The 72,089-nt window shown below is 43.3% G+C and overlaps 1 protein-coding gene across 14 annotated transcripts; it reads left to right on the top strand.

Annotated features, from left to right (window-relative positions):
- Positions 1–4,381: 4,381 nt before the first annotated feature.
- TPM1 (tropomyosin 1) lies at positions 4,382–54,444 on the top strand. Of its 14 annotated transcripts, none has more exons than XM_077472787.1 (10): positions 4,391–4,655; positions 5,899–6,024; positions 29,850–29,983; positions 30,131–30,248; positions 30,412–30,482; positions 31,363–31,438; positions 33,111–33,173; positions 33,264–33,333; positions 34,088–34,166; positions 43,136–43,318. In XM_077472787.1, the coding sequence occupies exons 1-10, from the start codon at positions 4,542–4,544 to the stop codon at positions 43,137–43,139; spliced, it is 855 nt and encodes a 284-aa protein (XP_077328913.1). In that variant the 5' UTR covers positions 4,391–4,541; the 3' UTR covers positions 43,140–43,318. The 14 variants fall into 14 exon arrangements, with proteins under 14 accessions (XP_077328914.1, XP_077328913.1, XP_077328919.1 ...); XM_077472793.1 differs by lacking the exon at positions 43,136–43,318 and adding an exon at positions 6,222–6,347 and having other exon boundaries at positions 4,398–4,655; positions 34,088–34,243; XM_077472794.1 differs by lacking the exons at positions 31,363–31,438; positions 34,088–34,166; positions 43,136–43,318 and adding exons at positions 6,222–6,347; positions 32,077–32,152; positions 53,228–54,444 and having other exon boundaries at positions 4,402–4,655.
- Positions 54,445–72,089: the final 17,645 nt, after the last annotated feature.

The raw sequence follows: 72,089 nt of genomic DNA on the forward strand, positions 1-72,089 counted from the left end.
ACCTAGAGTCACAGGAGAGTGAAGGTACGGGATAGTGAAGGAGTTAAAACTTAAGTCAAAAATGTTTTTTTAGTTTTGATAGAGTGGAGATGGATTAGAACTGTTGTCAGTTTTTATCCCTGTTAGCCCCTGTACACACGTTTGGAGATTTCGACAACCAAATCCGTCGGATTTTGCCCGTCGGATTTTGTCCAACGGATCTTGTCCGAAACTGTTGCATACACACGGTCGGACAAAGTTGTCGAAAAATCCGATCTTTCAGAACGTGATGACGTAATTTCGTTACGATGGGACTACATTCAGGCTAGTAGCCAATAGCTTTGATGTAGGAATTTGATCTGAGCATGCGTGGCACTTGGTTCGATTAAAATTCTCTACACATGATCGGAGTATGTCCGATCGGCCCAGTTGGTCAGGAAATATTTCCAACAAGTTGGAAAATTTGGTCCGACGGATTCAGTCCGATGCATACCACACACAGTCGGATTATCCGACAACACGGTTCGATAGGACACATTCCGACGGATTCTCTGACCGTGTGTACAAGGGCTTAGGGAGATTCACCCTCTCCATTTGTCCTGTTTACCATTTTCACTGAAAGTGAAAGTAAAAGAAAATCCACAATTTTGGGTTGTCCCCAGAAAAGTAATAGAGGGAAAATCTTCTAATGGGGACACTAGTTCTGGTAACCTGGGGGTCCCCAAGGAATTACGTTATTTTGCAGGGATTTCCACTCATTTCCGCTCACTTACTGTTTGGCTATGGGATAGGAAGTGAAGGGAAATCTCTGCAATGGGGCGCAGATGGCGAAAAAAAATTCCTACAGGGGTTAAAATCCTCCCTTACTCTTTCCAAAATGATTTGCCTATAGTTCTACTTTAACCACTTGCCGACTAGGGCAAAGCCGAATGACGGCTACAGAGTGACCGGCTGGTTCTGGGAGGGTGTACTATGATGTCCACCCATGAACGAGCTTCTCGCATGCCCCCTGGGGCATCCAGCAGTGTCTATGACCGCCAGGTCCTCGGGACCCAGCGCATCATGGATCTGTGTAAAGGGCCAATCCTGGCAGCCCTTTACTATGTGATCGCTCCATCCAATGACGGTGCGATTACTGTCAACAAACTGGCATCATGTCTGGTTCTCTCCTCACATCGATTGTGTGAGGAGAAGAGGGAGAAGCTGCAGCGTAAGTCTGGTTGTTTTTTTTTCTTCAAATGCCACTTCAGTGCCCAGAAGTGCTCTACAGTGCAACATCTGTGCCCCATCAGTGCACGTCTGTGCCACATCAGTGCACAGCACTGCTCTAAAGTGCCCCATCAGTGCACATCTGTACCCCATCAGTGCCATATCATTGCCACATCAGTGCCACATCAATACCCTACAGTGCACATCTGTGCGCCATCAGTGCCACATCTGTGCTCTACAGGCCACATCAGTGCCCTCCATGCCCTGCAGTTCCCATCAGTGCCACATCAGTGCCCCCACAGTACCACTACAGTGCCAATTAGTGAGTGTTCATCATTGCCGACCTATCATCCTATAATTTTTCATTTTTTTTACATATTTCCAAAACCTGTGGAAAAAAATGGCATGTTCAAAAGACTCATAATGCCACATAGTATATACATTGGGTTGTTTGCTTTCCAAAATGGAGACATTTTGTGGGCGTTTCCATTGTCCTGGTGTTCCAGGGCCTTCAAAAGTGTGATAGGTTGTTAGGAGATTATATGTGTAATTTATGTTCCTAGAATGCCTGACAATGCTCCCTGCATGTTTAGACTCTCTATGTAGCCAGGCTGTGAAAAAGTCTGACACATCTGGTATCACCATACTCAGGAGGAGTAGAAGAATGCGTTTTGGGTGTAGTTACATGTATGCATATGCCATGTGAGAGAAATAACATGTCAATTGGACAATTTTGTGGAAAAAAAATCTGAAAACAAAATCTTACTTTTGCAAAGAATTGTGGTAAAAAAAAATTTACAGCGTAAAAAAATCATCATGTCTCTTACTAAATACCTTGAAATGTCTACTTTACAAAAAGGGGTAATTTGGGGGGTATTTGTACTTTCCTGGTTTGTTAGTGTCTAAAGAAATGAGAGAGGCCGTCAGTACATCAGGTGTGATCAATTTTCAATGATTGCCACCATTGTAGACTCTCTAACCTTCATAAAGACAAAATAAAATACACTTTTTCAGTGTGATTTTTACCAAAGATATGTAGCAGTATAACTTTTGGCTATAATTTATGAAGAAAAATGACTAATTTGCAAAATTTTTAACAAAAACAAAGACGGGTATCTGTCAATGTAAACAGACAGATCCACGTTCTGAAAGGGGAGTTATGCCGCATACACACGATCGGAAATTCGGCCAGCAAAAGACTGATGAGAGCTATTCATCGGAAAATGCGACCGTGTGTATGCTCCATCGGACTTTTGCTGGCGGAATTTCAGCCAGCAAAAGATTGAGAGCATGTTCTCAATTTTTCAGACGGAAAACGTTTCTATCGGAAATTCTGATCGTCTGTGACAATTCCGACGTGCAAAATTCCGATGCATGCTCGGAAACAATTAGAAGCATTGAACTTCATTTTCTCGGCTTGTCGTAGTGTTATACGTCACTGTGTTCTTGACTGTCGGAATTTGGTGTGACCGTGTGTAGGCAACACAAGCTTGAGCCATCCAAGGCTTTTCCGGCAAGAATTCCGACTGTGTGTACGCGGCATTAGAGAGAGATCTGCTGTTCCTAGTGATTAGGAACAGCAATCTTTCTCCTCCTCCAGTCAGCCCAGCCCCCATACAGTTAAAAACACTCCCATGAAACACACTTAACTCCTTGATTGCCCCCTAGTGTTAACCCCTTCCTTGCCAGAAACATTTATACAGCAATCAGGGGCTCCTTTTAGAGTTGATCGCTGTGCAGTATAAATATCAATGTCCGATGTGTCCGCCGCCATGTCGTAGTCCCGCTAAAAATCACAGATTATCGTCATTATTATTAAAAAAAAAAAAATGTTAAAAATGCCATAAATCTATCCCCTATTTTGTAGATGCTATAACTTTTGCGCAAACCTCAATATACGCGTATTGCGATTTTTTTTTACCAAAAATATGTAGAAGAACACACTGATGAAGAAATTTGGGGATATTTATTATACCATCAAAGGAAAGCTCTATTTGTGGGGAAAAAAGGACGTAAATTTTTGTTTGGGTGCAGAGTCGCACTGCCACGCAATCGTAAGTTAAAGAGACGCAGTGCAGTATCGCAAAACAATGGCCTGGTCATTAAGGGGGGAAATTTTCCGGTCTGTAAGGGGTTAAATACCTTCAAAAGAAAGCTCTATTTGTGTGAAAAAAAGGACAAAAATTTCTAATGGGTACAGTGTTGCATGACTGAGTAATTGTCATTCAAAATGTGAGAGCACTGAAAGCTGAAAATTGGTCTGGTTAGGTAGGGGGTATAAGTGCCCAGTGGGCAAGTGGTTAAAGGGGAGCTCCAGCCCCCCCCCCCCCAGCCTTCAAATCTGATGGCCATACAGTACACTATTCCTTGCCAGCCCAATATTGAAAAATTGAAGGAGCCAGATGGAAAATTGTTGACTGAGCAGCGACTGCATCCGACTGGTTATACCCAGGCAATATATTAACCACAGCTGGAGACTTGTTCATCTGCGTTGTGTAGCATGGAGGAAGGAATCTGTTTTTACTGAACGAAAAAATCTAACTGTGTATGGCCAGCTTAAAAGTGATGGCTGGTTCTGTAACGATAAAGGCAGACTGACAGCTGGCACAAAGCAACTGTACTGTGACCAACGGCAGCTGGGTCCTGATATGTGGGCAGGTGTGCTTTTGATTTAATATTGTGTGCTTTAAAAATCAATTTCTTTACCATAGGTTCTCATTCTAGTGCCTGTCAATAAGAGGATGTCAGGATCAATAAATGATACACGCATAGAAAGGATTTGATATTCTGGGAGCCCCCCCCCCCCCTTAGGTCTGTGTGTGATTCTGTACAGAGTGATTAGAAAGCAGTAGGAGCTCCATTAATCCCTGCAGGAAGATAATAGTTAGTTGAGGGAGTTATCCTGAGAAGTCCCATGTAGCAGAGAGCTCCCCTTGCAGCCTCATGTCTAGAGGTTTAGAAATAGGAACAGGCTGCTCCCCCCCCCCCCCCCCCCCATCCCATCTCAGCCTCCCCCTCCCATCCAGACATGTATGCCTCTGCCCATCACACCCCTTATATAGTCAAATGCAGTCAAATGGTTGGCTGCAGCGAATAGAAGGAGCCAGCCTTAAAAAAAGCCAGCAGTGGGACACAGAGGCAAGGCTCCCAAAAAAGTATTGGGTGTCCTAAGGAATTTGTGTAACCCCCCCTCACCCTTCCCTGGTACATATTTCTGAGGCTGGAACAGCTGAGAGTTTGCACTCCAGCCCAGGGCTCAGTCTAAGAAGGAAGCTCTCTCTGCATCCTCCCAAGGTCCTGTTCTCTTGTCCCGCTTCTCTGTGTGTGACTAGCCCCCAACCAAACCAACAGCCATGGACGCCATCAAGAAGAAGATGCAGATGCTCAAACTCGACAAGGAAAATGCCTTGGACAGAGCAGAACAGGCTGAAGCCGACAAGAAGGGAGCAGAGGACAAGAGCAAACAGGTCTGCTTGGACTTTCCCTATTCCACAAAAAGCCAAAAAGCCCCCCTAGAGCAGTGCTAATAGAGGACATCGAGTGCCAGTCCTGTTTTTTTATCCAAGAAGTTTCCTATGCCATCCTATTAAGTTCACTTTTTTTTGGAAAAGCTAAAGCTTTATTAAATCCAAAAAGCAAAAATGTAATTCATTGCAGTTTACTAATCCTTAAATGTGATGGCTGCATTAGTTTTCCTTTTTTTAGGTTTGTTTTGTTTTATGTTAACCTGAAGATTGGCTAGTAGTGTTTTAGGGTGTCTCTGGTCCGGATGGAGGAGCAATGGAGACACCTGTGGACAGCAGGGTTGTCAATCTGGGGAGAGGGTGGTGTTAGCAGCTATAGATGGACTTCACTAACAAGTTAAAGCAAAACTCCAGCTAATGTTTTTAAGCACTTACAGCAAACATTTATTTTTCCTTTTGTGCTAAAGGTTTTACATAAATCAATAAAATCTGGCTATTGTCACCTGTTAAATGGCTTGTTTTAACCCTCTAACTGCCATTTTTGCTAGACAGCTGTTAAAGGAAGTTAAAAAAGATCAGACTTACTGTCCAGATACCAGGTGAAAATAAAGGAAAAGCCTAAAAAAAACTAAAGCAGCCACTCCATCTAAGAATTGTTCATCTGCAATATAATACATTTCTGTTTTGGGGTTTAATACCATTTTAAGGCATCGCTCTAACTGCCACTGAATGGAGCCATGAATCCTACCAGCACATGTGACTGTAGCAAGTTGATAGTCAACTTTTGACAAACTTAAAAAAATGGAAGAAATGTTTTCTAAATATTGGTTGCTGAAGCTGATAATTACATGTTTTCTTTGTATTTGTTTAAATATGTTATTATCATAGAGAGCTCAGCACTGGGTGCTGCTTATTCAAAGTGCAATAAGAGCACCTTCCAAAATGTCATGTCTTCCTGCTTTAGCAAAAGGCTTATTCACAAAACTGACAATGGATAAAAAGCACCATTCATTCTCTTGTTACTTCTCTAAATGCAATATGTTGATTCAAATTCTGTTACTTTGAGTTTGTGAATAAGCATTTCCTCATGAGCAGATTTCATGCCTTTTAGGTTCATTGGCTCCTTCTATTTATTGAAATAATGTATCTACATATACATTATATGAAATAGATTGGTTACTATACTACATGAATACATTTATATCTCCTTATTTTTCTTGTTCCCGAACATTATAACCCCACTTAGTTAGAGGATGAGATTGCCCAAATTGAAAAGCAGTTGCGGCAGACTGAGGATTTAAGGGATAAGATTTTGGATGACCTTCATCTGGCTGAAGAGAGCCTCCTAGCTGCTGAAGAGAAGGCCACTAAGGTATAAGACTGTACCAGTGACAACTGCCTAACTCTTTTCTCTCTTCTCTCTCTCTTCTCTCTCTCTCCTCATGGTTCCTGTTCTGTACTGTCCTCTCTGCACCTCTGTTGCCTGCTGCCACACCTTATTACCCCCTCGTCACTGCCCTTGTCCGTGCACCCACTGCCCCCCATGGCACCGGTCCTACCTGGACACAGCTGGAGGATGAACTTGTAGCAATGCAGAAGAAAATGAAGGGTACTGAGGATGAGTTGGACAAATATTCAGAAGCCCTTAAGGATGCCCAGGAGAAGTTGGAACTTGCTGAGAAGAAGGCCACTGACGTAAGTTAAGGTTACGAAAGTCCCCAACCATTGATTGCACTTCCCCTTCATTTTCTTGCTAAGACACTAGCTTTGCACCTGTTCTATTCAGACATTCCTGGCCATATTACACTGCATGTGTCACATAGGGGCGTGGCGGACCATTCCTAAACTGTTTTAAATGATATATGCTTCTATTTACTTACATTAACAAATGTAACCCAATGAGGTGTTGAATGTTTTCATTAACTCACCCATTACCATCCAAGGAAACTATTAGAGTATTCTCCGGTGATAAGTAGACATCTCAGCACAGTATGGGTTAATTCACAACTGAAAAGTTTAATTGTGATAGATTACTTTCATTTGATATGATTAACCAATTAATGAACTACTCAATATACTAAATATTATATATATGCTGTGTACAGCATTTCTTTTTTTGTGTTATGCACACATGTACACACACACACACACACACACACACACACACATGAAATTGGAAGACTGCTTACCACTGCTTGTCCTGTGGTCTGCAAGGCCTTGTTGGCTAAGTGGACCTGAGTGTGCCTTGCCCCAGTTTGGGGGGTATTAGGCCATTATGCCATGGCCGGTCCCAAGCCCGTGCCTTGAAAGAGAATAATGTGCTCATAATCATCATTATTGAGATATTGAGACAACATAAATTGGGTTTTAGCCATCAAAACCAAGGAAAGAAAAAGGAGTGATACATTGGAGTTGTTGCCATTAGCAACTGAGCAGATTTCAGCTTTAATTGGTTGTTATGGGCAACTGCTCCAATTTCTTGCTTTTAGTACAGCTATGATGAATCAGCATTGTTTTCTGAATGAGAGTTATAGGGTTTCAGATAGGGGAGGGGGTGGGGAATTCGTTTTACTAACTGCTTTGGAAAACTATAAGCAATAGAATGGAATTAGGAAGGAAATGTACAGTTACATGTGAATTTGATATAATCATAAAACAATGGGGTTAACATACTTAAAATGTAGGATGTTTCCTATAGCCCAGCAAAGCTCTTTTCATTATTCAATCACATTCAGTTTCTAACTTCCCAGTCTATTGGAACATTATTGGGTAATTAAAGTGAGCACAACTTTAGTGTGCTGTGAACTGTCTATTTTTTTTTGTGATTCACACACATACGTAATTCTTTTATTATAGGCCCAGGGCTAGTTCCAGTACCTTTTATTTTGATTTAATCGATTTTTAGGCCTTAAACATCCATTGTAACTAACAGGATTATAAAACTATACATCTTAGTTCTTTTTTATGTGTTTCCTTTGTTTTGATGATCCCTAGGCTTGAATGTGGCCTTAAAATAATTTTTTTCTAATAAGTTTCAAAGAACGGACAAAATTTGCATTTTCAGTCAAGTGGTGCAAGCAACTCATTCATTTCCCCAGATCCTAAAACCCAATTTCGTAAATGCGCTGTAGAAAATGTTTCAGTGTTATAACTGTGAACTTATTTTTAGTGAATTGGAAAATGGCCTCCATTCCAAAGAATACAATCATCAGAGAACAACTTTTAGTGTAGTTTTACAAGGTGTGTGACAGCATGGAAGAAAAATGGGGATGGGATTAGTAATCTGAAAGGCAAAATCTTTTTGATGCCCAGCCATTGTTAGCTGATGAGGTCAGAGACAGTCTTTGTAGATGACAGGAGATATTTAAATTTTGCAGTGACCTCTTTCTTCCAATCTGTCATACATGTGCCAAGGAGAACTCCAGCCCTTACAGTAAAGGAAGGAGGAAGATGATACTTGCTGTTCCTGCAGAGTGCAGAGATAGGCACACACTTGGTTTATATATAACTCAGAGCTTTATATGGTATACACTCAAGACTCTCAGCCTCAGCTGTCTGTTCCCTGTCAAAGGTTAAATAACTTGGTCCTGGGTGGACCCTTCAGTATACCATGCATGAGCTTCTCTATACATTATCAATCCCCTTCTAGAGAATATCTTACAATTCTAGTTAAAACTTTTCATTTTACGGGAAACACTAGGAAGGTGTTTTATTCTTATTTTATTAGTATATCTTTTTAAATATTTCAAAGACAGAAAAATAATGATGCCTATATTATATGCTTAAAAGTAATCAGCTCACTAGGAATAATCCAAGAAATTTGTTTTCGGGAGAACGCTGTTCTAGAAAGTGGTTTTGAAGCCTATTGTCAGTTGAGCTTAGTTCTGATGCTCAGTGTACATTGTAATGGCAGCACAGGTCTGAAGCTTGCAGTCTATGATACAATGGAACATTCTGTATTGTGGAGAGAAAGCGGCTGCATATGGATTCCAGACAGATATTCCTTATAAGGAAAAGTATGTTGACTATTTAGAAATCGCTCTCCATGCAGAATCCAGACTGAGAGAGCGGATTTCATCTGGAGGTTTAAACACCAGAACAGTTATTGCTGTTTATTTAATGTTACAAGCGCGCAGAGGCTTGTCTTAATGAATTAGTTTATTATAGGAAAGCCCAAGGCTAGGTAATTTAATGCAGTGAATCAAATATTCCATAGACGTAGGTTATTCTTTGGCATCTGCCAACCTATTACCTGAATGGGAAGTTTTGAATAATCTGTGCCTGAGATTTGGCATTGAGACAACAAACATGATCACATATACTTACTCTGTATGTACAGATGAAAGATGCAGAATTAGAAATAGGAGAGGCTTTATTAGTTGGGAGTCAATAATAGATGCCTCAGTATAACTATGAGTTATACTTAACATCTTTTATTAGCAGCCTTTTATATACAATCATTACTTATATAGACATTACTCTATATAGAAATATAGTACTTCATTTATATAAGCCACTGTTGAAAGGATTTCCTTGCAATAATAACACATTTTAAATATAAGATGTCTATAAAAGTGATAGCACACTGTAAAATATATGTGTAATATATATATATATCTATATATATATATATATATATATATATAGATGTCGATATATATATATATATATATATATATATATATATAGATAGATAGATAGATATACATCTATCTATCTATCTATCTATCTATCTATCTCTCTCTCTCTCTCTCTCTCTCTCTCTCTCTCTATATATATATATATATATATATATATATATATATATATATATAGATAGATAGATAGATAGATAGATAGATAGATAGATAGATAGATACATATATAGATAGATAGATACATACATATATAGATATATCTATATAGATATAGATATATATATATATATATATAAATATCATTTTTTTCAAAAATTTTTTTTTTGAACAAAGCAAAGAGCAAGATAACCATAACCTATTAAATAAAATCCTTCTCAATTAATCTAAATACAGTAAAACTGAACTTGTGTTGTGATAGGTTACAGTATAAAGGATCACTGCTTGATTCCCTAACTTACTTAATAAGGTTGTACCACGTCTAAACACATGTGATGCTATATAATATACTGTGAGCTATTAAAAGCTGACAGTCTTAAAATAGGTGAGTAAGTGAGGGTGTTTAACATGTCTTTTATTAGGGATTATGTGTTTAGTGTTTATTTATATACTTTATATACTGTATCTTTATTAATAAACTTGCTTGTATGAGGATCAGTTATCATGGTGGATTACATTCGATCTGCTGGTAATTGCTTCCTGTATGCAGCAAAGGGCACAGCTTCAATCAAAATTACACAGGATGGCACATAAGTCCACATAGGACAGTAAATATGATTATTGTACATATGTGTCTTTTGTTCCAATCTAGAAGATGGCCATTGACTTTAAATACAGATCGATTTAAGTATAAGAAGATGCGTCCAAATTCAGGAGAGAATACAGGGGCATACTGTTATTCCTCATATAAAAAGACACTGATACTCAGTTTTGTGGTACTCATACACGACAACTTCTGGGTAAAGTCTTCTTGTGTGGCTGATCATACACTATACAATCTGATTGTACAATTTCCTTTAGCTCTACCATCAGCTATGTAATGCAGCAAACTGTCTTTATTGTTACTATTTGGATGTATTGTTAGGTTTATCCTTATATGACATAGTTTGGTAAATATAAAGGAGAGTGTACAGAGATTGTATAGTGAGATTGTACAGATATTCCGATTGCTGAATTCCTTTCTCTACAGACTTGGCACTGCATATTTAGTTATATTGCTTCTACTCTGAGTTCTTCCAATCACTGCCCAACTAACTCCCTATGTTTCAGTGAACACTCATGTGTCACTTGGCCTACTGAACAAGTGCAAATAGAAGAAGGGTGGAGAACGCAGTAACGCACCCAGCAAGAGTGCATGCTATCCCTGAAATAGGCTGCATAAACTATTCATCAATGAGGTTACTAACAGGAAGAGAATCGTATTTAGTGTAAAATGAAGAGTACCTGTGCTCACTTTAAACATCCAATCATGTACTGGGGATTTTACAGAAACAAAGCCTCTCCTACCCATGAATGAATGTTTAAACACAGATTGACCTAACCTCTTTTCACACTTTAGTAAAACAGGCCTTGCCTTAAGCTGACCATACACAGCTCCAATTTTGGCCAATTCTTGCTGATTTGGCTGAAACTCGAGTTGTGGATGGCCCTGACAGCACCATCCGGCTTTCAAAATTGACTGACCCAGGTGGAAAATTACTGGCTGAACAGTAACTGCATCCAATCCAATGTGGTCACTGTTTGGTTAATTAGGCGTCCACAGCCAGGGCCACTGATAAGACAGGACAGCCCTTCTGTATGCGCCCGGGCCCCATCAGTTCAAAAGGGGGCCCGGCACCTGTTGAGCAGGAGAGCCGGCTGTACTGCCTTATTGCTGACACTTGTGGATCCAGTGCAGCTGAGGCTGCAGGGAAGGGACTAATGCATCTCTGTTCTCAGTCCCTTTCTCTGTTTCAAATGTGAGACATCAGACCCCTAATATTTCACAGAAGCCCATCTCCCCCCAAACCACAACCAAAAAATATATATATATATATATATATATATATATATATATATATATATATATGTATATATATATATATTTTTTTTTAATAAACAAAAAATACAATTCTAAAAACATGTAAAAAATGTAAAGTGATTTTCTCTAGCTTAGCCCATGGACTGACCAAAAAAAAATCAAACTGTGTATGGCTGGCCTTAGTCTCGATGTGCACTGCTTAATTACAGGCAGCAATGGCACCACTGCAAACACCTGTAAAAGAAATAATAGTAAGGGTTAAAAATAGGCACAAAGGAGAGCCTGTGGGTGATGCTGGTTTTCACTGTTGGCTGCAGAGGTTGGTTTTTATCAATAAGAAAACGTTCAATGGCCAATTAATAATGATCCTCTATTAAGTGTAAATGCATTAAAAACAAAACATGCTGGGAGGAATACTGTGATGGACATGTCTGAGCGGCATCTGTTAGAAGGAAGATCAGATCCTCTATCGTTGTCCATTTAGATCACAGATCTGCCCATGTATAGTCTGCATTCGTATAGTCAAGCTGATAAGTCAGTGATCGTTTCATATACTCCATTATAATTGACATATAGTTTATAGAAGAGAAATGCATATATTAGTTTTTGTGAATGTGTAACAATTTGTATTGTTACACTGTGATTTCCTCCTAAACTAGTGATATGAATAGTCAGTGCTGTTAGCCTACTGCAGAACTGTCAATGGTTATACAGCAGTACTTAGCACCCTCTAATGGCAAGAAGGTATATTGCACCACTTATTAACCTGTAGGGCATTCCACAAGTGTCACAGAGTGTCAAAAAGTGACAATCTAGTACACAGACATAGGGGTTGAGTTACTAAAACTGTACAGATTGTTTGCATTGAAATGTGGATGTTCCCTTAACTCATTGAAGCTGTGTTCATTTCAATTCACCAGTAATGTGCAAGTTAAAGTTATTTTTATTGTATTGCCCCTGCACATGATTGGATATTTAAAGTGAATCCAGTTTCACCTTATTTACTCAGTCAAGTGAACATCCATTTTTCTCTACTCCTTTAGCAAATTGACGCTCCTGTGCTTCACAGCATTTTAAATGCTGCACAAACTATATAAATCCAATATGATGATAATAACAATAGTAATAATAACATAGTGACCGGTCTTGTAAATATGTTTAAGCTGACCACACATGTTACAATCTGATTGTAAAATCCCTTATGTATTGAGGAGCCTAATTAATTAATATTGTATAGGTAGGCCTTTACGCTACTCGGTTGTACAATTTGATTTTAATCTTTACCATCAGCTTTCCTAAGCCTGCTGTACACTACCTTTGTGGACTATTCATTAAAGTAAGATTTTACTTTGATTATATTTTACATTTTATTAATTTGACAGGTATATCAAATATATAAAATCTATACTGTATTTGTATGGACCTATTAGCAGCACCGTAAAGAAGTGACTTCATTTCATTTTAGGAGAATGGGAATATTAGAGTAACAGTGTTCAATGTCTAAAATATAAAATATTTCTAGGTATATGGCTGATTCGAGGAAGTTTAAAGTGTATTTCTACTTTTGCAGCGAAATTGCTTAATAATTAATTGCTTTGTAATGTTAAAGAGGAAGTAAAGTCAAAAAATTTTTTTTTTTAAAAGCACACCCTGTAAGGCAAAGGCATAATGAGCTAGTATGCATAGCATACTAGCTCATTATGAATAACTTACCTGAGAACAAAGCCCCTGAAGCAGTCCTCCGTCTTCCTCTTCACCGCTGCCATGGATCCCGGAGTGACTTCCGGGTCTCACGGCTCCGGCGCTGTGATTCGCCGGAGCCGCGATGATGTCACTCCCGCGCGTGCGCACGGGAGCCGACACTCGCGGCATATCGCCGTAGACAGCAGTGCTGTCTTCGGGTAAATATCTCCTAAACCGTATAGGTTTAGGAGATATTTCTTGGACCTACAGGTAAGCCTTAATCTAGGCTTACCTGTAGGTCAAAGTTGGTTGTAAGGGTTTACAACCACTTTAAGGGGAATGGATGGAAGGTGGTAAAAACACAGCTCTACCATACATTTTTATGCCCCCCCCCCCCCCCCAACTTCATGTCTCACATTTGAAATACACTTTAAGAGCCATTATATATCATAGTCTAGTACTAGCTAGCAATTTAATGTGTTGGCAGGGTGACAATCCATATGCTTCTGAAATAAGCACTACTGCCAATTTAAATATAATATTTATATTGCTCGGTTTACAGAATCATAGAAAATGTACAATAAATGCATTATTAGCTAATTACACATAATATAAGGTATACATCTGCCTATAGAGAAACAATTCATTGACACTTAGGGGGGTATTTACTAAAACTGGAGCATGCAAAAACTGGTGAAGCTCTGCATAGAAACCAATCTGCTTCCAGATTTTACTGTCAAAGCTTAAGACCCCTTTCACACTGAAGGTGCTTTTCAGGCCTTTTAGCGCTAAAAATACTGCCTGTAAATCACCTCTCAAGCCTCCCCAGTGTGAAAGCCTGAGTGCTTTCACAGTGGGGAGGTGCGCTTGCAGGACGGGAAAAAAAGTCCTGCAGGCAGCATCTTTGGGGCAGTGCGGGAGTGGTGTATACACCTCTTCTGCACTGCCCCTGCCATTGACATCAATGGGCAGCGCTGCCGAAGCGCCTGCAAAGCACTTAGGCAGCGGTGCTTTTTGGGCTCTTTTAACCCCTGGTTAACCCCTTCTTTGGGGTTAAAAGCGCCCTGCTCCCACCCGCATAGCACCGGTAAATCTGCGGTCTGAGTTTGAAAGTAGCCTAACTGAGCAAGCTGAAGTTAAAAGCTGATTGGTTACCATACACAGCTACACCAAATTTTAGGGTCCCTACATAAGAAGATGGAGTTCCTCCTATTGTTTTAATATCATTTTTTTTATGTATGTGTTTCCATATACAGGATCTTTTACTGAGTTTATACTATTTTCTCCCTGGTTACTAACGGTGGATATTGATGGGCTGATATCCACATAATTGCCCTGTGGTGAGAGTGGTTCTCATGCAGTCATTCGACGCTCTGGTCCTCTCCATAGCAAGGTGAAGGATTGAGCCCCACTCCCTGTGCAGGAAGAAGCACTTCCAGTAACCAGAGGTGCTCTTTATCACCCCCATGTGGTCAGAAACAGACCAATTATTGCAACTGATGAATCTGGCCATTTATGGCCATCTATAGCTGCTCTGAGAGCTCAGGGTACTGCTCCAGTCTTTATTCCTGACTTGTGTGACATTACGCACAAAACATTCACAAAGAAGCTTAATTTACTTTTCTTTTAGAAGAAAACAACTCAGGATACAGTAAGAAGTGAAATAGTTTTTCCACTATGCTGTGTTTTTTTTTTTTTTTTTTTTATGATTTTGGGCACAGAACTGCCATTCTCTGTTTTTGCAGTTGCAAGCAGTGCCACTGTTTGAACCAAAGCATAACTGGCCCAGTTGAAGAAAAAATCCAGATACATAAATCAATTCAAATTTGCAATTCTTAGCTACAGCTTACTACTTTGAGAAATCTGTGAATTCCAATTTACAAATGATTTCTATTCATCTAGAGATCAAATAATTGAAAACATTCACTGTAGCTGCTACAATGATGCCAGATATGTTTTCATTATTTGGGTAAAATTGGCTAATGACAATAGAATAACCTGAGGGCCGGTTCACACTGCGGGCGATGCGAGGCGACATGACTTGCCGTGCCGCAATCTGACAAGTCGCCCCCGTTCTGTACAATGGAACCGTTCTGAGAGGAGCGACTCGAGTCGCTCCGACTCAGAAAAAAGGTTCCTGTACTACTTCTGGGCGACCTCGGGGCGACTTGCATTGACTTCTATACAGAAGTCATTTGCAAATCGCCGCTGAGGTCGCGGCAGGTCGCGGCGAGGCAAGTCGGTGTCGCCTCGCATCGCCCGCAGTGTGAACCGGCCCTGAGCCTTGCAGCCACTTGATACTTTAGCAATAATTTACACATTTTTATAGAATCAATCAAATAGTATATAGCCAGCCACATTTGTTTATTGTTGGTTGCTCTGAGTAACTTCCCTAGTAATTCATTTTGCTAGGTAAATAACCTCAGTACTTCTATTCTTCCTTCTTGCTTGTACTACCTATCCAGTTTTTCCTCTTTTCCCCACCTGCTCTGTTTGAATAGACACAACACAGTTTGCCTAGGAGACAAATTCTATGAGATGCAACTGCAAATTTTCTAATTGTCAGGTTGCAAAGTGTGTGCTGGCATTGGTATACCTGTACATGTACTTTATAAAAGGGAATAAGTATCAGATGAATTCTGTACAGGAGGTCTCCACGTTTAGGGTGGCCATACACTACCTAATATTTGAATATACAGCTTGTACACTATACCAATCCATTTGCCAAGGAAGGAGTTAGAGGCTGGTTCTGCTAGTGTGCAAGGTGCTCAAGCTTGGTGAGACATCAGCAGAACTCATTATTGAGATCTGTTCCTTCTTGTAACAATTGTCAAGTGTCTGATGCCATTATCACCTTTTCTCCTAACTTGTGTGATCAATTTATTAATCAGACCACCCAGAACTGATATTTTGGATATAAGTGGAATGAGTCAGCCCTGACTTCTCCTGAGGACTCTGATTGCAGGATCTCTGTCCTGGCCTTCTTCCAGCCCACCTAATGATGGTGATGGATATGTTCATCCACCTCGGGTGTTCAAATCTCCTTTTGCATTTTTCTTGATATACAACAAATTACAAACCCATACATGGATTGAAATTTGACTGGTCCCTGCTGAATTTCAATCCATGTAGGGCTTTCTTAAGCCTGTCTATATTAATAACCCAAGATGGACAGAGATTAAGTGTTTTACTTCCTACTTGCAATATGTTTATGGCGTTTTTTTTCAGTTAAAGATAAATATATAATTAGAATTGGAGAGAGAAATTAAAGCGATGTCTCAACCAACAATGGGGCTCCATTTCTTCCACTGATACCAACAATGAGGCTCCATTTCTTCCACTGATACCAATGATGGGGCACTACTCTTCCTCCTACTGACCACAAACCCTGAGGCCATGTTTATCCTCACTGATCCTTGAAAAAGAGGACATTGTTCTAAGAAATGCATTGAATGAAAATCAGCTTATGCATTTGTTATATATGCTTTACAACAGGGGTATCCAAACGTTCAAGGCAAAGGGCTAATTTACTGTCCTTCAGACTTTAGTGGACCGGACTGTGACCAGTGAGAACAGAAAATGTCCCGACATCAGTAAGCATAAATAATGCCCCATCATTGATTTGAATTGAAAGAATAGTGCCCTATTGTTGGTATCAATGGGAAGAATAGTGTCCCATCAATGTCGTCAGTCAGAGGAATAGTGCCCCATTGATGGTGTCAGTGGGAGGAATAGGGCCCCATTGATGGTGTCAGTGGGAGGAATAGTGCCCCATTGATAGTGTCAGTGGGAGGAATAGGGCCCCATTGATGGTGTAAGTTGGTGGAATAGTACCCTAAGAGCCAGATATAGGCAAGCCAAGGGCAACATCAGGCCCCGGGGCCGCAGTTTGGGGACCATAGCTTTACAACAATGGTGTTGTGGGGTCCTCTCACGGTTTTAACAAAGACAATCTGTGAATCTGGGGGTTCTTCTCCTTGCTGGCTCCAGTCCTTATTTGATTTTGTATGTGGCTTTGTTTGCACAGAGGCATCATTTATTCGCAGAGGTGAATTAATAAACTACAAGCACCATCTTCCACTGCGGAAGAGGGGCTTGTAGCTCACAAGAGATCACAAGTGTGGTGATGTGATTGGACTTGCCGTTCACTGATACTTCCTCAAGGCTACAATACATGACTATGCTAGGCCCCTGAATGGGTTTATGCACAAATGTTTCTGAATGCCATAGGAACATAAATGTGCATAAACGTGTGTAATTATCCACCATAATGAGAAATTTTATTACCCTGGATTTTACTGGCAGCCTATATGGGAATATTTTAATACACCCATGTGCATGCAGCCTTATGCCCCATACACACGGTCGTAAATTCAGACGGAAAAAGTCAGATCGGATTATGTTGTCGGAAAATCCGATCGTGTGTGAGTGCTATCGGACTTTTTCTGTCGGATTTTACGACGCACAGTTTGAGAGCAGGATCTAAAATTTTCCGACAACAAAATCCGATTGCATAAATTCCGATCGTGTGTAGACAATTACGATGGACCAAGTGCCACGCATTCTCAGAATAAACTAAGAGATTAAAGCTATTGGCTACTGGCCCGTTTATACTGCCTACATACATGTTTGACGTCACCACGTTCTAAACGATCGGATTTTCCGAAAACGTTGTCTGACTGTGTGTATGCAACACAAGTTTCGGACAAAATCCGTCAGAAGAAATCTGACTGATTTTGTGGTCGGAATTTCCGACCGTGTGTACAGGGCATCAGAGTTTACATGCACTTTATTCTTCATACACATGAGCACTTTTGCCTATGCAGTGTAAACCCTCATATTTTGGTGCCTGGGTGTCTTGGTACCGCAGAGCTGTAGAGCCGCCCATAGACATAAATGGTGCAGGCGGCTGCATACAGCTAGGTGCCACTACCATTTTAATGTGGTGCATGTGCACAGATGCAAATCCCAAACATACATGATCTGCATTTTGGGACATGACGTCTGTGTGCATGCACCACTTTACACAAGTAGTGGCACATAGCTGTGTACAGCCGCTTGTACCCATTCATGTGTATGAGTGGCTGTACACAGCACCAGGACATTCAGGGCACAAAACACACAGCATGTTTATCTGTATGGGTGAATGCGCCTATGTGTATGACTCCTTAAAGCAGTCTTATACCCAAAAATGTAATATATTACAGCTCGCCAATCATTAGATGTGGTGGCCGCATTCATTTACCTTTTTTTTTTACTTTTTTACTTCTGTTTTCACCTTGTGATCAGGCAAGTAACACACCTCCCATATTAGAGTGCCCCCACTCTGGATGAAGGAGCACATGGGCACCTCTGGACAGCAGCATTGTCAGACTGGAGGAGGGGAGTGTTAGCTGGACTAGCAGATTTAGATACACTAACAAATTGATGCCAAACTCCTGCTAAAACTTTATACTCAGTTACAGCAAACATTTATTTTCCTTTAGGGGGATAAAGGTTTTACAAAAATAAATAAAAGCTGATCATTTTAAGCACCCCTGTCAGTGGTAAATGGGTTGTCTCAACCCTGTAAGGCTGGGTTCACACTATTGCGAATTCCCCGCATCCAATTCGCGTGTCTCTATGGAGCCGGTTCTCACAGCTCCGGAGCGAATTGCGCAGAAGTCCTGTGCGTCATCTGGTCCTTTTCTGGTTTCGAATTCAGACACAAATTCAGACCGAAATCGGACCTGAAAAGGTGAACAGGGACACACCGGACTCCTGCTGTGAACCGCTTTGCACGGAAATGTGAACCCATCCTAACTGCTAAATCTACAGGAAAGCCTTTTCTGTTGAAAACAACAGACTTTTTGGCCAGATCATTAGTTAAAAATAAAATAAAAAACTATTGCAGCAATCACATCTAAGAATTGGAAAGCTGCAATATAATAAAGGTTTTCTTTTGTGTTTAGTAACACTTTAATCAATATGGGTGCATTTATCGGTTTTTTTTTGCAAAAGGCAGACTTAGCGTTTAGGCCTCATTCGTGACATGAACGTGTGAATGTTTTATTAGCGCATTTGTTATGTGACAACCTAGGGGAGTCCGTTCACTTGAGCAGACTGCCTACCTACAACAAAAACACCAGGGTATCTCCTGCAACTTTGTGTTTGGGGGGCTATTCAGAAATAATGGCACGGCGTGTTTTCAGGAACGCAGAGAAATGGGTGTTTCCGTGAGTGTTCCCTGAACGTAGAGGTGTGAATGGAGCCTTTAGAAAAAAAAATCTCCATTAAAAAAATAAAAACTGAAGCATATTTATTTTTTTGTATCAGTCCGATACCTCCCTCCATCTTCCCAATGGTGAGAAGGAAGGAGTGTGCAGGGCCATTACCTGGAAGCTGTATTACCCACATCCCGCCACCAGGTGGCAGCAGTGCCCCCTCTACCTGGATGAGGACGGCTTCTGCGTCCTGCATATAGGTGTGTGCGGCTAATAGTGCCCCCTCACCCCCTCTATCTGGGCTCCGTCTACACAGCACGAGAGGCGGGCAGAGTCCTCAGACGTTCGGTGTGAGAAGAGGGTTAATGATAGGGGACGGAGCCTATGTAAGGAGGAGACTTCCTGTGTGCGGACTGAGCGAGTCATAGTGAGAGTGGAGAGAGCGGCCCGCCCGGGGAGTCACCAGAGTCCGGGGAGCAGGCGGAAGTCCTCCGCACACAGCGCACAGACATGGCCGGGATGACTTCTCTGGAGGCGGTCAGGAGGAAGATTAAGAGTCTGCAGGAGCAGGCAGACTGTTCCGAGGAGAAGGCGGAGCGGCTCCAGAGGGAGCGGGACACCGAGAGGAAGGTCCGGGAGGCGGTAAGAGGACCGGAGTGTGTGTGACCCCCCCTCACCCATCCCAGAATACCGGGGAGCGGCCACGCCCATCTCACCCGACCCCGGGAACTTTGTATCCAGCAATGGTCAGGTGTGCCGGGGACCTCCACCACCTGGGGTACTACTGACCTGTCACCCTGATCCAGTGGTTCCCCCTGTCACCCTGATCCAGTGGTTCCCCCTGTCACCCTGATCCAGTGGTTCCCCCTGTCACCCTGATCCAGTGGTTCCCCCTGTCACCCTGATCCAGTGGTTCCCCCTGTCACCCTGATCCAGTGGTTCCCCCCTGTCACCCTGATCCAGTGGTTCCCCCTGTCACCCTGATCCAGTGATTCCCCCTGTCACCCGCGATGGTCGTGTGTCGGGGACCTCCACCACCTGGGGGGGCTACTGAGCTATCACCCTGATCCATTGATCTCTTGCCACCCTGATCATTGCCTGACAAAGGGTGGCAACCCTTTCTTCAAGTCAAACCCAAACTTTTTTTTTTTTTATGGTATAAGCTACACATATACTTTGCTGTTAAAGCGGTAGTAAACCTGCACTTTTTTTATTTTTTTTTAAACAAAAAAACCTGCAAGGCAAAGGCATAATGCAGCGCATACTAGCTCATTATGAAATACTCACCTTAGAACGAGGTGCCGGTATCTCACCCGATCCACGCTGAGGGAGCTGACATGTTGCCCCGGCGTGTCCTCTGGTTATCGCGGCTCCGGCCCTGTGATACGGCATGCATGTGGGAGTCTTTTTCCTGGCAAGGTCTGGCAGTTCTGCCGGACCTTCAGCCGGGCCTTAACAGTGCATGCGCCGCATGACGTCAGCGGCTGCATGAAAAATAAATATCTCCTAAACCGTACAGGTTTAGGAGATATTCATTTTACCTACAGGTGAACCTTATTATAGGCTTACCTGTAGATAAAAGTTCAAAAAAAGACTATACAACTGCTTTTAAATAACATTTCTAATCGTATGAAGTTAACAAGTTCCTCTTTTACATCCAAACTTCTTTCACTGTAAGGGAGGGGTGTGACTCTGCAGACTCTGTAAGGGAGAGCTCTGGGGGCTCTAACATAAGGGATGCTCTGGGAACCCTGATTTAAGGGGCACACTGATTTCCAGCCCGTACTTCCTTCCACTTCCTTTTTGTAGGCACAGCGCCTAGGCTTGGAGTGTGGGAATACCGGGGGGGGGGGGGGGGGGGTGGGTATAGCTCGAGACTTCTATCCTCGCCAATCTGTGTGGTGTTTTTTTTTGGGGGGGGGGGGGGAGTGTAACAGACACTCAGCTTAGACCACTACAGCCAGCAACCCTACTGGGAAGCCATAGTCCGGTTTGAATAATGGGTCTGGGTTTCAGGCTGTCTGAAACCCAGACACACGATTCCAAATCGCAACTCTCTGGGTGAATCCTGGACAGGTGGTAACCCTAGTCTGGCCTCTCTCCTTCTATCAAATTTGACCTCTTCTTCTCCCCCCCCCCCCAATGTCATTGAGCTTTATTACCCCGACCTCTGCTCTGCATGTAAGTAGAGGGTGTCTGATAGAAGTCTTGTTAACACAAGGAACCATATAAATAGGCAGGTGTGTTGGTTTGGCTCCCCCCCCCCCCCCCCCATTAGAGTCAGTTGCTACCAGAACGCACACATTGACAGCGCATTCATTTCAGTGGGCTGATAAACTCACAAAGTAGGGCAGACACAACAAAAAATCACACCAAACTGCAGAGTACTGCAGTACCATACAGTTTTTGTGGCTGCAAACACGCTGCATTTGCTCGATGCATTTAAGGTACAAGTAATGGCACCCACGCACATCTAGCAAGGGTAGAGCGTTCCCTTGCAGTGCAGGAAACGCACCTATGCCACACAGTGTTCTGGTGTGAAATGCCCCTTGTGGTGGGGTGTGGGACCGGCACATACCATACACCTTTCCTGCATTACAGGTGAACACGCTGCCCTTGCAAGAGCATGCGGGTGACAAAGAAATTTTAATGGCACCCGACATGCATCTCACAAATGAAGCATGTTTTCAGGCATCGTATTGTACTGTGTGGTTTGGTGCAGTGCGTTGTGAAAAAGAAGCACTTGTGTGACATTTCCAGCATTTTAATGAATGGGCTTCAAAACCGGAACACAGAAAATGCACAGTAATGCGTGCCGGTGTTGCACCAGCCCTAAAGTGGCAACAGCAGCCAGATAGGTATGTAGGCACGATGACTTAAAAATTGTACCCCTTGTCACATCTGGCAGACAGTACCACTGCCAAGTGCAGCTCATTCAATGAATGGATTTGTGCTACAACCATATAGTGCAGCTTTTTACAGTTAAAACAGGCGGTGAAGAGGAAATGGCCCAGGGGCTGCCACAAGTGTGAACAAGCACTTCAGGTTACCACACACCTTACAATCTGACCATCCAATATTTATACCATCCGATTTAGATTTACTAAATCTATGTAATATCTACCTAAACTATCTATTCAGTTTGCCTCCAATCAGACCCTTGCATGACATACTTGTTAGATCTAAAGAAGATTGTACAATCAGATGGTAACATGCATGTGGTGAGCCTGAGGGTTGCCATAAACATTACAATCTGGCTGTATGATAAGCTTTAGATTCCCCAAATCTGTGTTATATAATGGGCTACCTAAACAACTCAATTCGTTTGTCTCCAATCAGGCAGAATCTGGCAAAACATAGTTGGTGGCTCTTAAGGGGATTGTACAATCAGATTGCAGGTTGTGTGGTGAGCTTTAGATTGAGGGCCAGTTCACACCAGATGCAGTTCTGTGTGTTTTTAAAATAAAATGCATGCACAGTGTTTTCCATGTACTCCAATGCCTCTAGTTCACACCATGCAGTTAGTTTATGCATCTGAAACTTGCTGCATGGTGTGAACTAGAGCCATTGGAGTACATGGAAAACGCTGTGCATGCATTTTGTGCAGAAAAAAAAACGGAACTGTGTCTGGTGTGAACTGGCACTTACCATAACTTGACTATATAACATATGGACACACACATAAATAACCCATTCCATTTGTATCCAATCAGGCAGACTGCTGATGGATCCAAAGAAGATTGTACAATCTGATTGTATAGTGGAGGGCATGCATTGCTCCTGGGAGCTTACAATCTAAATTTGTATTCATTTTTATATAAAGTCTGTTCCCTTGTATTTTTCCAGCATTCCTGGGACATTTCTTGCATGAGATTCAGGTTTATCAGGTTCGTACGATGATAGTAGTTGGTCCCAAGAGCTTGCAGTTTGTGTGTGTTATCTACCCTCCAGGGCAGATTGTTTCCAGGCAGAGAGGGCGGGGAAGGACGGTGGGGCCTGAGAATGTTAGGCATGCGACATGGCTCATCTGAACAGAACGGTTAACTCCTTATCTCCCCATCTACCTGAGGTGTGGTGCTCGTACACTCACTCTCTTTATTTCTCATCTGTCACTATACTATGGCCAGGCTGTTTACTAGACGTGTTTAGTGTGAAATGGAAAACGGCAAACCTGTTCATAAGACAGAATGCAGGAGTCGGGTATGGATGTTCATAAATTCCTCCAATGTACTCTGGAAGGGTCCATGGAATGTGTATTGTTGCCTTGTGGTTCATCGGAGGCCAACAAAGCCCAGCAGAGCCTTCCTGTACAGAAGTAAGATAATAGAAGTTCTGATACCTACAGTGTAAGGCTGTGTTCACATGAGCCTCCTGCGTTGTTTATTTAAACAGAACTCATCTGAGAAGTATAAAGCGACTTTACACTTCCCAGATCAGATTCACCTGCATTTAAAGTGATGTTGACCCCTAAAATTGTAATAGAAATCATAGCGGTATACTTGGGTGCCTACCTTGTCTGTTGCTAGTATGTATTCATCCAGTAGGTCCAAAGATCCACTGTAGATTTGCCTTTCTGCTGTGGCTGCATTACCTTGTGGGGTCCTATAGTGCCACCCGTAGAGGGTACAGGCCGTACACTAAAGCTGGCCATACTTTATTCGATATTTTTCATTCAGCTGGCAGGCTGAGCAAAGAATATCTCATGCATACTATACAGTTTGGCTGGATGAATCCCACCTGCCCATGTTGTACTCTGAGGCCGCGTACACACGCGCGGACTGTTCGCCCAACTTTGTCCGTCCAACAGTTTCGGCAAACAGTCCGCTCAAAATTAGCATGGACGGACATGCCCACACACGACGAACGAACAGTTTGCTGAAACCGTGCGCGATGATGTGAACGGCACGTACGACGGGACGAAAAATACGACGTCCTATACACTGCATTATAGCTTTCGGCGTGAAAATCCTTTCTGAGCATGCGCGCAACTTTGTTTGACGAACGAGCCTACACACGGGCGGACTGTTCGCTCAAACAAGGTTTCAGCGGACAGTTTTTCGGAATTTCCGAAAAACCTTGTCCGTCCAACTGTCCGCTGAAACTGTCCGCTGAAAGCCCACACACGAGCGGACTGTCCGCCCAAACACTGTTCAGCGGACAAAGTTGGGCGAACAGTCCGCACGTGTGTACGCGGCCTGACAGCTGCGAGCACCAGCTGTCAGAATACTGGACAGTATCTGCATGTGACTGGATGCAGCTGCTGTTTGGCTGACTATTCTCCACCCAGCTCCTTTGATTTTTCAGGTGAGGGATGTTGGCTGGGGAATGAGGTCTTGCAGGGTCACCCACTTAGTGAAATTTGGCAGATTCGTTGGTGCATGGTCAGCTTAGAGGAGCTTCAGGCCCCCCCAAAAAGGGCCAAACTTCTGTCTTTTCCGATTGCTGCAGGTACCTGATTTCCCTATTTCCCTTTCCCCAAAAAAGTGGCTAATGTACTAGTGGAGGGTGCAACCAAGCGGAACTTCCCCTTTTGGGTGGAGCTCTGCTTTAAGACAGGGGCTCTTGGACTTATTGGACATATAGTCCCGAGGCGTAGAGATGAGCTTGGGCATCCTCTGAACTCCTCTCTGGCCAAATTCTGACCTTTCACTTCCTTTTTTATATTCAAATGAGCTGTGTAATGGTTTATTTCCACCCTGTAGCTCACATAAACAAAGAGGCGGACTGCTGGGTGGGATGACCTGGCCTGCAGCTCAGAGTAAAATGAGAAGATGCAAATTTTTTTGAGTACAACTAGAGAGGAGTTTTGGAGGACACCCAAGCTCATCTCTACCTCAGGGGGATTGGGAAATCCTGTCATGTTCTCACTGGCCAGGATACATTTAAAGCGGTTGTATAGGTAAATTTGTAAGTTTGACCTGCAGGTAAGCCTATAATAAGGCTTGCCTGTAGGTAAAAAGAATATCTCCTAAACCTGTATGGTTTAGGAGATATTCCCCTCAATGCGCCGTTGACTTCAGCGGCGCAGGCGCACCGGGGATTCTCGCCTGAAAGTCCGGCAGGTGCCAGGCCCTGCCAGGAAGAAAGCTCCCGCGCGCATGCACAGGAGTGACGACATTGCGGCTCTGGCCACTCGCAGCCCTGCAGCCGCAATACTCGGAAGACATGCCAAGGGAACATGTCGGCTCCCTCGGCGTGGACCAAGTGAGATGCTGTCGCCTCGTTCTAAGGTAAGTAATTCATAATGAGCTAGTATGCGGTGCATACTAGCTCATTATGCCTTTTCCCTTACCGGTGTAAAGAGTCAGCGGCTTTACTCCCGCTTTAAATAGAACTATAGGCCAAAACTTTTTTTTTTTTTTTTTTTTTTTTTTTTTTTTTTTTTTTTTTTTACATTTTTGATACAGCAAAGGAGGGTTATAACCCTGGTCAGAAGATTTTTTTTTTTCTTTTTTCCCTCCTATTACTTCTCTGGGAACAGCCCAAAGTTTGGGACAATTAGAGACAGTGAATCTCTCCAACGGGGATACAGACAGCAATAAAAACCTGACAGGGGTTCCAATCCCTCTCCATTCTATCAAACTAAAAAAAGTTTTGCCTTTAGTTACACTTAAAATTCTGGGCAGTAAATGCATTTATACTCCAATGAAAGGCATGCATAGCCACGCATACATGTTATAACATGGGCAAATTCTGGCGAAGCTGCTTTATTTTTATAAGCCTGTGTGAATGAGGCCTAAAAGTGTGAGGTTTTAATACTATAAATTGACTTCCATTCGCGAGCGTTTCCATTCATTTAGACACCTTCTGTGTATCTAGTTTGCCCCTGGGTGCTCAGAATTCAGTTTCCTCTAAGTGTACATAAACACAGGTTAGTGCACAGGGTGAACGATGCCACCTAAAATCATGGCATGCATTTAGAAGTGCCCTATAATGGGAATGTATGAGGCCTTCCACTGAGATCAGTAACTGTAGCCTTGGGTACCCAGCACACCACCTGGGAACCTGAGCCCCGTCTTCCAGAGATAATGCCGCACTCCAGATTCCCTTACCTCCCTCACACAGGAGAAATGGATTTAAATAATGAATTCTTCCAAAGTGTATGATTGATGGAGGTAACTGGCGAGCCTTTCAATGTTTATACAATGTTATGACATCCCGTTTTCTCTAGTCTGCTCACACTTTCAAGTTCCCTTATTCAGAAAGAAGATGTAGGAGTTACTAAGCAGGCCAGTTGTGAGCCGTGTGAGTTCTGCTACAACGCCGATCTTTCCTTGCCTTATAAGGCCACAAGTCCAGCCTTGTCATGTCACCAACTATATAGATGTGTCCTTCCCTCTAGAGGCCGCAAATACTCCAGTGACACAACAGGAAGCACTTGAGCTAACATTGCATTTCATTCTTGTAAGGCGACTTTCTCCCAGGCGTTGTCTAGTTTTAGTCACTTTGATTAAAGAAAAAACGAACACTGTGCTGATATGTTGGTGTATAGCCAAAACCTCTCAATCCCTCCTTTATTTCCTGCTTTATGTTCCCATTTTGAAAAGTTGCAGCCTGCTAGTGGATTATTAAATAATCTCCTTTTGGGGAGGAGGGGATTGCTGACTAAACATTTTTTCCTGTAGCCTTTACAAAAGGACCATATAATCATTCCTTCAAACAGCATGCAAATATTTAGCTACTATCCACCTGATTTGTAAAGTCTTCTACTTAACGCTTTAGTGACTGTCTCCTTTGTAGTCATATGATCTTCATGCATGAACAATAGTTATCACCTGGTTACTTTTCATATGTCAGTTAGCAGTGTTTTGCTGATTCCTATGGAAACTGGAGAAGCTAGCCATTCTCAACTAGGGGTTCTGAAACCCCCAAGGTTCCTAGGTTATGGGTCCCTTGTGCAATTTCCTCTGGTCCCCCCCCCCCCACCCAGTGAAGGGGGGGGGTTCTTTCCACTGATTCCGAGCCCCCCCCCAGAAGATGGCGGGGGGATTCTTTTCACCGATCCCCCAGTAAAGGGGGGGTTCTTTCCACTGATTCCGTGCCCCCCCAGTAGATGGCGGGATTTTTTCCACTGATCCCCCCAGTAAAGGGGGGGTTCTTTCCACTGACACCCCCCCCCCCCGGTAGAGAGGGGGGTACAAGGGTGGTGTCGCCGCTTCCTGGCTGGCAATGGGAGATTCTGCAGTGTTTCATACAGTGTAGATTGGGGGACGATGGGGTTTAGGCTTCACACTTGTACAATGCAGTACTTTGTGAATTCTGGTACCATTAATTGAAAAACGGTGGTCTCCAGGCTGGGGTCAAGAGGCAGCCCTTTGTTTGCATTTCTCCGGCCCTTGGGACACTAATTAGACACTATTCTGCTCACTGACTCCAACAATGGAGTGCCATTTCTCCCACTGAAACCAATGATGTGGGCACTATTCCTCCTACTGATACCAAACGTGGCAATGTTTACTCCCACTGATGCCAGGAAAACTGGTCTTTTGTTTAGAAAGTTTAGAGACTTCTGATTTGGAATGACACCCCAATGCACACATAGTAGCTGCCATCTCTTCTGCATCAGTCGTGGAAAATGATGCCGGAGTGGACAGTGCCACAGATCGCATGGACACTGTGCGATTGTGATGTGTGACACGTGGGATTCACTCCGTTTTTCTGCATCAAATCTGAACCTAGCTTAAAAGAGTAAACTTGGTGAAATGTGCAACAGTTCATTTGTTTTCAGTTGTATCCTGTATCAGTTGTCATGTAGTGTTCATTTCCACTCTGTCCAGCACATTTCACCTCTCACCCTGATCACTCTTAACTCGATAAATCGGGCTTACTTGGAATGGGCCACAAAAGTTTACATGCACAATACATTATTGTTAACTTGACAGCATCCTGCATTTTAGTTTCACCCACTTAGCTTTGCCATGGCAAGTAAAGAGGTTAGTGCTAATTTTCTCATCTGAACTGTATGGCTTGAGACTGGTGGCTCTGGGAAATACAATAAATACTTTGGCTATGGATTTGTGCAGCTGATCTGAAGAGTTGAGTTGACCCCCCCCCCCCCCCCCCTTCAGAAAAAAAAAAAAGTCAGGAATACCTTTCTAACTGACAAAAACTGACAGTGGTTCTTCTCTTCCCCTCCCTCCCTCCCTGCTCAATATGAAAAAAAGCTGTGCACAGGTTTAGAGAAGGGGATTTATCGTAATTTCTCACATAGTTTTACAGGGCGGGTTCTTCACTGCTTAGCAAACATGTCATTTGGCCTTGGTGGCCTGACATGGAGACTTCATTGTAAGTGCAAAGAATGTGGCGTTCCTTAAAAAGGCACCCAGTCTGGATATTTATACATGGCCACATCTGATAATCTAATGCATTCTTTATTCATCATTCAGCAAGACTGCCATTTTAAAAACGTTAAACGACAGATGTGTAAATAGTCTGCTCTGAAAGAGGAAGTTCCTATAAATGTTTGCATTCAGTTTGAGAGGTGTAAAACCACATCCTACACACACACATTACTATATACACCCGTGCATGTCCTGTGCAACCCTGAAAATGATCTTGTTAAATATATCAATCTTAACTGAGATGATAACGCTAGCGCACTCCACCCTGTTGTCACTTGATAATGGGGACATAACAATTTAAAATATTTAACATAAGTTTTATTAAGTGACTTTTATGATTGATACATTTCTACAAACCTTGGGTAATAATTGCAACATAGATTGTGAAATGTTGCATCCCTAGCTAGGAGTCTTAACATGTAGCAAACATTAGCTATGCACAATTCTGTCAGCCATGATATATAACACTCTGTTGTAGAAACTAACTGTCTTGCATGGTTTTACATCAAGGTTATGCAACTTGTAGGTCTATATAGCTTTACAAGTGTCAGCATGTAATTTCCATAACCGCTGGAACACCACTACATACATGGCATTACATTCCACTTAGTGATCTCTAGCTTTGAGGGCCTTTTCAGACTTTTGTGTTGCTGTGCTACCAAAGTGCATGACCAAGTGCGGTGCAACACTATTCATTTTGAATGGCACCTCAACGTGCCTTCCAAGCTCATTAGGTGCATGCATTTTACCACACCATATTTTGGTGCTGCATTGACAAATTCTGTAGGTCCATTAAAGCATACATTGTGGTGTGTTGGACAGCCATTGAGTAAATGAGATGCCTTTCCTCAACACAGGTTAAAGTGGTTCTAAAGGCTCAAGGTTTTTTACCTTCGTGCATTCTATGCATGAAGGTAAAAAATCTTTGTGTAGCATACCCCCCAGTACTTGCAAATCGCTGGATCAAGGTGGGGCTCAGGCATGAGTTTCTCATTGGCTGAGACAGCAGTGGGAGTTATTGGCCATGTACCTAAAACGTCTAATTTTTCACAATTTGCTCTTAGAGTATTCAAGCCAAAGTCATGAGCTATGTAAATGGCCTACACCTATAGCAAAGGCATTATTGAACTTTATAGATGAAAACAAAAATATGTGCAGCTCTAGACACCCCTTGCCTGCATAGGCAGTTTTTTTTGTAAAGGTGAACTAACCCTTGAAACATCCATGTGGCACTACACCGCAGCAGTCTGGATGTGGCCCGAGAGTCTGTCATGTTTCTTTTAGCTGATGATTCTATTTTACTCTTGTTAATCTAGGCTGAAGCTGATGTAGCCTCATTGAACAGGCGTATCCAGCTGGTTGAGGAGGAGTTGGATCGTGCTCAGGAGCGTCTGGCCACAGCTCTTCAGAAACTGGAGGAGGCTGAGAAGGCTGCAGATGAGAGCGAAAGGTGAGGGTTTCCTGAGATTCTCTTCCAATTTTTGCCCTGTGAGCCATGTGAAGAATCAACCTCCTCTCCTTTCAGCCTTGGTGTAATTACATAAAGAAAATTGATGGTGGCAATGGTTTTTGATGTGGTGATGACATTTAATTTCAGAGGCATGAAAGTCATTGAGAACAGAGCCCTGAAGGATGAAGAGAAGATGGAGTTGCAGGAGATCCAGCTGAAGGAAGCCAAGCACATTGCTGAGGAGGCTGACCGCAAATATGAAGAGGTGAATTTCATTTATCTTCTATCTCTGGACTGATATGCACCAATGGAGGGCCTGTCCTTATTCAAGTGGCCAGCACCAAAGGCCAGGACAGCTTTAAAATGACCATTGATTGTGTACACGCATTTTTTTTAGTTGCTTTCTAAAGACCTCCTCTGTGTAATAGGTTGCCCGTAAGCTGGTAATCATTGAGGGTGACTTGGAACGTGCAGAGGAACGTGCTGAGCTGTCAGAAAGGTAGGTGCCCACTTGGCTGTAGTGCATGTGGACCAGCCCTTGGAACCTATTTGTTCTGCACACTTTAACCTTACTCCATAGCACTCTGGAGATGTTTGCACCCCCATTTTATGCATGTAACACTGAAGCTCTTCCTAAGCGGGTGTTATCTACTGTATAAAAACAAAAATGAATCTCTTCTAACTTTGACTTGACAAGTAAAATTTCACACTAGGAAATATTCTGATGCATTCCAGAGAATTTTGTTAGTGGAATAAATTGTAGTTTACCGGATTAACAATCCTGCAACTATTGCAAAATCCGTTTAATTGCTTGAAATTCAGAAAGTAATTTGGGTGAGTTCTTGAGTCAGTGTTCTCTGATAACTGGATTTTTGCTGCCATCCAGATAATTTTGTAAAAACCTGTACAATTTTTACCACTTGGTTGGCTGGCTATATAAAGTAAAATCTAAAAGATTTAAGTATTCAGCAACGTAACCCAATTGGAGGGGAATAGGACAAGCAATACTAGGGTGATCGGGGAGTCTGGCAGATGCTTTTATTAGAATCTACAGTGTAGTCTATTTAGTATGTGATATCAGAAGAGATTTTATAGCGCAAATTAAACTAGCATTATTCTGACGCTTATTCTTAAGGTAACTTGCATCCTACTTTTAGAACCCAATATACCTGGAAAGACTAGGATTATTGCTAAGGTGTCTGTGTTCTATGTAGAGGTTAGGACTGATAACCCAACTTTTGGTAGCCATTGCAATACAATTACCTTTTAACGCGTTTGCTGTTTTGCCCAACCACGTGTAACAATGTGTTTTTCTTTGCATGCTCCACATATTGTGAATGGCTTGTTCGCTCCTACTTATTTCATGCACTCATTAATAGTCGCTGTCGGCAGCAGGATGAGCAGCTGAGAATAATGGACCAAACGCTGAAAACACTAATAGCTTCAGAGGATAAGGTACTGCCTCCAATCTGGGCCTTGTCTTTATCCTCAGCTACCGGGCTTCAGTTCTCCTCCTAACTCCCGACTCAAGCAGTATTCTGTGCTTTACTCTTGCTGCAGTGTCTCCTTATGATCCATGTGTGGTTTTTTTATTTTTATTTTTTTATTTTTTTTCTACTGTATTTATCTCTGCAGAGAGGAAAAGCTGCGTTATAAAAAAAAAAAAGTGTAAAGGGGGTTAATGTCACAGAAAAGGTATACGGTGTCTCAGAGACAGGACATAATGTTGCTCAGGCATACCAATCGCATTGCTTGTTCGATCCGAACTGCTTTGGTTCCTGTTTTTGCCAAGTCATTTATTTTTTTGCCCTTTTTATATATAAAAAAAAAAAAATCTGCCTCCATATACAAATGGTTTGCATAGGCTACATCCATACAAAGTTGAATTTTGGGATATTTTGTCTACAGACATTTTGTATATCTTTTTGAACTGTAATGCAGCTTTTTATCTCAGCCTAGTAAATTTTCCTTTTTTTTGGTTTGGTATTTTATTCCTTTCTCTCCTCTTTCAATCTCCCATTTTTTTTTTTTTTTTTTTTTTCTTCTGTTTCTTCCTGCCACCTCTATCCTTACACCCCACCCCATCCAAATAGCAAATGTGCCGAGCTTGAGGAAGAGTTGAAAACTGTCACCAACAACTTGAAATCTCTGGAGGCCCAGGCAGAGAAGGTATGATGGTAAAATCTGCTCTGAACTGTGCAGGGCCGAAGGGGTCTTCCCCTCCGATATGTGCATGTTGCCAAAAGGACCCTCAGCCATGTCAATGTACTTTCACTGCGGAAAGAAAGTGATTTATAAAGTCCAGTGCAGTTCCAAATTCCTTTCAGTGCAAAAACCCTTTGCTGCCAACTCACAGCCAATACTGCTTAATGCCCTATAGATATAGCTGTTAGAGGAGCATGGGCGCCTCCTTCCAAGTTCTTGATGCATCCGTTGCCAGTAAAAACATACTGTTTAGAGGAACTAGAGATGCAAATTATTAAACAAAACACGTATAGCTGCTGGACAGCCATGTACTCCTTTCACAGCTTGAAAAATAGATTCTCATCATTCCACTTTAGGAAGCTGCCATTTTTATTTGAATATATACTTTTAATGCATTAGAATACTGAATGTATCACAATGTCTCAGTGCAATGCAATTTGCCCTCTACAGATCTGTATACTGATTCTGTAGGAATATCTGACAGCAGAGCTTGTGTAAGGTGAAGGTTTGTCTTCACTTTGTCCTCAGCTTGTTTGTCTTGTTTTTACCATGCAGAAATCCCTATGGTGTCTATGGTACTGATGCTTAACTGTTGCAGTTCCCTTAGGACTGAGATGCTGTTTATTAACCTTTATTTATCCTTGTAATCTTTCTGTTCCTGATGGATTCCATGTTCTAGACAAGGGAGACATTCTGCCTGGTTAGATTAGCAGTTAGACTGGCTCATATCACATAAAGGAAAGCAATTGCTGCTTTTTATTGTGTAATTTATCACATATCGGTTGGCATATACCACTAACACAGGCAGTTTGCACACAGTTGGCGGCATTAATTTGGTTAGAAGCTCTCACTGATGTCCAGCTAGGGGAATGCTGTTTAGGACATTGGTGGGCCTGCTAAGCTTGTCTATTTCTGATTATAGTACTCCCAGAAGGAGGACAAATATGAAGAGGAAATCAAGGTTCTCACAGACAAACTGAAGGAGGTAGGTTGTGTTACTTGCTTTGTTTGTGGGCCAATTCATTCTTCCTGAAATATTTGGAACTTCAACCTTTATCTTTTTACTCTATCTCAGGCTGAGACACGCGCTGAGTTTGCAGAGAGGACAGTAGCCAAGCTGGAAAAGAGCATTGATGATTTAGAAGGTATGACTTTTCCTTCCTTCCTCTTATTTCTGATGGTATTAAGGTTGTAAGACTGCATAGCTTCAGTTGTGACATACAGGAAACTTCTTTACAGAAGCCATAAATGTGGTGGGGTATATATTTATATAAATATATAAACCTTTTTTTTTTTTTTTTTTTTTAAATGGTATCCTTGTGTAATGATGGCTTTAGATTATAATGGTTTGTGATTTGGATGGTGAATCTGAGAAATGTAAAGCTTATATTGAGTTAAATACTGATTATTAGGTAAAGTAATTTTTGCGTTGTGAAGATTCTATACCAACACAGTGCATCTTTTCAGCACCCAGATATCTTGCAGTGGTAATGTTAGAATTATCCAAGAATTGGAAAATCCTTTTTTTTTCTCGGCATACAGTAGTTTCCTAAATAGGCAATGAATTTGCCTTTTTCTACTGCTAATCTGTCTTTCTTTTCTTTTTTTTTATTTATATACAATCTGTTATCTCATGCTGGGCCTTCACTGCTTCTCCACGCGCTGTCTGCTTCTTCACCCTGTTCCTGGATGGTGTTGGGAACGCTGGATTTCTTTCCACCCTTTTACTGTACCTCATCTGGTTTTCTGTCCTCACCATATCCTTATTTGTTGTCCTTCCCTTTGCCCCCCCCTTTACAAACATCCCTTCTGTTCCTACTATCCCCATTTCCTTTTTTTTTTTTTTTCCCCTGTCCACCTTTGTTTTCCCGATCTCTCTCCCACCTTCCCTCCGAGCAGATGAACTATATGCTCAGAAACTGAAGTACAAAGCCATCAGTGAAGAACTGGATCACGCTCTCAATGACATGACTTCAATGTAAAACATTTTTTCTATCTGTTCGCTTATGTTCGTACCTTCTCTGCTCGCTTAATAAAACTCACTTCCTACCCTTACACCATCAACCTTTTAATTTGTTTGCTCACTTTCTGGCTTAATTTTTATCTCACCACTGCTTTACTTCTGTTTAGACAACTGGCAAAATCTCTAATTCCGATTTTTAAAAAAATCCTGCGGATTCGCTACTTTTTAAATAAAACCATTTACTACAGGCATGTGGGCCTTTTGACTTATGGGACCACTGAAACTAAAGTGCATCTCAAAGTTTGCCAAGCCAGTGTTAAACAGATGTAAGCTCTGCTTTTTCTTATTGTGTTGCTGCTTTTCTTCTGCTTTGGTTTTTTTATTTATTTTTTCACATAAGTTTCATCTTTCTCATTGCACACTAATTTAGAACAAGACAATGCTGTAAAAGTGAATGCAATATTTCAGGCATCAATGGCTCCTCCTCAATGTGCTTTTGTTTACTTCCAATGCAGTGCCAGTCTTTGTAGTGTGGTGTCTGTTATGTAAACCAGTATATATGTATACCCCTCAGTTGAGGTTGGGGGCACAGCTCCCAAGTAGGTTATCACTGCACTCCTAAATTGTGTACCTATTAATATATATTTTACCTGAATATATAGATGACAAAAAGAAGCTTGGTAAACCCATTACCTGCTGTTTTGGCAGTTGGCTTGCATTTTAGCTTGTCACTGATGCTCTAATATAATGCATGACTGTAGCTATTTTGTTCCAGCCTTTAGCCTCTAGCCGGATTGTTTCTAGCAAAACTTTTTAATCTGGATAAACTGGAAAAAAGTTTTCATAATTGTGCAAAAACACTAGAGCTAGATATAGATATAGATGGATATCCTTTTATTTGATCTTTTTAATACAGTGCATTAGCATGTTAAGCATCCATGTGGCAGAGCTCTAGACCTTGTGGTACTCTCTGTACCTTATCCGTTGTGCTTCATTGTTATGTGAAATATCTTTTAGATTGCTACTTTTTGCTATGTTTGTTCCTTTAGGCTGGATTCTCACCTGTGCAAATCTGCAAAATGCACTAAATGCATAGGTGTGAATCCAGCCTTAAAGCAGAAGTTCTTAGAAGTGCTTGAAGTTGCTTAACAAAATTTCACTTTTGATTTGGAGGGTTCATATTCTTCCAAACAAAAAAGCATTAAAGTAGTTCACCCTAAAACTAAAATGTGTAACTCTACAAACATCCACAATCAGACTTTCCTATCTAGCCCTGTAAAGAGATCGCTATAAGCTATTTTTTTTTTTTTTTTTTTTTATGAAGCCACTCCAGTCCCACACTGAGCTGTCAGCAGCGGCTTCTCTGTAGACATGTAAAGAGGAGGCAGCCGACAACGGTAGCCCCATAGTAACTCCTTTTTTAGGTGACGTAACTTCCTAGGCATTTCACAGCCGCTGTCGGCTGTCTCCTGCACAAAGCTTCTGCCGCTGGTGACCAGATCGGCTTCAGAAAGGTTAGGTTATGTATAGTGTTTTCTTCTTTACAGGGCTCCATAGATTAGTCTTAGATTGTGGATGTCAGTCTATTTACGGATTTTAGTTTTAGGGTGAAATTATACTTTTTTGTTTGGAAGAATATGAATCCTCCAAATCAAAGTGAAATTTTGCTATGCAACTTCAAGCACTAAAGGCAAGCCATAGATGATGCAATTTTCTTTCCATTACCCACGGGTATAACCAATTGCTATAACCCCCTGTCAATCTCGTGCTAGAAAACCGATGTGCTGGTGGAGCAGCCTGTGTCCCAGTGTCTGATCTCTATATCTATTCTGACTATACCTTTTTTATATCAGTGTCTCCTGGCACTATCATGACTCCTAATGTAAGGTATAATCAGCTCCCTTTTTTTTTTTATTTATTTATTTTTTTTTTTTTTTCTCTTATAAATCAGACACTGGGACACATTATTATATAGCAGAGGGGATGGTAGGGATATATTGGTTTTTAAAGCTGCAGGAGGGGAAGGGGCAAGCACTATCATGGCAGATAGGCCAGGAGGGGCGAGAGGACAGAGCAGGGCTGTGGATGACTGAGGCACATAAACTGGCCACGGTATAAGGGCTCAGCAGCCATGATAAACCGTGATCGGTTTTACAGGGGAAGGGCAGGATCAGCCAGATTTTTTTAGGTGATACAGAGGGCCCAAATTACACAGCAAAAGTGCTGTGCAACATGCTTTAAGGGAGCAGGATCTATTTTTGTTAACTTTAACTAGAGTGAAGAAAAGTCAATGTTTTCTTCTAGGCTTATTTTTTGTCTGATCTCAGATGAGATTTTTGCCTCTGAATCCTGTACAAGAAATGAGGGATGCAATAGAGCCTGGGATGAGTACAGGCTGCAATAAAAAGCATTGGTTTTTCTTTGTCTGTGTCCCAGTTGGGGAGAGATACCCATCACTTCCTGTCCTGACAAGGAAGTGAGGAGACTGGCAATAAAACTCTGGCAGAGGCTTATAAGTAGAACTAAAGGCAAAGCTTTTTGGTTAGTGGGGATGGATTATAACGCTGTCAGTTTCTTTTCCATCTGTGTCCCATTGGGGAGGTTTCCCTTTACGTTCTGTCCCATAGCCAAATCAGAAAGTGAGAATCACCATAACCAATGTTCCCATTGGAAGATTTCCCTTCTATTCCTGTTCTGGTGACAAGTCAAAATTTTAGCTTTTTCTTCGACTCTCACCCTCCTCATTTTTCCTGGTGACTTTGTGAATCTCCCTCAGGCTAGGGTCACACCTAGAGTTTTTTGTGGATTTTTTTTTGTTAGAAGTATAGGGCAACCCATTAATTTCAATGGGTGGCCTTATGCGCAACAAATACACAAGTAGCTAATGTAGCTGTTTTTCCATTGAGTTTCATGCGGTTTTGACACTTTACAATAAATGGCACTTAATCTTGACATGGGCTTTTTGTACGTTGTGACCGGGTACTTTTTGAACCTGGTCACAAAATGCTGACATGACTAGAGCCTAACTGACAGCCATAAAAATAAAAAACTTGACGTGTTCCTAACCCACTCTAAAATATAAAAATTAAAATTGTCTTTTGTATATTTGAACCCTTTCTTGCTCTAGCTAAAATGTTCTATATTGTATGTAGATATGATGTGTGCTTATTTTGTATGTATAGGTGTTTGTCAGTAGGAATTTTATTCTAGGTTTAAATACCTTTTTAACTAAAATCCTATTTACTTGAATACACATTGTGTGGAGCCATTGCATGTGAGATATTCACTTTCTTCCAGGCAAACTAATGATTTAACACTAAGATTTTGTTGATCCACGTCAAAGATCTAGAAATCAGATATTGCATTTACTGATACTGAAATGGTGATCTAGGTTTTAAAGGGGGATGTCCCTCATCTGCTTTTACAGATTTACAGTTTGTCCTGTACTGTTTCCAGCATGGGACAGTCCACCTTTTCATCCACTTCTTGGCCAGATTGGGCAATGTACAATGTGTGTGTGTAGCAAGAGATCAATATCAGCAATACAATTGCTAGGGGTGCAGAAGTAGTCCATCACAGTTCTTCTTTTTAAATGCATTAAAATACAAATCTTTTTATCACCGGATCCTGAAACCAGTTCCCCATACACTATTGCCAAAGTATTGGGACACCTGCCTTTACATGCACATGAACTTTACTGGCATCCCAATCTTGGTCCGTTGGGTTCAATATTGAGTTGGCCCACCCTTTGCAGCTATAACAGCTTCAACTCTTCTGTGAAGCATGTCCACAAGGTTTGAGTGTCTGTGGAAATGTTTGACCATTTTTCCAAAAGCGCATTTGAGGTCAGGCACTGATGTTGGGCGTGAAGGCCTAGCTCACATTCTCCACTCTAATTCACCCCAAAGGTGTTCTATCGGGGTGAGGTCTGTGCAAGCCAGTCAAGTTCCTCCACCCTAAACTCTCTCATCCATGTCTTTATGGACCTTGCTTTTGTGAACTGGTCTAAATCATTTGGTGGAGGAGGATTATGGTGTGGGGTTGTTCTTCAGGGGTTGGACTTGGCCTTTTGGTTCCAGTGAAGGAATTCTTAAGATGACATTTTGGACAGTTTCATTCTCCCAACTTTGCTTTGTGGGAAGAGTTTGGGGGTGGTCCCTTCCTAGTCCAACATGACTCCGTACCAGTGCAGAAAGCAAGGTCCATAAAGACATGGGTGAGTGCGTTTTGGGGAGGGGGAACTTGACTGACCTGCAGAGTCCAGACCTCAACCCGATAGAACACCTTTTGGGATGAATTGGAGCACAGGCTGCGAGCCAGGCCTTCTCGTCTAACATCAGTGACCTCACAAATGCATTCCTGGAAGAATAGTCAAACATTCCCATAGACACACTACTAAACCTTGTGTACAGCCTTTCCAGAAGAGTTGAAGCTGTTGTAACTGCAAAGGGTGGCCAACTCAATATTCACCCCTATGGACTCAGACGCTATTAAATTTCATGTAAAGGCAGGTGTCCCAATACTTTTGACAATATTGTGTAAGTAGGACATGTGTTCACCTAAACTGGCTATAGAGATGAGACTATTTTGTATAATATGAGAGAATATGAAAGGCTAACCTCTGCAGGAACTAAGAATCCTTAGCAGATCTGGGTGCTGGTCATTTTGGAAAAATGTATTGACCTGAGACACCTCCTTCCTCATTGTCTGCTCTCGGTCCATGTCCTAAGAATTCCATACTCGGCCATATAATATTTTCCTGTACCCTGTAAACACCGTACGTTGCCTTATCCTGCTTCCTTCTACATTGCAAGTAAGCATAAGTAGCAATGTGCCCTGTTCTTGACCACTTGTAGACTTAATCTTGTGCCTAGCCTGTTTGTACAGTGCTCTCTAGTGCTAATGATCCCTTGAATGACCTTATGGTAGATGATGCGGTTTAAACACACAACACAATTTGTCTTAAATACTATATTTGAGCCGGCTCCCACAACATCCACCAATACCTTTTTGGACAGTTTCCCACAATGTATGTGTGCAAACGCACCTTCAGTCACACTGCCTGTATGCTGGAGCATTGGTTGGAAGGCTGTAGACTTGAATCGAGGCTTCCCACATGAATTTGACGTCCTGCATTGATGGACGAGGAAGAGCTTTCTGGTTTCAAGGGAATAGCTTGCACTACACAAAAATATGCAGGGAATTTTATACTCGAGGCATTGGCATAAAAAGGGGCATTACAATCAGTGCAAAGTATCCTTTGTGTGCTGGCTCCTGGTTTAGTTGAAATGTTCCTCCTCTGATCCCCTGTGGGGGCGGGTAATGAAGAGGTATTTCATGTGCACTCATCGGAAGAGCAGACTATGCCTGCCCTTTCCGTTCACCTCTTCCATTCATAAAAGCTGTACTACAGACTCTTTTATGAATGAAAAGCAACATGAATGAAGGAGGTGCATTTTTTTTTTTTTTTTTTTTTTTTCATGCAAGCACCTAACCTACATTGTTGCAAACCAAGACTTCAGTGCTACTACCCATATAATCCACCATCAGCAGAGCTCACAGGTCCTTGATCCGCAGTTGCCCATCAGAGTAATAGTCCATAAAGATGATCCGCACAACTGCTTATGCTCTAAAATCTTTTGTTCAGGAAACCAGTGTACAGTACGCAAGTGCAGTCAATTGATGTGTTTCAACCTACATGGCTTTAATCATAACTACCAGTTTACTCAGTAAAAGCTAAATTTTAGAGGATAAGCGGTTGTGTTAATCTTTGTGGAATGGACCGAACATCCATTCATGTACAGCTTCCAGGCTGGCATGTTTTTCACTCTGAGTTTTTATATGGCATGTCCTTTTAGCTCTATTAAACTCTGCTGCACGGGATTGAAAAGAACATTTCAACTAAACTAGGTGCCAGCAGCACAAGGGACACTTCACATTGCTAGTAATGTCCGTTGCTGATTTTTATTTCCCTACTTTAAAATGTTAAGCTTTAAGAAGCAAGTTGTACAGCTTTGAACATGTTAGCATGTTATTCTCAATGTCTGAATACGCTCCCAGTATGAAATGCAGTACATTATACTATAGTGAAGCTCTAGTGGTAGTTGTAGAACATGTCCTGTTTCCCTTTTACAGCCAGTCAAATCGTCCTCTTTAGCATTTTAAAGTGATTGTAAACCCTTACAACACACTTTAACCTACAGGTAGGCCTAGATTAAGGCTTGCCTGTAGGTCCAAGAAATATCTCCTAAACCTACACGGTTTAGGAGATATTTGCCGAGAGACAGGAACCGCTGTCTATGGCGCATGCGCCATAGACAGTGGTGCACTGAGCACACCGCCGTCAATGGCGATATGCCGCGTGTGGCGGCTCGCATGCGTGGGAGTGACGTCATCGCTGCTTCGCCGTATGACAGCGGCGGAGCGGCGAGACCCACTGAGAAGATGGATGCGCCGGACTACAGGGGACAGCGGTGACATCGCTGGCTCCTGTGTCAGGTAAGTGACACATAATGGACTACTATGCGATGCATAGTAGTCCATTATGCTTTACCTTTGCAGGGAATGAGAGGAATTCAACTCATCAGGGTTTACTTCCTCTTTAATCTCTACCGAACCATGGGGACCTTCATTGTTTTCAAGCGTATAGTTAACATTTGGCATGATCCAGCTTGATCACAAAATTAAAATGTGTAGGGTGTCGATTTTTACTTGGCTCGCATTACAAGACTTTCATTTAACGTAAACCTACAGTTAGCAGTTTAGAGACATCACATATCACATGCATTTACTAAAACACCTAATGCCTTTTGTATTGCTCATTAATACACTTTTTTTTTATTTTATTTTTTTTCCCTCAATGTTCCTATTCAAAAATCTGCATCAGGTGGTAAAGAATGGGAATAGTTTCTATTTATCAATAGCCTTTTCTCTGCCAAACCTACAACTGCCAGGAATAAACTGGCCTCAAATCATCCTGCAAGCTTTTGACACTTGCAAAAAGCCCACATTTGTATGTTCACCATCTGTGTAATGATATGATTAAATCAATCTAATGGCCTACAAGCTGCATACTAAATGTCATTTAGACATTTTAATATTGATCAGTTGTGCATTGATGGTTCTGCATACGCAAACATCCCCAGCACATAGCTCCTATTTGTCTACCTACATGAGTGGCTATATTTGGTATTAACTTTAACATAGACCCCAAGAGGTCCCACCTACGTGTGTGGTACACTACAATCTGCTGGGACACTTAGTTAATAAGTATACTTGAGGATCTAGAGGTTTTACTGAAGACCCAAACCCAGTTTTGACAGAATCCTCCTAAGTGATATGCCCTGTTCTTCCATTGAAAGTCCTGTAATAGAGGCAGATGTCCCTGAATGAGATTTCACTTCTGTGGAAGTAAAGTTTAAACCTGTTCAGATTCACTGATTGATTTCTGTGCCAGGGGCAGGTTTATAATCTGGGAGGCAGATAACAGCCAAATCTATCAGAAGTGTTGAAGGCTGATGTTAGGGTTCCTTTAAACAATTCCCGTCATTGGAACTTTGTACATGGTTAACATTCGCCCAGCATGGACCAAGATGGCTATATGACATACCTGGCTGATGCAGCTGAAAATCACTGAAGTAGACACTGCTACTTCAGTGATCTCCACATCTGGATCCCATCCTGACTGGCCAGCCTGATGCACAAGGTGTGTGTTTCCTGATTAAAAAAAGTGAACACAGGTTTGCCCACTCGGCACAAGTGGCATTCATAGAATGCTTTGTTTATCTGAATGCAAAGCATTCTATGATTGGATAGGATGGAGAGCATTATTTCACCATCCAGCCGCTCCACCCCATCCAATCAGAATGTTCTGCAGTCATTCAGAGTATGCAGAGCGTTCTCTGAATGGTGCACGTGCCAAGCGGCCAGCCTCCTGTGATCACAATGCAGGAGAGCAGCCTTTGGCCCAGGACTGGCAAGCAAGGGGAGATCGCCATAGTAGCGGTGTCTACTTTTCGTTATGTCCAGATTTCAGCAGCATCGGCCAGGTTTTGTGTGTGTACATAGTTACCAGGTAGGTACCAATGCAACTATGTATAACATGCTGATGCCTGGAACTACACATCTGCTAGGAGAGTTTATCTACCAATGTGCTACTGGTTCGCTGACACACAGCAGTGCTCCTATAGCCATGTATAGGAAAATATAAGTGAATTATAAGTGCCACAGACTATTATTATCCTGTTTATGCATCCTAGTGATTGAGCTCATTTTCCAGCTTGGAATGTATAGTTGATTACTATTGTTGGATCCTATTATGGATCACTCATGAGAAGCTGCTGTCTTCACTGAAGATAGACTTCATAAATGCTAGAACTACATCCAGTATACAGCTTTAGCACGTAGTATGCAAACCTAATAATATTATTCAGGAGATAGTGCCAGTAGTTTGTGCAGCACTTTACATTTGCTAACTGTTAGCCCTCGTACACACGGTCGGAGATTCCGACGGAATGTGTCCTATCGGACCGTTTTGTCAGATATTCCGACTGTGTGTGGTCTCATCGGACTGTTTCCGTCGGAATATCCGACGGACCAACTTTTCCAACTTGCCTGCTCCTGCCTTACATTTTACGTTACATTAGGCTTATCTCTAAAAATACATCTCTCAGCTCTAATATCAGTGACCATTGCACAGTTTGTTCAAATATAACACTCGTTATGGTAGATGATGGGGTTGGATGCAGAATGAGTGCATCATTTCGGGTTCAATTTCTCAGTGCACTAGTTGCATTCTATTTCAGTCTGCCCTGTTACTAACCTTAGTTTCAATGGTGATGGGTGCGGTTTTGAGGAGAATCATTCATTTTGTAGAATTTGCAGAGAAGGGGTTATTTTTTGGTTTCTAAATACTCAATTTCCTGTCCAAAGTTTCATGTACCTTGAGATTGTTAATTTTTATTTATTTTTTTCTTTTCATGCAGATAAAATGCTTTGCTTGATATGGTCATCTTTCTCCTACCTGGGCTGGATATACCTTTCTATGCTGTCCTATTATCCTAGTCTCTTCTGGGAACTCTTAAAACTGTCCTGTATCACTCCTCAAGACACTTTTCTGCTGTACAGACACTCTGTAAAATAAAGACCCACTGTGTATTTTCTCTCTATTTTTCCTGCATTATTTATTGAATGCCTTCATTGAACCTTTAATAAAACTGCAAGTCTCTACTTTTTGACACCTGTAGGACATCTTTCTGTCTAATCCACCTCATACTTTAATAGTACCATCAACGTATTGAATGGGCATTAGTTGTATGTATATCAAAAACCTTTTGCATTTTTGCAAAGAATGGGTCAAGATTCCAATTTTCTGTCTAGGGTGTTTTTTTTTTTTTTTTTCCCCCTTTCTATTGCTGTCAATGTTACGATGAGTTAGATTCGCTCGCTTTACTTGTTCTAGTGACTGTTACTGTCCTGTCCAGTAAAGGGAAATCTCCCAATTTCAAACAAAGAAAGCAAAAATAAAGTTGACCTGGGTTTAACACTTTCCCTCTTATGTTTAAAAAATAAATAAATAAATAACTATACATACACTCTGCAACTACCTTGTATTTTGGTCTGGGTTCTCAAACTGACACTAGTTCCCTCAAGCAGTATGAAGATTTCTATATACCTGGGTAAAACCATCCCACTCTGTTGCTTTTGCCAGGTAGTGCCGCCTAACGCTACCTATTCAAGTGAATGAGGCCATATTGCAACTGTGCACCAGACGCTGAGCTCGCAGTTGTGGTATTCCCGTTAAAAAAAAAAAGGGCCGTTTGCCGATATTCTGTAGATTTTAACTTTTTGTTATTTTTACTGTCCTACTAAAAACTATATATATATATATATATATATATATATATATATATATATATATATATATATATATATATATATATTATTTTTTTCAATCTGTTATTGCTCACAAGGGATGTAAACCATCCCTTGTGACCGGTACTCTTTTATGGAGGGATCTGGGTTATTTTTTTATTTTATTAATACTTTCTATTTAAAACTGGTGCCTTTTTTAGGATGCCATTAATCCAGAAGTGATGTGATGTCATGACATCGCTTGCAGGTTACCACATCTGAGACCCGAACAAAGCCGATTTGGCTTTGTTTGGGATTTCGGCCAGCCGGCGGATGTGCCAGCTGGTCGATCGGGCTTCCTGTGGGGATGGGAGACGTCCCATCATGATGCTTGTTATAATAGCCGAGCAGCTGCAGAGCCACATCGGTTGTTACAAGAAAGCTGACCGTCCACTCTAAAGAATGGTACTGGAGTGATGCCTGCAGCTACAGGCATCACCCCAGGACAACCCCTTGAAGCAATTATGGTAACATGGGTAAGTTTGTGACCGATGCTTTAAAAGTGAATATCGGTTGCACTGATAATCGGTTGACCCCTAGTATTTAGGTGGCAGCAGTTTCGCCTCCTGAATGCTAGTCAGCCACGGCTTAAAGTGATTCACAATAGATCGTTTTTCAGAGACCAGCACAGGTGTAAACCAGCTCTTGGGGAAAATTGTACATTAAACTGGTGAGGCTTTACAATGTTACCCAGCTCATTCTGGTGCCCAAAGGGCATCTTTCCTCATTCATTCCATACTCATATTGTGAAAAAATGGTGTTGTAATTGTCTATTAGGGAACAATTGTACACTATGTATGAGTGCTGTTACAGGGTTGCCATGACAGAGTAAATGAGTTCAGCTGGGGGGGGGGGTTGTATGCAGACTTGGTACAGTCAATGGCTCTGAAGTTGAAGACCTTATTTAGAAACCACAAGGCTGTCTTGAGCACAGCTGCTTTTAAGATTAGAGGGAAGGCTTTACATGGCTTTCGGCTATCTCAACATTACAAAGGTTTTTTTCATGTTTAAAAATAGTTTAACATAATCCTTTGCTTTATGATGTATTTGGCTTTTTACAAGAGAACGTTGGTAGCCTTTTCCTTGATTGAAGTAAACAGACCAAGGAATACATTTTTAGAAGCACTCTGCAATGTGCAATATATTGCCAATGTAATTTGAATAGAGGAGTGTATATAGAGATTTTGCTCTTCAGCCCCTGAAAATCCTTAAATCAATTATTCCTTTCGTCCATACATTTAAGTACTGAAATGTGGTGATGCTGACAACCAGTGACTGCATCTGACAGGATGCAGTCACTGTTCAGCTGATTTTTCCACCCAGCTTAATCGGGTTTTAAAAAAAAATAATAATAATTTAGCCCAGGGCTCGACAAAACCCGGGCGCCAGGTCGCATTTGCGACTAGAATTAGCGAACTGGCGCCTGGGGCAGCACAGCTGGGGGTATGCTGTCTCCGCGGACCCCCCGGCGCGATCGCGTCGGGCCGCGCCGCCGGCGGCCGGTAATTTAGCCTCCGGCTTTGAGGCCTTCTACGATCATATGGTTCCTTCTGGAATCTGGCGCCCTCTTGTGGTGGCCGTTGGAATTACAACCAGCAATGCTAATGGATGCAATGCTAATTTTCCCTGCCTGCCAGCCTATCTTCCTTCCCTTTACTCAGAACCCCTAAAAATTATATATATATTTTATTCTAACACCCTAAAGAATAAAATGGTGGTCGTTGCAATACTGTCTGTCACACCGTATTTGCACAGCGGACTTACAAGCGCACTTTTTTGGGGAAAATGTATTTAATAAAAAAAAAAAATAAGACAACAGTAAAGTTAGCCCAATTTTTTTTAATATTGTGAAAGATAATGTTGCGTCGAGTAAATCGATACCAAACATGTCATGCTTCAAAATTGTGCCCGCTCATGGAATGGTGACAAACTTTTACCCTTTAAAATCTCCATAGGTGACATTGAAAAAATTCTACAGGTTGCACTTTTTAAGTTACAGAGGAGGTCTGGGGCTAGAATTATTGCTCTCACTCTACCGATCGCAGCGATACCTCACATTGCGTTCGCTTCTGCGCGCAAGCTTGGCGGGACAGGGCGCGTTTAAAATATATATATTTTTTTTTTTACTTTTAATTTTTTTTTTTTCACTGTTCTTTTAAAAAAAAAAAAAAAAAAATGTGTGTCACTTTTATTCCTATTACAAGGAATGTAAAAATCCCTTGTAATAGAAAAAAGCATGACAGGTCCTCTTGTATATGAGATCTGGGGTCAGAGAGACCTCACATCTCATATTTACACTAAAACGCAATTTAAAAAAAATTTGTCATTTGAAAAAAATAAATAAAATGTCCCTCTAAGAGCTATGGGCAATGACTTGGAGACAGGTGAGGGGCTGGGGGCTATCTTCCCCTCACTCGTCTCCATGTCAGGCCAGGGACAGGTCCAGATCGCCGTCACGGACCTGGCTCCTAACTTTTTTAGCTGGCTCCTAGATTCCAAGCAAATTTGTCAACCCCTGATTTAGCCGGCTGGTGCTTGCTGGGCAGAAGATTCCTGTCCAGATGTCTATGGCCAGCCCTGGGGTCTAAAGCACTGTTTGCTGGCAATCCTATAGCTGATTGTTTTTATTGATTAAATGTTCACTGTTCGGTCTACCTGTTCATAACACTATGTATTGGTACTATGCATTGCCATTTATTCTGAATGGCACACGATGCATATTCCCAGCACACCACTATTGTGGACTGTGCTGGCAAAAACCCTAAATGCACAGCTTCTGGTCTGTTTTTTTTTTTATTTATTTTTTTATTTATTTGGCAGCCCATTTAAATGAATGGGCTGTGCCAATGTAACCTACACTAATGTGTGATACAACATGCTCTTGACCCATCACAGCAGGCCAGGCTGGTGTGAATGGGTTCTATATGTTGGGTTATTTTCTCTGTCCCATCTAGAGAAATGCATTCTCCCTTTATAAACCTTGTGATACCTGTCATTTGAAGCAACATTCAAACTTTGGAGTTGCCACCAGAACAAGAATAGAGGGGGGGGGGGGGGGGACTTTCCATAGGTGGGACTTTTCCCAGTGTCAACTGTCCATAACCAACAGGGAATTTCCTGAAATTTGGTGGGTTTTGCTCACTTCTTCTTGTGTCTACACATATAGGAAGTGCAGATAAATATTTCCAGTTGAGCAGAAATTACCTGAAACAAGTATGTTCACATTAGGTTGTGGGTTTGTATATGGTTTGTCTAGATCAGTGACCAAATACCATATTTTTCGCTCCATAAGACACACCTAGGTTTTAAGAGGAAAATATAAAGAAAATAATCTGAACCAAATGGTAGACTAAATAAATATTTCTACACTGACAACCAATGTAAGGGGGCACGCTACACTGATCCCTAATGTAACTGGGACATTTACACTGACCCCAACACAACAGGAGTATTTACATCAACCACCAATGTAATTGAGACATTTATAGTGACTAGCCATATAACACGTGTATTTACAGTAAACTCCCTCATCTCTGCATTCTTATCTCCCTCTCAGTACAACTCTGCCCCTCTAACTCATCTGCTAACCTCTGTCCCCCCCAAAACCCCTACTCTGCTAACCTCTGCACTCCAGCCCTTCCTTCCCATTCAACTCTGCACCTCTGTTCACTTGTGTACCTCATGCCTCCCTTTTTGATTACCTCTACATGCTCCCCTGAGGTGGGCGGCATGCAGAGGTTGGGGCGTGATTTGCATATAAATCATGGAGGCCACCCTAATTTGCGTAATAGCCATGCGATTTACATGTGAATGCCGATTTTTTTAAAGAAAAATGTCTTTTTTTCTCTCCCTATAGCAGCTGAAGGCAGGGGAGAAACAGGATTTAGCTTAGTTCTGTCACGTAAACAAACCCCCCTATTAGTAGCTCTTCTGGTCAGTATTCGCTCCATTCCCCCCCTTTTTTTTGGGGGGGGGGGGGAGTGCATCTTATGGAGCGAAAAATACGGTACTTAGCGGAGAGACTGTGATGGCTCCAAAGCATGTTGGCATAGGCAGTTCTGATGTTTGCCACCTTTAAAGAAGAAAAAAAAAAACCACATTTTACTGTGCTGTTTTGGGGCATGCATCATGTGGTTTCTCAGAAGTTAAGAAATTTACAGTTTTATTTGTTTTTTTTTAACTATTTTTTTTTTTTATTTTTTTTTTTTTATGGGCACTTTAAGTAAAGCAGGCAAAAGATGATGCAGGGAGACATCACTGCTAGCAGCTATAGACGCTAGCCATAATTGCATGCCATACATCCAACATGCTGGTTGTACTCAAGTTGATCGCTATATCGACTTGGGTACAGTCAGCCTGCCCAAAGATGGCTTGAATCTCAGCCAGCCCCTGCTGAACCAGTCGGATCTGAACCATCTATGGCCGGCTTATGATTGCTTTTTAGGTCTAAATACAGTTTCTATGGCTAGAATGATGGCTGGTTTAGAACAATTCAAGAAATTCATGTTCCTGCATTAGAGCAACATGTTCATGGTTAATAGTTAATCTGACAGTGAGTCATTTCTTCTGTTCAGGAAGCAGATGCTACATCTTAAGTCTGTTATCTGTACTCGCAGCTCCGCCCATCTTTTTCTAACCATTCTCTGAGCAAAAAACATGCACTCCATAGCTTTTTTCACATGATTTTAAAGCAGGCCAAATTTATAGTTAGTCTATTGGTGTGCCTTATTTCAACTTTTTAAACTAGATGTTTCCCATATATAATTTAACTCCTATTTAGATTATACACTGTACTGTGCAAAAGTGTTTTTTTTTTTATTTTATTTATTTTTTTTTTTTTTTAGGCAGATGTGAGAAAATGCTTTTTACTTTTGAATGCTTTCAGAAATAGAAGTGTTAATTATAAATATTTGGTGTGAGCACCCTTTGCCTTCAAAATGGCATCAATTTTTCTAGGTACACCTGCACAGTTTAAGGAATTTGACAGGTCGGGTGTTCCAGACAGCTTGGAGAACAGACCACAGACCATCTGTGGTTATAGGCTGCCTTTGTCTCCATGTAATCTCAGACCACTTGTGATCAGGGCTCTGTAGGGCCAAACCTTCACTTCCAGGACTCCTTGTTCTTTACGCTAAAGATCATTCTTAATGACATTGGCTGTACGTTTTGGTGTTATTGTCCTGCTGCAGAATACATTTTGGGGCCAATTGCATGCCTCCCTGATGGTATGGCACGATTCAGTATCTACCTGCGTTTTCAGCATTGAGGACAGCATTGATCCTGACAATCTCCAACTACATTTGCAGAAATGCAGCCCCAAACCTGCAAGGAATCTCCACCATGCTTTGTTGCCTGCAGACATGCATTATTGTACCACTCTCTAGCCCTTCAGCGATCAAACTTCCCTCTTCTACAGCCACATATATATCATTTTTGGCTCATCCATTCAGAACACCTACTGCCATTTTTCCGCACTCCAATCCCAATGTTTTCATGCATAGTTGAGTTGCTTAGCCTTGTTTTCACGTCAGAGGTATTGCTTTTTGGCTGCAATTCTTCCATGAATACCACTGCTGGCCAGACTTCTTTGGTCAGTAGATGGGTGTACCTGAGTCGCACTAGTTTCCACCAATTCTGTGCTAATGGCACTGCTGGAAATCTTCTGAGGTTGAAAGAGAAGTAAACGTGATGTGTATTTTTATCTGCTGTATTAGGTTTCCTTGGTGGACGACTGCATCTACAGTCCTCAATGTTGCCCGATCAATGGTGTGCTTCAGTGCTGAGAAATAGATACTTTTCCTTCATGCCATACTATCAGGAAGGTGTGTAATTGGGCCCTGAATGTATTCTGCAGCAGGACAATGACCCCCACAAATACAATGTTATTAAGCACCATCTTCAGTGTAAAGAATGAGTCCTGGAAGTGATTATGGTTTGGCCCCCACAAAGCCCTGCTCTTGACATATCTGGGATTACATGAAGAGGCAGAGGGCTTTGAGGCAGCCTACATTTACAGAAGATCTGTGGTTGGTTCTCTCGATGTTTGGAACAACCTACCTGCCGAGTTCCTTCAAAAACTGTATGTGTACCTAGAATTGATGGTGTTTTGAAACCAGAGTAGTCGCACCAAATCTTCATTTGATTTAGATTTTTCTTCTGTTTGCTCACTTTGCTTGTTAGAGTGAAACATGAGGAGGACAGTTATTGCTGTCTGAGCCTTACTTATGATGACCATTGTCGCTAGGACTGAAATGTCAGAAGTCCAAAGTTTTAAGCTAATCAATAAAACTGGGTAAAGGCGCTCTTCCAATGGGGACATGATCCAGAAACAACTGTCTGAGAGGACATGCCTGCCTGCCTTCAGAGAAATTTACTGTTCTGTCTCAAAAGGAAGAGTGTTACAGTGGGTAGACTGCTATTCCTATCTTGATCAACAGCCTGTGAATTTGATGTCTGTTCATGGTAAGTGGACAGGAGAGGTTTCCTCAAAGCATGGAAAGCCTATGGTTTGTATTTAGAGAAGGTACTGTGTTTCCCTGTTGTGATATGCTTTAACTCTAACCAAAACATTTTATTATTGTCTAACTGTTTCCTACCTGAAGATGGTGTGAAAATAACACGGCATGTTTTGCATTTGATACTACTTGGTGAAATTCATTTAGACCCCTTTCACACTGAGGCATTTTTTTCAGGCACTTTTGGGCTAAAAATAGTGCCTAAACGCCTCCCCTGCAGCCCCAGTGAGAGCAGTGCGCTTTGTGGCAGTGTATACACCCATCCTCCACCACCCCTGCCCACTGAAATGAATAGGCAGCGCTGCCAACTCGCCTGAAAAGTGCTTTGACAGTGGCACTTTTCTGGCGCCTTTAACCCTTCGGCCGCTAGCGGGGTTAAAATCACCCCGCCAACCTGCCAAAAAGTGCCGCTAAAACTAGGCGGTGTTTTACCGCCAACGCCCAGTGACAGGGCTCTTAAAATTCAAACGTGCATTCATTTAGATAACCTTCTGTAAGACCACTTTTTGAATTTAGTTGAATTGGTAAACTCCTGATGAATTTCACCTATGCATTATCTTGTTAACCAACTTGTAAATTATACAGTAGAACAACTTTCTGGTTTCATTCATTGATTTGAAATTTATCTAGACTTTACTTTTCTTGTGGGACTGAAAGTTTGCAACACTAATTGTATAGCATAACTTGGCATGAATAAATGTTATCCTTATAAAAGATTAATGAAAATCCGGGTGAGTTGGGCTTTATGTACACGGAACGTTGTTCAACCTCTCCTGAATGATTTAACTTGACAGCTAGAAACCGCCATCTAAAAACATCCATTGGGCAGCGTTTGCGTCTAGAAGTGTGTGGGAAATTTTATTTTTAATTTTTTTCCAAAATGGGCAAAAATGAAAAACGCCTGTAAAGGAAATGCGGCTAAACGTGAGTTACCGCGTTTGAAATGCCTCTAAACGTAGCTTCTGAATGAATTTGAATTTATTTTTTTTTGGGTTCAAAAAAAGCCTCTAAATGCAACTGCCTAGAAACTACTATAAACGAACATGTGTACATGTACTGATAAGATGACACTGAAGAGTTCAGGAGCAGTTGAAAAAAATGCCCAACTTCTCCTAAACGTCAGTTTACCAGCAGTAGTGTACATGAGGCCTTAAAGTTGATCCATCAGGAAAGAATATAGGATCTTTGATTATTGGGGTTTTCTAAAGGAGCATGCACTAGCATGGTTTTGCTTATCCTTGATTTACTATTTAGCGATTCAATAACCAGGTTATTTGAGATGCACTGACATACACCTGGTGGTTCTAAGTCAGTCACTCGCCAATTAGTGAAGGAAGGATACATTATGCGCCTTAAATGAGTCCCTATTGAATGATCCCAATATTGAATATTGGCATGTTTAAGGTCCTTTTTGAAAATCCTCTAGTTTACTATGGTATTTCCTCTTGAAAGGGGCTTAAATGAGGTTAACCTATTTTTGGCATAATTCAACAATTTAAATCTTCACATCTGCGCACACGCATACATGTGGTGAACTGGAGCGACTGTTGTCTTTACTCAACCTTACCAATTATGTAAAGCTGAACTCCAGCAGGGATACTTACAACACATGCCTTCATTTTTTTTTTTAAATAGTGCAAAGCGGCATAGGATCTGTAGTTCCTGGTTGAGCTGGAAACACCACTGTATACACTGGCAATACAGCTAGAATGTGGTGCACTAACCATAACAGCTAGACTGAATAATTCATTTAGAAGTATTTTTAAAAATATATATTTTAAGATAACAGGCAGTCCAGTTTTATTAGTACTCTAACCAATCAAGTGTTTTGTGTTTTTTTTTTTTTATTTAAAACAAAAAAAAAAGCTTAAAGTTTTCAGTAGGGGTTTTTTGGACTATGTTCTAATTTGAAATCTTATAAATAAAGGGTTTTGCTACATTCATGACTCAATTGTCAGTTAATAAGATTTGCCTCTACACAGGTATGACTAGTAGCAGACTTTAATAAACTACAGCAACCGTATTTCATCAGATGTTGCAGGGACCTTGACATATATACTGGAGAACTGTGACTGCAATAAGGAAGTGCTTCAACACCTCAGAATTTTATATAGAGAAGGCATACATTCTCTTCCATATATAGAATTGTTTCATGATGGCCATACACATCATGTTCTGAACTATTCTTAGCAGAATCGGATAATATTATAGGATCCATGAAACGACATACTGTGTCATGGACTGATATCAAGCAAGTCAATCTAAGTTTATTCTACTTGGTCTGGGCAGGAAAAACTGTTGGCAGCAAAGTGAGATTCTATATGATTAAATATTGGTGCATTGAACAATCTTTTTTTGCTCTTCTGTTTTGTATTTCAGAATGGACAGTTAATCTATTGCTAATGATTGTATATAAAATCCTTCCTCCTTTTTGTATGGCCGCCATAAAAACAAAAGCAAAATTTTCATGACATAGATATTGGATGTTTGTGTGTCTGTTATGAGCATGTGTGTTTAAATATTAACCTGAGTTCTAACCATTTTGGTTCCTAAATGCTTGATTTTGCTGTGCAATAAAGGAAAAGGCATGCCTGTGTTGCATCTAAGACCATTTGGATAACTCAATGTTTTGTTTTGTTTTAATTGCAGAGAAAGTGGCACGTGCAAAAGACGACAACTTAAATATGCATCAGATGTTGGACCAAACGCTTTTGGAATTAAACAACATGTAAAGAGATCTGCTGGTGTTTACCTTTGACGTCTGGTTTTCTGTAGACACTGCTTGTCAAGAAGTCCCTAATTTTTAATGCAGTTTTTGAGGAAATCATGGGGCTGGGATGGGGGCAGATATTTGTGGATTTCCCCCCTTTTGTTTTTTTTTTATTCCCCCCCCCCCCCCCCTTTTCCCATTTTGAAAAGACTAAAAGGAGTCCAAGTCCACAGATAAACTGGGAAGGGTTATATGGAATGCAGTTAGCCATTGTGCCAATTGTAGCTGGCCTGTTGGTGGCCAAAATGTTCAGACGTGTTTTTTTTTTTTTTAACGGTTTTGTCTGGGTAGCGTCTTACGTGGTAATTTTATTACAACAAAAATAAAGTCGGTTAATTCTGTTTGTGTTGTACTGGTAATATCCTTGCTTAAACTCTGGTCCATTTCTATTACCTTTTTTTTAATCTGTTCTAGAAGGTTATTGGGGTATGAAACGGGACAAAAAAACAAACTCAGGGTTAAGTAGAGTTTACACACTTGACACTGACAACCAGTTGAATTATGGCTAAGTGGGATTATATATGGTATTTGGACAGTTCCTATGGTCAACGTTGCTAACTTTTTTTTTTTTTTTTTTTTTATACCTGCTTGTAAAAGATGGGTGGTAAGGAAAGTCTTACCATTGTAACAGTTGTCCATAATCAAAGTACCCACTAGTTACTGAAGAATGTTAAAATTTACATTGTGTGTTGTACTGTACAATGGTTGTTTATAGAACGTAAAATATTTAATTCCTGTATAATTTAAACTATGAAACTCCAGATATTGGATACTAGTATAGCTGTTAATATCTAACTGTTTAAAGATCATTTGGGGAAAAATTGAAAGGAACAAAAATCTTACACAAATTCCGTTCTGTTTTTATGGTCTAACTGCATTCATCTTCCCCCTTGTTTCTTTTTAAATCAAGTCACATGTAACAAATATTCCAAAATTTAAATTTGAGAGAAATTAATGTGTATCAGTGCGGACGGACATTTTTTGCAATGCTTCACTTCTATATTTTTTTTTTCTATTTTTACACTAGTTTTAGATTTGAACCAAAAATGTAAAACCTTGTAATATGAAATAAAAAGCACACTTGAAATTTTCTATATTATGGTCTCTTCATAAACTGCTGCCTTTTAATGTGGATAATTTTGTATTCAGTGTCTTGTGCTTAAATGACAACATCATACTGTCATAAACAAAATACAAAAAACGGCCATTGGTAACCTGGAAAAGCAATTTGCCTGACTATCATGCATATTTACTGGCTTCAATACTTGACATCCCTTGTTCTACTTTTAATCATACTTGTTCTGACCAAGTGATTAAAGTGGTTGTAAAGGCACAAGGTTTTTATCTTCATGCATTGCATGCAAGAAGCTGAAAAAAGTGTTCAGCACCCCCCTAATACTTGAGCCACCCATCAATCCAGCGACGTCCAGGAGAGCCTTGCCTCTCTGGGGACTCTCACTCCTGATTGGCTTTTGGTAGCAGTGGAAGCCATTGGCTCCCACTGTCTATCACAGCAGTGAGCCAGTCTGGAGACAAGGGGCAGAGCTGAGCCATGGCTCCGTGTGTGAATGGACTAGAGTGCCAACGTGGGACCCAAAGAGAATCAGGGCTGCTCTGTGCAAAACCACTGTACCACTGGAAGTATAACGTGTTTGTGTGGTGTGTGTTTGTTTTTTTTTTTTTTTGTTTTTGTTTTTTTTAGCATCCTAGAGCAGTGGAATGTGACCTCGGTCCTCCAGCTGTGGTGAAACTACAAATCCCATCATGCCTCTGCGAGCCATGCCTGTGATTGTCAGGGTCTTGCAATGTCTCAGGAGATTTGTAGTTTTTCCACAGCTGGAGCGCTGAGGTTGGATGCTTTTTTATTTTTATTTTTTTCCTTCCTTTCATCATGCGTAACTTTTTTCCCTGTGACTTCATATGTGGTTCTTCGTCAGCTCTGCTGCTTAACATGGTCTTCGTATAGCGGCTATCCCACTTTGTGTTTCTTCAGCCTAGCTTTGGAGGCTGTACCTGGACACCCTTGGCCTGAATGTGTGGGGGCAAGCCTGGAATGTGACCTTCAGGTGCACTGGACTCTGTATTGTAGCACTTTTCAGACCAGAATGTACTGTTTAGCCAAAGAACTTTCTTTATCGTACATCCATGGGACACAGAGCCACTGTAATTACTGTATGGGTTATATGGCACCATCAGGTGATGGACACTGGCACACCCTAGACAGGAAGTTCAATTCCCCATATAACCCCTCCCCTTACCGCGAGAACCTCAGTTTTGTTTTTGTTTGTTTTTTTTCCCACCAGTGTCTTAGGTATTGGTCATGAGTAAAGATGTGCTAGGCTGAGCTCCACTGGAATATTCCTTACTGGGGCAAGCTATGCAACCGGATCTATTCAAAGTGTCTCTTACAGGCCTGGTACCTGGGCCTCGTGTCAGAAGAAACAAGGTTTTGCCTGCAACGCTTCCTTTTTTATTTTTTTAGAGAGCTGGACCCTGGGATCTAGTATTTGTTTTTTGAGCCATATTCCTGGCTGGGTGCTTTACAGACCCAGGGGTGTGGAACCGCCAATTAAAAAAGGGCTCTGGTCCCTGAAGGTTTTTTTTAACAGAGGCCACTGAGTGGTGAACATTGAGTCTGTCTGGTTTACCAAAGAACCCTGCAGGTGGATAAGGTAAGGGAGATTCCTAAGGAATTTTTCTCCAGTCATCTTCCAGGATGGCACACCTGAGATGACTGGTCCCACCTGACAGGAAAAACAATAAACAACCAAGTATAAATAGCCCCTCCCTTCCCTCTGCCCCTCAGTTATTGATTGTTTCCCACAGGATGGCAGTGAAACATTGTGGTGTTTTGTTTTTTCTTTCTAAAAAGGGACTTGGGTCTGGGACCGAGGTCCCCCCCTGGAAGTTCCAGTTTTTCAGTCAGTGGGGGCTGCAAAGAACTGAGGGAGCCTTTGCTCATTCGAGGGGGGGTTTATACCTAATCTTTTTCCAAGGAGGGGGCGGATTAGAGTGCCTCCCCCCCCCCCCCCCCCTGGGATCCTGATGGCTTGGGCACGGTGAAGGGTCGCCACAGGGACCTGTTTTGCCTGCTCCCCCCTCTCCTACCTGAAGGTGGCTGATGGATTCGGAGAGGTCTCTTCTGCCGGTGGCTGGGTACCCTCTTTTCTGCTGCAGGGCAGTGTGGTGAGGCTGTCACCCACATCCTGGGAAGGGGTTGTCCCTGTGTGCATGCCACTGTGTGGAGTCTTGGGCCGGTCTGCCCATGTCCGGAAGTGGATGGCCGGATGATGCACTTCCGCCGCCTCGGGTGGACCAAGATGGTGGTGCGTAATGCGGCAGACGCTGAAAGTTGGCAAGCGCCAGCTTAAGGAGCAGGAGTCCAGGGTCCAATATCCCCCTGAAGATTCCTTTTGGAGGCCAAGAGCAAGCCTGCCGGGGTGGCCGGACAAAGCTAAGTGCCATGGAGGAGGACAGACCTAAAACTGCTTCTGAGTTGACTGCAGTGGGTGAGTGGCTCGGCCACTAGGGGGAGGGAGGTATATTTTGGGGAGTCCCATTATCTTCCCTGTCTCCCCTGTAGTCCTCTCTTTAACCACTTGCCACTCGCCATATAGCAAAATGACGGTGGCAAAGTGGTTTTAATATCCTGACCGGACATAAGATTGGATGAGGATATTAAGCTGCTGCGCGCCCCCGGGGGCTCTCATTGCGGCAATCGTTGGGGGGTGTCAGTCTGACACCCCGCAGCTACGATCTCTGTAAAGTCTCCGACAGACGCTATACCACATGGTCAGCCGTGTCCAATCAGTGTAAATAGGAAGAGCTGTTGATCGGCTTTTCCTCACCTGCGTCTGTCAGACGCAAGTAGAGGAGAGCCGATCGGCTGCTCCTCTGACGGGGGGGGGTCTGTGCTGATCTATTACCAGTGCAGCCCCCCCCCAGGATGCCCACACTGGACCACCAGGGATGCCCAGCACCAGGTATGCCACCCTAGACCACAATGGATGCCAGTCAGTGCCCACAATGGGCATCACTGATTGACATGAATTATTGTTTGGCCCTGATTGGCATCCATCAGTACAATATAATACAATGCCGCCCATCCGTGCTGCCTTATCGGTGCCAGTCAGTGCAGCCCCATCAGTGAAGGAGAACTTTTCTCTTATATTCACCGACTGACACAGCTCCTCTCTGTAACTACATGGGTTGTATAGCCTGGCATTAGGAGAAACTAGGCAAAATTGTTACACAATACACAGAACTTTAATCCCGCCCCGGGGGGTGGGCCCCATGCTATCAACCCTCCTCATACTAGCAGCTTCAGTGTTTATTTTGCCTAGCAAGGAGAATGACCTAGGCAACACTGCGGGTCTCTCGGTCCATATTTTTACTGCAAGTTTGCTGCTTTTTGCGCAAGATGAGATCTATCAACTGCCGGCTGGGTGACAGGCTGGTTAAGGATATCCTTGTAGTCTCCCCAGTCCAGCCATCGAGCGTGAGCAGGCCGCAGCTACGGCTCGGCAGGCCATGACATGCCTCATGCTCCAGAGGTGGTCGGTGAGCTTCAATGCTCCGAGGTATACATATGACCGGGCTAATGATGTCTGGATCACAGTATACCGAGGCCAACAGCTACCCTGTAACTGCGCAGGTGTAGGTCTGTGATGGAATGTCTCCCAGCTTTTCAGGACTGGTAAGTATGGCTCTCCCTGCTTCGGTGGGGGAAGCGGCTGGGCATTCCCTGGGGGGTCGATTCGGGGGCCACCTCGCCTCATCTTCTCTCCCAAGTCCCCATCACCCCTCCCTTCCCCTTCTGAGGGGGATGTCTGCGGGGTGGGTGTGTGTGTGTTCGCTGTTTCTCACCTGTGGGGGCTCTGTGCGGTTGCTGTTCAGGACTGAGGGTCCCAAAAAAGCAGGTTTTGTGGAGGTTGTCTATCAGCAGGCAGCTCGTTTTTTATTTTTGCGCGCTCCACCGCATGGTGGCCATCTTGGATTTGGGAAAGCTCTAGATTCCCCTGGGGAGCTTCAGCAGCCATTTTCCTTAGGATTCCTATTGATTACATCGGTGGCCATTTTGTGAAAGCCTGAATGCTTTCTTCACCGCTGGCCTCTTGTGACAGCATGGCATGTGCTTTCTCTTGTTAGTTCCTGTATCCACTGTGTGTGGGACACTGGATGGCTCTGTGCTGAACGCTGAAGCTGTTCTGCAGATCGTTGCACCGCTGTTAGAGCTGCTGACAGCTTTTCTGCTCTCTGCATCTGGGAACCTCCTAGGGACTACAGGCACTATTGTTGGCATTCACAGAACGCCCCAGGGTGGTGAGTCTAGCCGCCCCCCCTCCAAACGTGGGGCAGCAGAAGGGTGGGACCTTCACTATCCTAAGTCCCCTTGCAGGTGGCAGACAGGATAGGGTCAGCATGGCTTCAGAAACTGGTGTTTCTTCCCCTGAAATCCAGGCTATAGCAACCGGGTCACCTGCGGTTAGTGCGGTGAGCATGGACACCCTGACGGCGTTCCTTGCCTCCCATGTTGCTAAGATAGAGGCAGCTGTAGACCCCTGCTCTGACCTATCAGACGCGGCTGACTAGGACATTGAGGATGATTCCCCGTCTGGGTGTGACAAGGCGCTTGTTAGAGCACGTATCACAGCTGTGCGTGATACCCTGAAGATTCAGGAGCCAGCGGATTCCTCTGCTGATGTACCGGTCCCTTTTGGGTCCCACAAGCCAGCACGTTCACCTAAGGTGTTACTGTATTTGACTTATTTTGACAAATTCATCTACAGGGAATGGGGTCGCTCGCAACTGACCTTTTTCGGTCCCCAAAAACTTGGCAGTGCGTTATCCCTTTGAGGAAAGCCTTCTCAAAAAGTGGACGGCTCCTCCGGTCGTCGACCCCCCCCCCCCCCCCCCCCCGTATCTAGGTTAAATAAAGTAACCACGATTCCGGTTGAGGGGACTCCTGCATTCAAGGATCCCACGGACAGGAAGGCCGAAGCAGTGGCTCGTTCCTTGTTTACGGTTGTGGGGTCAGCCGTGCAACCTGTACTGGCATCCGCACTGGTGTCGCAGACGCTGACTGAGTGGGCAAAACTTTTTCACCGCAAATTGGGAGAGCAGCATGCCTCCCCTGTCTGCGTGGAGCTAGCAGACCAACTAGTGCATGGCCTTAAGTACGTTTTGTGATGCGGCTCTGCTATCCAGGGCCTCAGTGTCAGTCGTGGTGCTGAGGCGCCTTATTTGACTGAAATGCTGGTCTGCTGACCAGGCATCCAAGAAAGTCCTGACTGATCTTCCCTTCCTTGTCAAACGGCTCTTTGGAGCCTCGTTGGATGACATTATTAAAAACGCCACGGGTGGTAAGAGTACACTACTCCCACAGGCCAGGAAGGCTAAGGAGCCACGCCGCATGCAAGGGCCCTCCTTTTCCACAGGTGGCTTTTTCGTCCGCCCGGTGCTTTGGCAAAATGACCCCAGCCCGACAGGACGTCCACGGACGGCCAGAATCGTCCCTGGAACCACAAGCTTGCGAACAAGTGCTACCACATGAAGGTTTGCCCCCACCCATATCTCGGGTGGGGGGGGGTTGTCTTCGGGAGTTTGCAGCCTGTTGGACCTCCCAGTTATCAGATCAATGGGTCTGCGATCTGATTTCCGCAGGTTACAAGGTAGTTTCTCTCTTGGCCGCCAAACAGATTCTTCCCCTCCAGCTTCCCCAAGTCCCTGGTTTGCCGGGAGGCCCTGCTAAGGGCAGTAAGGGACTTGCTGAATCAGGGGGTGATGGTACCAGTTCCAGACTCGGAACGCTTCCAGGGGTTCTACTCAAATCTGTTTGTGGTTCCCAAGAAGGAAGGGGTACGTCCAATCTTGGACTTAAAAGCCCTCAATCACTTTGTAAAAGTGCAGAGGTTCAGAATGGAATCGGTTCACGCAGTAGTTGCTGCACTCCATCAAGGGGACTCCCTTGCGTCTTTGGACATCCAGGATGCATACCTGCACATACCCATATGCCTTCGGCATCAAAAATTTCTGCATTTGGCAGTCGGGGAAGCCTATTACCAGTTTGTGGCTCTTCCCTTTGGCCTGGCATCAGCCCCCAGAGTCTTTACCAAAGTACTGGCTCCAGTATTGGCGTTGCTGCGAAAACGTGGGATTGCGATCGTGGGTTACCTAGACTATCTCCTCCTGAGAGCTTCTTCCGCCTCAGAATTAGAGGAGGATGTGGCGATCACCATGCAGACTCTGCAAGAATTTGGGTGGCTGTTGAACCTAAAGAAGTTGGTGGTTGTGCCGACCCAACGTCTGGAGTACCTGGGTTTACTATTGGATTCCAGGGAAACGAGGGTCTTTCTCCCCTGAGACAAATTGCAGACTCTCAGATCTGCGGTCAAACTACTAATGGAACTGCAAGTGGTCATCACTCCGCTTTTGCATGCGAGTGCTGGGGCTCATGGTAGCCTCTTTCGAGGTAGTACCTTATGCCCAGTTCTACAACAGAGTCCTGCAGAAGGAGATCTTGACAAAATGGTACAAATCTCCGTTGTCCCTAGATAGGCAGATCCAGATGAGCCATCCAGTCAGGGACTCCCTAATCTGGTGGTTGAGGTCCCCGGTGATTCCAGCCGGAAAATCGTTCCTTCCTCTAAAATGGACGGTGGTCACTACGGACGCCAGTCTGGCCGGCTGGGGTGGAGTGATGGGGATTCGGTCAGCTCAGGGCCTCTGGTTGACGGAAGAATCCAAGTTGCTGATCAATATGCTCGAATTGAGAGCGATCAGGCTGTGCCTCCACACGTGGTTAATGTGTTTCAAGGGCGTCTAACCAGGATACAGTCAGACAACGCCACGGCTGTGGCATACATGAATCACCAAGGGGGAACAAGAAGCTCCACCGCTGCTCGGGAGGTCGCTCACATACTTCGGTGGGCAGTGAGACGTGTTCCGGCCCTGTCAGCCATTTACATCCCGGGGTGGAAAAATAGCAGGCGGAGTTGACAGATGCTGGACCCAGGAGAATGGGCATTGCATCCGGAGGTTTTCAGGCAGCTGTGCCTGAAATGGGGCACACCAGATGTGAATCTATTGGCCTCCCGGCTCAATCGGAAGGTCCTGAGATTCGTGTCCAGGACAAGAGATCCAGGGGCAGACACGTCAGACGCGCTGGTGGCTTCGTGGGATCAGTACCAGCTGATCTACACCTTTCCCTTGCTGAAACTGTTGCCACATCTGCTTCGCAGAGGGGATTCCGGTAATCCTGATTGCCCCAGATTGGCCTCAGCGGGCCTGGTACGAAGACCTGGTGCGCCTGGTGGCAGACGCTCCCTGGTGGCTGCCGTTGCGAGAGGACCTCCTATCTCAAGGTCCAATCCTTCAGCCTGCTTTACCATCGCTGGCTTTAACGGCCTGGCTGTTAAAAGCCAGGTATTGAGGAACAGGGGTTTGTCGGACTCGGTGATTCCGACTATGCTGAGATCGCGGAAATCTCCTTCCAGGAAGATATACCATCGTACTTGGAAGGCCTATATCTCCATGTGTGAGGAGAAAGGGTGGCATCCGCGCTCCTTCTCTATATCCAGGATCCTGCTGTTTCTTCAGCAAGGTGTAGACCAGAGGTTGGCGTTGAGCACCATCAATGGACAAATTTCAGTTTTGGCTGTTTTTTTTTTTTTTTTCAGCGACCCTCCTAGCGTATCACTCACTAGTGAGTACTTTTGTTCAGGGGGTGCGCCATGTAGTCCCTCCAGTGCGTCCTCCGTTGCCTCCATGGGATTTGAACCTGGTGTTGTCGGCACTTCAGAAGCCGCCGTTTGAGAATATCAGGGAAGATTCCTCTGTTGACCCTTTCACAGAAGGTGGTCTTTCTAGTGGCCATCACATCGGCCAGGAGGGTTTCGGAACTGGCGGGCTTGTCCTGCAAGTCGCCTTATCTGGTCATCCACAGGGATGAGGTGTTGCTGCGTCCGCAACCGTCCTTTCTACCGAAAGCGGTCTCTACATTTCATATCAATCAGGACATTGTATTACCGTTGTTGTGTCCTAAGCCGAAGCATTCCAAAGAGGTGGCCCTTCACGCTCTCGATGTGGTTAGGGCTCTGAAGGTGTACTTGTCTGTCACTGCTTTCTTTCGGAAGTCAGACTCACTGTTTGTTTCAGTGGCTGGCCCTAAGAAGTGTATGGCGGTCTTGGCCACCATTTCCAGGTGGATCAGACAGATTGTAGTCCAACCCTACGCCTTGAAGGGGCAGGTGCCTCCCTTTCCAGTCACGGCCCACTCTACAAGAGCAATCGGAGCGTCTTGGGCCTTCCGACACCAAGCGTCTGTCGCTCAGGTGTGTAAGGCGGCGACCTGGTCGTCTGTCCATACAATTACCAAGTTTTACAAGGTAGATGTCAGTGAATCGGCTGATGCTGGTTTGGCCACAAAGTTTTGCAGACGGCCGTGTAGTTGCTATTGTGTTTTGTTTTTGTTTGTTTTTTTCCCTTGGTTTTTTGATAAAAACACAGTACTGTTTCATTTTTGCACTGTTGCATTACTTCCGCAAAGTTGCGGTCTGGGGGATCACTCCTGTTGGGGATGCCCGTTTTTGTGGTGGAGTTTCCACACACTGCTGTTTTTTTTTTTTTTTTTTTTTTTTTTTTGTTTTGTGGGCTTGGTTTCACTAGTTCCCACTTGCCATGGTGGATGAAGTTTTTTATTTTTTTTGCTGTTTTTTTTCCCACCCCTCATTTGGCACTGCTTGGGGACATCCCATGTAGTTACTGAGAGGAGCTGGGTCGGTGAATATAAGAGAAAATAGGATTTTTGTACTCACTGTAAAATCCTTTTCTCTGTAATTCACCGACCGACACAGCACCCACCTCCTTTTTTCTACGTTATACTATACTGCTTGTTGACGTTCTGAAGCTGGAGGAGGGTTGATGGCACGTGGCCCCTCCCCCCCCCAGGGGCGGGATTAAAGTTCTGTGTATTGTGTAAGAATTTTGCCTAGTTTCTCTTAATGGCAGGCTATACAACCCATGTAGTTACAGAGAGGAGCTGTGTCGGTCGGTGAATTACAGAGAAAAGGATTTTACGGTGAGTACAAAAATCCTATTATTTACAAAGTTTTGAAACTGAAACAAAAAAAACTTTTTTTTTCAAAATTTTCGGTCTTTTTTTATTTAGCAAAAAATAAAAACGGTACAGGTGATCAAATACCACCAAAAGAAAGCTCTATTTGTGGGGGAAAATTCATTTGGGTACAGTGTAGCATGACCATGCAATTGTCATTCAAAGTGCAACAGCGCTGAAAGCTCAAAATTGGTCTGGGCAGGAAGGTGTTATGTGCCTGGTATTGAAGTGGTTAAAGAGGGGGTAGTGGGCTGATGTAAGGTATTTTTTTTTCCTTTTCTTGTAGATATGGAAAGTCCTGCTTAGGGGTCAGCCACTATATCTAGAAAAGCCACAGTTAAATCTAAACGGTGTGGCAATTGTAATGAGAAACTCTCGCTAGAACACACTAAGCTGTTTTGCTATAAATGTATTTATAAACTAGCAGGGAAGGTGTCTGCTCAGACGAAGGAATGTCGGGCGCTGCAGGCGGAGATGTTAGCGACCCTTCAGTCATTTAAAGCCTCTGTTGAGAGTGATAGACCCAGGGATAGGGTCTTGTCTGCAAGTGAAAGCTCCCCGTATCAGGATGGGACCTCCATGGGGGGCTACGGAAGGGTCTCGGTGTCCGAGCCCCTATTTGGAGAGGTGGAGGTCTCAGGTCAATCCTCAGGTGAAGAGGCAGAGGACTCAGACCTGGATAGTCAATCTGACGCTAGCGAGCGGTCGGTCATCTCTTTGCTACGGAGGACATGGACTGTCTTCTAAAAGCTATCTATACCTCTGAGGGTATACCGCTACTCAGGTATCAGCACAAGATAAACTGTATACGGGACTATGAAAGCCGCAGGCAAAGCCCTTTCCAGTACATCAGTCTCTAAAGGACATCATCCTTAAGCCTCATACACACGGTCGGACTTGTACAAACTTTTCCGTGGACTTTTGTACAAAGGGCGTGGTCCACAAGTTTGTATTGCATACACACGGTCGGACTTTTTGACAACAAACACGAACGTGGTGACGTCGCAACGTACGGACGCCACTTCAAAAGAGGACGTTCAATGACTCCAGCGCCACCTTTGGTCAACTTCTGTATTGTAGTCTGATCGTTTGCATAGGTTCTGAGCATGCGTGTTTGTACCTTGTACAAAAGTCCGATGCTTTTGCGTACACATGGTCGGACTTTGCTCCATCGGACTTTTGTTGCCAGAAAGTTTGTCCGTTCGCACAGCCAACAAAAGTCCGATGAAAACAGAAAAAGTTTGTCCGATGGAGCGTACACACAGTCGGATGTTGCTCCAAAACAGCTAATTTGCATGTTTGTTGTCAAAAAGTCCGACCGTGTGTACGGGCCTTTAGAGTGGAAGGACCCAGAGCACAAGGTCTTAAAGTTAGAAGCGGAGGTTTCCTTTTAAAGCAGAGGAGGAAGAAAAAAATTTCAAAGTCCCTCGTTTGGACTCATCTCTGGCACAAGGTTCCAAACGTTTGGATCTCTCCTTTGAGGATTCTGGAAGTATCCGGGATCAGATGGACAAAAAAAAAAAATCTGAAGTCCTGTTACGTAGGGCATGGGAAGCCAATGTGGCAGCTATGGCTCCAGCTGTGGCTTCCACCTGCGTCGCCAGGAATGCAGAGGCCTGGGTAGGTAGACTACTAGACCATGTGGCACGCGATAATAAATCCAAGGAAGTTGCAGATTCCTTTGAAGTTATTGGCAAAGCAGTAGCCTACCTGCCAGCTGCCACCATCAAGACGGTCAGAACAACCGCCAAGTCCGCAGCTCTTCTAAATTCTGCCAGACAATCTTTATGGGTGAAAACCTGGGATGGTGACTTCACGTCCAAATCACATCTCTTTGGCTTACCTTTCGAAGGCTCCTTGCTCTTCGGTGCGGGCCTAGAGCAAGTCCTATCCTGATCCTCAGACAAGGGGAAGAAATTTCCTTCGAAACCCAAACGGGACGGGGGAAGAATTTTTTTTTCGAGGCCCCTAGGCGAAAGACCGCTTCAAGGGCAAGAAGGAGCCCGGGAAGAAGTGGGGACTTGAGAAACAAGGGAAAAGGGGAATCCTGTTTCCCGGATCAGTGTCCTCTAACAAGGAGACCAAATGACGCCAACCTGAAGGTTGGTGGGAAGCTCTCGTGTTTCCTTAATGGGAGGGAATCACAATTACATCCCTACATTCTCAGTCTGATAAAGGAGGGTTACAGACTAGAGTTTGTTTCCACCCCTCCAAGTTTTACACTGACCTGTCTCCCCAGAGATCCTCTAAGGGCAAAGGGTCTACTGGACAGTAGCAGGAGTCTGGCGGAACAGGAAGTCATCTCCCCTGTTCCGAAAAGTCAGATTGACCAGGGGATTTATTCCCACATTTATGTGGTGCCAAAACCCTCAGAAAAATTTTGTCTAATCATAAACTTAAGGAAGCTGAACTGATTCTTGTACAAGAAATTTGGGATGGAGAGCATATACACAGTCTCAAGACATCTCCAATAGAGCGTCTTCATGATTTCGTTAGACTTAAAGTATGCTTACTTACACATCCCCATTGCCCCCAACCATCAGAGATTCTTAAGGTTCGCGGTTCACTCTACTCAGGGTGCCCAACACTGGCTCTCCCTTCTGGACTGGCAGCCAGTCCCAGAGTATTTACAAAGGTCCTGGCCGAGGTGGCATCGTTTCTAGCCTTAATCCCATACGTGGACGACATGCTAATCTACAGCCCGTCAAGGGATCAGCTCCTGTCCGATCGAGACAAGGTGCTGGCATCCTTAAAGTCTCTGGGTTGGGTGATCTGGAAAAGTCCTCCTTGGAACCTGCGCAATCCAGAATCTTCCTGGGGTACCAGATAGATTCTGTGGTACAGATTTTCCTTCCCCAGGCAAAGATTGCAAAGGTGCAGGGGGCGGTGACCACTCTTCAACTAAGAGGAGAAGCCTCTTTAAGGGCCATTATGAGTATTCTGGGTCTGATGTCGTCTTGCATTCCAGCAGTCTGCTGGGTCCAGCTTCACTCCAGCGGGTTACAGGGATTCCTTCTCTCCTCCTGGGATGGGAGAAGAGAGTCCTTAGATCTAAGAGTGTCCCTGCCGAAGGAGGTAAAGAGCTCCCTGGATTGATGGCTCATTCTAGCCAATCTATCGGCAGTTCGAGCATGGAACCAGCAAAACCCTCTAAGCATAACGACAGACGCAAGTACCTGGGGCTGGTGGGCTCATCTAGGAGACCTTTTCGCCGAGGTTCCTTGGGTTCGAGAGCAGTCAGTGGCATCCTCCAACTTCAGAAAACTGCTGGCGGTTGGAAAAGCCTTGAGTTTTTTCAAAGATCAGGTTCGGGGTCAAGAAATCCAGATTTTCTCGGATAACTTGGTGACCGTGTCCTATATAAACCACCAGGGCGGAACAAGGTCCAGCAGGTTGTTGAAACTAACCCAGGAGATCCTGGGAGAGGCAGAATAGATGCTCCTCTCAATCTCAGCAGTTCACATAAGAGGTTGCCTCAATGTGCGAGCAGACTTCCTCAGTCGGCAACCCAATCACCAAGGGGAGTGGGAATTGAGCGACAAAGTCTTTTCCCTAGTTTGCCAATGCTTTGGCAAGCCAAGGATAGACCCGTTCGTGTCCAAGAAGAACAGGAAGGTAGCGAGGTTCTTCTCTCTGGACAGAGAACAGCGTTCGGGGGAGTAGATGCGCTGGCTCAGAGGTGGTACTTTACCCTAGCCTATGCCTTCCCCCCTCTGGTGCTTTATTCCGTGGGTACTACGAAAGTTCTCAGTCGGACGGGTGCCTCATCTTGATCGCACCCTGGTGGCCGAAGCAGGCATGGTTCCCCACCCTGAGGAGTTTGTCGGTGGAACCTCCGCTCCATCTTCCAGTCAGTCACGATCTGTTTCGCCAGGGATCAGTGCTAAATCCAGATCCCGGTTTTCTTGCATTGACGGCCTGGTATTGCTGTGCTGAAAAAGTGATTGATACACTTTTGTTCAGCAGAAAGCCAGTCACTAGAAAGTTTTACGCTAAGGTCTGGAGGGTCTTCTCTCGCTGGGCGCAAGGCTAGAGAAGATTCCCGACAAATAATTCCTGTAGTGCTGGACTTTCTCCAGAGTGGGGTAGACAAGGGGTTAGCTGTGAATACCCTCAGAGTACAGGTGGCTGCCTTGTCGGTTTTCTTAGATCATAAGCTGGCCCTCACCCCCTCATAAAGAAGTTTTTCGACAGCCAGGGAGAGAGTTACGCCGGTAAAAATCAACAAATTACCACAGTGGGATTTGTCTTTTGTGTTAGATGCCCTAACTAGGGAACCTTTTGAGCCGTTGGCTACAGTTTCAGATTATTTTCTTTCACTTAAGATGGCTTTCCTTCTGGCGATCACTACAGCCAGAAGAGTCAGCGATCTGCAGGCCCTGTCAATAAAAGAGCCTTTTTTGTTAGTCCTCGAGGATAGGGTGATCCTCAGACAGGACCCTTTATATTTGCCTAAGGTTTCCTCAGATTTTAATAGAACACAAGAAATTGTTGCCAAAATCCAAAAAATAAGAAGGAACAGAAATGTAATTCTTTAGATGTCAGGAGTTGTTTATTAATTTATTTAGACAGAGTCAGTGGGTTTAGAAGGTCAAACCAGGCTTCAAAACCTACAATAGCTAGATGGATCAAGCAGACCATCAATGGTAACTTATGAGCATTCAGGCAAGCCGGGCCCAACTCTCCTGAAAGCTCATTCAACTAGATCTTTGGCGACCTCCTTGGCAGAGAAGGCGGGCGCTTCAGTTGAGCAAATCTGCAGAACAGCTATCTGAATGAGCCAGAACACCCTCCTGAAGCACTACAGGGTGGAGCTGTTGTCCGCTCCGGACTTGGTGTTTGGCAGGAAGGTCCTATAAGCAGTGGTCCCACCCTAAAGTAGGCCTGAACTTCTTGTTCATCATCTCAGGTGTGCTGTCCTGGAAGATGACTGGAGAAAAGTACCAGTTACACTTACCGGTAACGGGTTTTCTAGGAAATATTCCAGGACGGCAGGCCTACTTCCCTAATCCTATTGATATGTGATATGAGATTGTACCCTCTGGCACCGGTGTGGGAATTTTCTTGGTCATAATGAGGGGCAGAGGGAAGGGAGGGGATATGTTTCCTGTCAGGTAGGACCAGTCATCTCTCAGGTGTGCCGTCCTGGAAGATTTCCTAGAAAACCCGTTACCGGTAAGTGTAACTGGTACTTTTCTAATTCTTGTAGGTTTTCTCATTTTAAATAAATGTTGTCATGCCTATAGTCGCCATCGGGGGCTGTCGAGCGCGTACCTGATTCCATGCTCGTCAGTCTCCCTCTGTCACAAGCTGCATGCTTCCTCCAGCCCAAGTCCCAGGTAAGACCTGGGAAGGGAGTTTTTCCTCTTTGAATGTCCACCTCACCTGGACAGCTTCTCTCCAGGAGGGCGAGGGAGCATGGGTCAGTCAGTGGTATGCTGCGCTGCTGCCACTGCCATTACAGCGGTTCTCCATCCAGCAACTCTCCTCCACCCCTGCCCTCCTCAGATCAGAGCCCCGCTTGTGTGGGAAAACAGTTTCTTGAAAAAGATGAGGGGGGGCAGTGTGTGGTTGGAGGAAGGGGGTGGGGCTTGTCGGCGTGATTTAGCGACCACAACATGGGCTGTGTAAGCTATAAAGTGCACCTTTTTTCAGGTGCATACAGCTGAAGGAGGGACACAGAGCAGAGGGGTGGCAAGTGAGTGCTGGTGACACAGACATTCCCAGGGCATGTTTACTTGGCATCAGGCTAAGCTTTATTTCAGCAACTGCCGCTGCTATTATTTGCTCAGCAGTGGGTTTTTTTTGGTAGTACCTCTGCACTCAGCATGGGTGGTACAAATACCGCAAAAAACAAGGACACAAACGGGTCACCCTAAGGACCCTCCCTCTACAACACCATCCCACCCTGAAAGATCTAGGGAGGCTGGTCAGAGTGAGCCATCTAAGTCGTCGGGGGGCTGTAATTGCTTCCGATATTTTAGCCTCTGTCTATTACTGAGGAGGTTTTCTTCTCAGCCATGATTGGAGGAAAGATTATCGGCTTTAATCGCATCTTCACACAGTGGAAGAAAATGTATTAGGTCCCGTTCTACCACCCAGGATTCTCAACCAGTGGAACAATGGGAGAGGGAAGATTAATTCCCCTCAGGGGACCGTAAAGAGACTGATTCCTCTTCCGAGGGATCAAGTGGGGAAGAACCACCTTCAGCTTCACCAGCTGAGAAGTTGCTGGTGCAATCTCTTACTGAAATGGTCCACTCCCCATTTACTCTACCCTTAAATGAGTCGGTTGAAGAGCCCACTTCTTGTTTGGGTTCACGAAAGCCTCCTCAAGCTTTGCATGCCTTTCCATTCATTGCTGGAAAAGCTTATGTATTCTGAGTGGGATCACCCAAATAAGAATCCCTTATTATCTGGCCAGATTAAGGACTCAAGCCATAACGATAATGGCATACCTAGATCACCTGTTCTTGATAGACCAGTCGATAGCCCGCTTGGACCAAAGCATGCTCACCACAGTCAACTACCTGGAATACCTAGTTTGGGTCCTCAACCTAGAGAAATCTTCTTTAAGCCAGTAAGAAGATTCGAGTACTTGGGTCTGGTTATAGATACAGCTCAGAAGAGGGTGTTTTTACCCCAGGCAAAGATCAGTGCCATAAAGGAGCTGGTCAGGGTGAAGAAGGGTCCTCATATTTGCCTTTATATGAGGTTGGGGAAGATGGTGGCTTCATTCGAAGCAGTTCCTTATGCTAAGTTTCATTCGGGATTGCTGAAAAACAGTATCCTGTCTGCCTGGAACAAGAAGGTCCAAGCACTAGATTTTCCGATGCGCTTGTCGCCAAAAGTGTGCCAGAGCCTCAGTTGGTGGAGGATATCCGAGAATCTGCAAAAGGGAAAATCCTTCTTACCAGTTACCTGGAAGGTGGTTACAACAGATGCCAGCCTTTCGGGTTGGGGAGCAGTCTGGATTCCATTCCAACAATGCCACAGCAGTGACTTATATCAGTCACCAAGGGGGCACCAGAAGTTAGGCAGCCCAGGGAGAGGTAAACCATATCCTAGCCTGGGCAGAAAAGCAGGGACCATGCATATCGGCAATCTTCATTCCAGGGGTAGAGAACTGGCAGGCGGACTTCTTAAGTCTTGGCCTTATTGGTATTGTTTCAACATCTGCTTGCTTCGCACTCTTTGGTCCGAAGCTTTATACATTTACTTAAAAAAACGGGTAACGCGGCTTGATCCACTGGTTAGAGCACCCCTGAACCCTTGGGACTTGAATTTAGTTCTGTCGGCATTACAGAAACAGCTTTTTGAGCCGATATGACATATTCCCTTGGTCCTTTTAACAAGGAAGCTAGTTTTTCTGGTAGCCATTTCTTCTGCAAGAAGGGTATCAGAGTTGGCGGCTCTTTCTTTTAAAGAGCCATATTTAATCATTCACAAGGATAGAGTAGTATTGCATCCTCATCCTAGCTTTCTGCCAAAGGTGGTTTCAGGTTTTCATCTAAACCAGGATGTTGGTCTACCTTCATTTTTTTTTTCCAGAACCCTGTTCTACGGAAGAAGAGTCGCTACATTCTTTGGATGTAGTGAGAGCAGGCAAAATCTATTTGAAGGCGACTGTTAAGATTCGGAAAATAGATGTTTTGTTTGTGTTGCCTGAAGGTCCTAGGACAAAATCCCCTATTGCCAAATGGATTCGGCAAGTAATTATTCAAGCTTATGGTTTTGAAGAGGAGAGTTTCACCTTTTCAAACCAAAGCGCACTCCACCAGGGCTGTTAGAGCTTCGTGGGCAGTGCATCACCAAGCCTCCATGGCTCAAATCTGCAAGGCTGTAACTTGGTCTTTCATCCATACATTCACCAGATTCTATCAGGTGGATGTAAGAAGCCATGAGGATATCGCTTTTGGGCGCAGTGTGCTGCAGGCAGCAGCATAGGTCCTCAGGTCTGATTTGCACTTTATTTTTTGTCCCCTCCCCTCAGATAGCATTGCTCTGGGACATCCCATACAGTAATTACTGGGCTCTGTGTCCTGTGATGTACAATAAAGAAAATAGGATTTTGTATAATGGCTTACCTTTAAAATTATTTTTCTTGGAGTACATCACAGGACACAGAGGTTCAACCCCCCCCCCCCCCCATATCTGGTTACATGTATATTGCTTTGCTACAAAATTGAGGTACTTCTGGTAAGGGGAGGGGTTATTTTGGGAATTGAACTTCCTGTCTAGGGTGTGCCAGTGTCCATCACCTGAAGGTGCCATATAACTCATACAGTAATTACTGTGGCTCTGTGTTCTGTGATGTACTCCAAGAAAGGGATTTTACAGGTAAGCTGTTATAAAAATCCTTTTCAGGTCCAGGTCTATGGCACAGCCCTAGGGGTTTCCCTGTCTCTGAAGACTGTGAGTGAGCTGTTCAGGCTGAACCAGCTGAAGGTACCATACAGTTTGCACTGGTTTTTGAATTTTCAAACTTTATACTGCTGCTGGATTTACTATGGATGGCAGGGGTTAAATCCTGAGTGCTGATGATATCACATGTACTCTGAAGTCTTTTCTATCATTCTTCAATTGGGAGCAAATATTGTCATCAAACACAGAACTGAAATGGGAAG

This window comes from Lithobates pipiens, unplaced genomic scaffold (genome assembly GCF_037356315.1).
Source record: "Lithobates pipiens isolate NorthernLeopardFrog02 unplaced genomic scaffold, aLitPip1_a1.2 Scaffold_8, whole genome shotgun sequence".
Lineage (NCBI taxonomy): Eukaryota > Metazoa > Chordata > Amphibia > Anura > Ranidae > Lithobates > Lithobates pipiens.

What these genes read in the sequence shown, in the direction of transcription:
- TPM1 (XM_077472793.1), top strand. Translation starts at nt 4,542, where the DNA reads ATGGACGCCATCAAGAAGAAGATGCAGATGCTCAAACTCGACAAGGAA. An exon ending in CAGAGGACAAGAGCAAACAG is followed by an intron (nt 4,656 to 5,898) that starts GTCTGCTTGGAC and finishes AACCCCACTTAG; the next exon opens with TTAGAGGATGAGATTGCCCA. An exon ending in GCTGCAGATGAGAGCGAAAG is followed by an intron (nt 29,984 to 30,130) that starts GTGAGGGTTTCC and finishes ATTTAATTTCAG; the next exon opens with AGGCATGAAAGTCATTGAGA.